The 72089-nt window shown below is 38.2% G+C and overlaps 2 protein-coding genes and 4 long non-coding RNA genes across 16 annotated transcripts; 2 read left to right on the top strand and 4 right to left on the bottom strand.

The window, feature by feature from the left end:
- Positions 1–24201: 24201 nt before the first annotated feature.
- LOC118480594 lies at positions 24202–24626 on the bottom strand. Its single transcript, XR_004863464.1, has 2 exons — positions 24566–24626; positions 24202–24490 (listed from the first exon to the last, which is right to left on the bottom strand). It is a non-coding gene; the product is annotated as an uncharacterized LOC118480594 (long non-coding RNA).
- A 6542-nt stretch (positions 24627–31168) lies between these two features.
- Positions 31169–34765, top strand: LOC110867912 (probable receptor-like protein kinase At1g11050). Its single transcript, XM_022116965.2, has 8 exons — positions 31169–31274; positions 31936–32520; positions 32611–32634; positions 33170–33622; positions 33703–33818; positions 33892–34152; positions 34226–34426; positions 34513–34765. Exons 1-8 carry the CDS (start codon positions 31169–31171, stop codon positions 34579–34581), a joined length of 1815 nt encoding a protein of 604 aa, XP_021972657.1. The 3' UTR covers positions 34582–34765.
- A 12-nt stretch (positions 34766–34777) lies between these two features.
- Positions 34778–39485, bottom strand: LOC110867913 (protein encore). 5 transcript variants are annotated; one of them, XM_035975690.1, is made up of 7 exons: positions 39285–39485; positions 38246–38434; positions 36178–36283; positions 35997–36074; positions 35848–35919; positions 35631–35719; positions 34778–35502 (listed from the first exon to the last, which is right to left on the bottom strand). In XM_035975690.1, exons 3-7 carry the CDS (start codon positions 36216–36218, stop codon positions 35072–35074), a joined length of 711 nt encoding a protein of 236 aa, XP_035831583.1. In that variant the 5' UTR covers positions 36219–36283; positions 38246–38434; positions 39285–39485; the 3' UTR covers positions 34778–35071. The 5 variants fall into 5 exon arrangements, with proteins under 5 accessions (XP_035831583.1, XP_021972662.1, XP_021972663.1 ...); XM_022116970.2 differs by having other exon boundaries at positions 36178–36278; XM_022116971.2 differs by lacking the exon at positions 38246–38434.
- Positions 39486–42686: 3201 nt separating this feature from the next.
- On the top strand, positions 42687–47171 carry LOC118480146. 7 transcript variants are annotated; one of them, XR_004861799.1, is made up of 10 exons: positions 42687–43006; positions 43073–43117; positions 43219–43275; positions 43513–43620; positions 43908–43974; positions 44066–44159; positions 44269–44362; positions 45661–46128; positions 46212–46284; positions 47019–47171. It is a non-coding gene; the product is annotated as an uncharacterized LOC118480146 (long non-coding RNA). The 7 variants fall into 7 exon arrangements; XR_004861796.1 differs by adding an exon at positions 46395–46585 and having other exon boundaries at positions 43219–43620; XR_004861800.1 differs by having other exon boundaries at positions 43219–43620; positions 44274–44362.
- A 3432-nt stretch (positions 47172–50603) lies between these two features.
- Positions 50604–55558, bottom strand: LOC110867911. The gene is made up of 3 exons (XR_002552014.2): positions 53228–55558; positions 52195–52284; positions 50604–50985 (listed from the first exon to the last, which is right to left on the bottom strand). It is a non-coding gene; the product is annotated as an uncharacterized LOC110867911 (long non-coding RNA).
- Positions 55559–56654: 1096 nt separating this feature from the next.
- On the bottom strand, positions 56655–59760 carry LOC110867910. The gene is made up of 3 exons (XR_002552013.2): positions 59257–59760; positions 58224–58313; positions 56655–57036 (listed from the first exon to the last, which is right to left on the bottom strand). It is a non-coding gene; the product is annotated as an uncharacterized LOC110867910 (long non-coding RNA).
- Between the last annotated feature and the right edge of the window lie 12329 nt (positions 59761–72089).

Raw genomic sequence — 72089 nt, 5'->3', positions numbered from 1 at the left:
GAGAAAATCTCAGAATTCAAGTAGGTTTTGAGCAAGACATGGTGGGGGTATTTATAGATGTAGTAGAACCGTTAGGATCGTTCGTTGAATAACGTGCTTCGATCTAGGCCGTACACATCAAGCCCATTGTTTTACAAAACCAGGGGAGCCCCCAAACCAGCCCATAGATTGCCCAAAACCATTTGCACAAGTGAGGAACAGCTGGATAAAGCTGGATTGCATTTTCTGGTATCTGGCACCTGCTTACGGACCATATGGAGAAGGTCTTACGGTCCGTAAGGACCCTGCAGGTCAGAAAGTTTGAATTTGGCAGAACAGGCCCCTGTACCTCCAAACTTGATTTTTTGATGCGTTTTGGCACTTTTAAACCCCGTTAACCCCATTTTAAGGATCTAAAATGAAGTTAAAGTATAGGGAACTTAAAACATGCTCAAAAATATGCCGGATGTCGGTTCGTTTGGCCGTACGATTGCGTTGTTCGGTTAATTACGACGGAAGTCGTAACGGACGCAAAAACGGTCCAAATTGCGCGACGAATGGATTTTTCTTATGCCAAACACTAAAACATAATATTTTAATGCTTACATAAATTTTTGGATGTCCGGATGTATTCAGAACGTAAGTTATGCGCGAAAATGCAAACTTATGCACTTTTTGACGCTTTTAGTCCCTGAATGACCCAAAAGTTTATTTTAGCACACCGAACCCCTCAAAGCCTATTTCTAAGCTATGTAAAGGATATTTAGGGTGTGTTTAACTTATGGGCATGTTCCGGAATGTTCGTTACAGTTCAAATCGGCATACTTTCACAGTTTATCAATTTTAGTCCCTGTAAGCGAAATAACTTGATTTCGGCATTCCAAATCTTCTAAAACTTATTTCTAAGTTATGTAAAGGTTATTTAAAGTATGTCAAGCATAAATTGATGTTCCGGAGTATTTGTTGCATATAACTGATTTCGTTTACGCACCAGTTTGCGTATAATTCTCCAGAAAGCGATATAGAGTTTGAAATCGAATAAAAGCCAAAACATGAAAAACATCAAACACAAACAAACAAACATAGGGATCAAATAACTTTATTTCATTGATAACTGAACTGTTTACAATGATTACAAGCACAGATGTCACAGTTGCTATGTTGGCTTTCATACCAGGCCACCAGTATGTAGTCCTTAGGTCGTGGTACATCTTATCCGAACCAGGATGTACTGAATAACGAGACTTATGTGCTTCATCCATCACAAGCTCACGTAAGTCTGCATAAAGTGGAACCCAGATGCGTCCGTTAACATAGTAGGCGTCGTTTTCTTTTTGTTCTAGTCATTACCTCGATCCTCGTAAGGACTCAGCCCTGATGTTCTCTGCTTTCAATGCTTCAACCTGAGCATCACGAATCTGAGCTGGAAGGTTGGATTGGATTGTAAGCTGTAATGCACGTACACGCCTAGGTATAGTATCCTTCCGGCTGAGGGCGTCAGCCACCACATTGGCCTTGCCCGGATGATACTTGATCGCGCATTCGTAGTCATTCAAGAGTTCAACCCATCGGCGTTGACGCATGTTCAACTCCTTTTGCTTGAAGATATGCTCGAGACTCCTGTGATCGGTATAAATGGTGCACTTGGTACCGTACAGGTAATGTCTCCATATCTTAAGTGCGAAAACAACTGCTCCCAGTTCCAGATCGTGAGTAGTGTAGTTCCTTTCGTGAACTTTAAGTTGGCGTGATGCGTAGGCAATGACCTTGTCGCGTTGCATCAACACGCAACCAAGTCCTTGGATGGAAGCGTCGCAATAAACCACAAAATCATCTGTGCCTTCAGGCAATGAGAGGATAGGCGCGCTACAGAGTCTATCTTTCAAGTGCTGAAATGCGGACTCCTGTGCATCACCCCAACGATAGGTAACACCTTTCTGAGTCAGTGAAGTGAGAGGTTGCGCAATCTTTGAGAAATCCTTGATAAACCTTCTGTAATATCCTGCCAAACCCAAGAATTGGCGGGTTTCTGTTGGTGTACGGGGTGCAGGCCAGTTCTTGATCGAGTCAACCTTGGATGGATCAACATGAATCCCATCCTTGTTTACCACATGGCCCAGAAAATGGACTTCGCGAAGCCAGAAGTCACATTTCGAAAACTTGGCATACAGCTGCTCTTTACGAAGTAGTTCCAGAATAAGCCTCACGTGTTGCTCGTGTTCCTCCTGACTCTTAGAATAGATCAGGATGTCGTCGATGAAGACTATGACAAATTTATCCAAGTAAGGCTTGCACACTCGGTTCATGAGGTCCATGAAGACCGCTGGTGCATTCGTCAGCCCGAATGGCATAACCAGAAACTCGTAATGGCCGTAACGAGTCCTGAATGCTGTTTTGGAGACGTCCTCCTCTCGGACTCTCAGCTGATGGTAGCCTGACCTTAGGTCAATCTTAGAATAGAAGCTCGACCCTTGCAACTGGTCGAACAAGTCATCAATGCGTGGAAGAGGATAACGATTTTTCACGGTCACCTTGTTGAGTTCGCGGTAGTCAATACACATCCTGAAGGTACCGTCTTTCTTCTTTACGAACAACACTGGGGCTCCCCATGGCGAAGAGCTAGGACGTATAAAACCCTTTTCCAGAAGTTCTTGTAGTTGCGTAGACAGTTCTTCGAGTTCTGACGGAGCAAGTCGATAAGGCGCCCGAGCTATTGGTGCTGCTCTAGGAGCTAGCTCGATTTGAAACTCGACCTGTCGATGAGGCGGAAGGCCAGGTAATTCCTCAGGAAATACCTCGGGAAAGTCTCGTACAATAGGAATGTCTTCTATCTTCCTTTCTTCCGCGGATGCCTCAGTAACGAGGGCTAGGATAGCGGTGTGGCCCTTCCGTAAACACTTCTGGGCTTTAAGGAAAGAGATGATGCCTACAACAGCACCACTCTTGTCGCCACGAATCACGAGGGGTTCTTTACCAGGGCGAGGGATGCGGACGATTTTCTCCTTGCAAATAATCTCCGCTTGGTGTTGAGATAACCAATCCATCCCAATGACAACGTCAAAACTACCCAGAACGATAGGAATGAGGTTGATAGAAAAGGTCTGATCGGCAAGGACAAGCTTGCAACCTTTAACTATATGTGTAGCCTCTAAACTTTTGCCATTTGCTATTTCTACCGTGTGCTTGGTGGTCAAAAGTGTTGGAGTGCGCTTAAGCATTTGGCTAACTTCTAAGGATACGTAGCTAGTATCGGCACCCGAATCAAATAAAACAGTAACAAAGAAATCATCTAGAAGAAACTTACCCATCACAACGTTGGGGTCGTTCCTTGCTTCTCCCTGACCAATCACGAATACACGACCCTGGGCGCCATTGCCATTATTGTTACCCCCGTTGTTGCCTCCATTGTTGTTCCCGTTATGATTCCCGTTTCTTGGGTTGTTCTGATTCTGGTTTTGGTTCAGCTGGGGGCAGTTCCTTTTAAAGTGGCCTTCAGCGCCACACTGAAAGCATCCTTTATTTCCCTGCTGAGGCTGCTGGTGGTGGTTCTGTGGAGCCTGTTGTTGTTGTTGGCGATTCTGATTCACAGGACGTGGGTTCCTGCAATCCTTAGCTTCATGACCCAGCTTGTGACACCTCTGACAACGACCCTTATTGCACTGGCCGCTGTGGTGCAGATTACATCGATTGCACTTAGGGTGATTTCCCTTGTACCCACCCTGACCTTGATTTCCAGATGACTGCTGACTGGGGCTCCTGTACTCATCTGTCTTTCGCTGCTGAGATTGAGCTGAAGTAGAACCCTTGCCCAGATTTCCATCCCACTTGCGCTTATTGTCGTTGGGAGCATCAGAAGTAGTGGCGCTAATACGTTTGGGCAGTTTGTTCTACTCAACTGCCTGATCAGTGAGACGATGAGCCAACTTGATGATTTGTTGTATTGTGCCAAGGTTAGCTGAGGTTACGTGGCTTTGAATTTCTGGCACCAAGCCCTTAAGGTACAGCTCAATGCGTTTGTAGGGAGGGTCCACCATAGTAGGACACAGGATGGCCAGTTCGTTTGACCTCTTAGTATACGCCTCAATCTCAGACCCCGTCATCTTCAGATTGAAAAATTCCACCTCTAGCTTGTGGATGTCGTCACGACTGCAATACTCTTCTCTAATCAGTTCTTTGAAGCCGTTCCATGGGGTGGCATTAGCAACCGCCAACCCAAGCAATTGGACCTGTGCTTTCCACCAGGTTAACGCAGCTCCTTCGAGTGTTCCAGTAGCATACTTCACCTTACGATCTTCCGGGCAATCACATATCTCGAAAACAGACTCGAGCTTCTCGAACCAGTGAAAAAGGCCTACAGCACCTTCTGTGCCGCTGAAAGTGCTTGGTCGGCAATCCATGAAGGTTTTGAATGTGCACACAGGAGGCTGAGCATGTTGACCTCCTGCAGGAACAGCTGCGAGTGCCTCAGCAACTCGTTCGTTGATCAGAGCCGTCAACTAGGCTTGAGTAAGGTTGATACGTCCTCCGCGTCCGCTCATGATCTTCATCACGAAGCAACGTAAGTGAGAAAAGTGTCGTGAAAGTGCGTTAGTGTGGGACGACAGTAGAGAGTAAGCACACAAGGTTCAAGTAGCAGTTATCACGTTAACTAATGCACAGTGTGAGCTATCTAACCGACAATATAACATAAATCATACCACCTATTGTTTCGAGTCTTGCACGTGGAGCGAAGCGTCGTTGTGGATCATTGAGCACTGTACAGGTTATAGTCTCATTTTATCAAAAATCTTTTCCCTTTTTAAAACCAAGTTCACTATAACCAATGGCTCTGATACCAATCTGTCACACCCCCAAAATCCACCATGCGGAGTACCACCGCTTGGAGGCATGACGTGACCAGGATCGAGCCACCAATCATATTGAACAACGTATTTAAGTAAATAAAACCAACCACAATACAATTGGTGACCAAAAGCCAGTTAACCAAGTTTTAAATTAAACAGCGGAAGCATACTACGTGATACCAAAATATAAGTTCATAGTCCATAAGTTTAAAATCCAAAACGTAGATTTAATAAGTTCATAAGGATTAAGTGTTTATTACGGAACATGACAGTCCGTATCCCACAACGACTCCTTCCTCTCGTGCAAGCTCCAAGCATTTAGCGACCTGTAAGGCATGTAACAACGAGTCAACAACAAAGTTGAGTGAGTTCACGTTTGGTTGTTTAGTTTTAAGTTGTTTTCCGAAAACGTGGTTTGTCTTTCGTTGGCGTAATTGTCGTGGGGGTTACCCCTTAGTTGAAAGAAAGTTTTAACCAATTCATTCTTTATTACCCATACCCTGTTCATGATTAGTGGGGGCTTCCCCATGTGAACCACTAGACTGTATGGTATCGACTACTACGCAAGTAAGTTGTGCCCTACATCAGTGTCTATCATCACTGATGGTTTGCCATAGTCCATTAGTACACGCCCGTCCGACTGGCACGGTGTGAGGTTTGTTAAACCTAATAGCGCTATTAACTAATGACCCGCTCGCCATTGGCCTCGGCGATTAAGTCGATATAAAATAAGGGACTTATGATAGAGTTTTGTCTAGTAAGTTTAAGGTTGTTGTCCTACACAAGGAGGACGAACGTACGTAGTTCTCCCAAAGAGAATACGCAGGAATAATACTGGCATCCTACCCGAGGAGGATGGCCGTACATATCCTACCTAAGTAGGATATGTAGATTCCGTTTTAATTCTTTAACCCATTCCCAAACCATCGGGAATCCCATGCCTTAGAAAGTGTGTGAACTCACCTTGGTTTGCTCGGTTAGATTCTCAATATAGCTAACAGTCAAGGTCGGTCAATCACGTCCTAGTATGATTTACCAGTTAGTCATTTAGTGGCTTTCAAATAGAACACAAAGTTCCTACACGTATCTATCACATAACATGCATCACTTTAACGGTTTATGCCCTCTAAGTTTCCCATCCATTCCCCACTCAAAATCAAACATACGATAATGCACATAACATATATAACATGTTAGATCATTCACGGATAGCATACTCGACATTTAGACACGCAAGTCACAACTTATCTCAATTCAGCATTTATATTCAAAACCGGCTGTTTTCGGACATTTTAATAAAATAGTTAAATTATCCCAAAAATTCCCATATTTTTACAGGATGTCTTAAACGTTCCATATTTTATTGTGTAAAAATATCGGGGTCCGGTTCACTACCAATATTTTATAAAAAATCATATTCCAGACTGAACTTAGATTTATGAATTTCTGACCACAGTCCACGGAACAATTTATTAAAAATTCATCGAGTGTCCGATTTACGAAATTCCAGTGGGGTAATTACACATGCATCGGTTGTCATCTACTGTACAAATTTCATGGTCCGATTCATCACAAAACTCAGGTTATGACCGAAAGTATGACACCCATTTATTGCTGTCAAAATTCAGCTTAAGTTGCTGTTACAAATTAATACTTTAAAAATAGTAAACGATGTCCAAAAATTACGATTCCGGTGCCATTAGAACCGTATTTCATAATAACATATTTTAGATTCAAAATATCGGTTTTTTGTTGAATTTATGCCCTGTTTACAGCCTGTTAAAGGCGGCTGAAAATACACATCAGCAAGCTGTTATCAGTCTAAAGGCTACTAAAACGCACACATATGATTACCATTCATTCTAATAATGATTTACAACAGGTTATAAGTTATTTACAGCAAACTAATACTCATATATTTCAGATTTATCTTGTATTACCATGTTTCATCATTATTTACTCTTCAACCAACAAGTTCATCACTCTAGCAAGACTTTTTAGTTTTGATTTTTAGTGTTCACGATTTATCCGACAAAACGCTTATTAACCACTCTAGACAAGATCAAGAAGAGGTTTAGAGTCACTTACTACTAGCTCGAGGCTAGGGAAGATCAAAGGCGTAAAAGTGGTGGATAAAAGCAATCTAGAGAGGTCTTTCGAGTTCCAAGCACATCGGGCTTCCTACTTCACCTCCTAGCACCTTGCTATCACCTTGGATTGGATTGAAGTTGCAAGAAGATGGGTGGTGTGTGTCACACCCCCAAAATCCACACGCGGAGTATCACCGCTTGGGAGCGTGACTGACCAGGACCAAGCCACCAATCATATAGAACATTGTATAAAGTAAAAGTAATTGCAATATAATTCAGAACAAATCCATATGAAAGGTGTTTCCAAAACATAAGCCAGTTATCAATGTTTAGCGGAAGCGTATATATAAAAATATCCAATGTAAAAGTGTATCAAGTATCATATGGGTTCCATATGATGTTCACGATCCAAGTCCACAACGTCCGCGCCTCCAGTGCAAGCTCCCAGTGCCTAACGATCTGCAAGGCATGTAAAAGAAAGGATCAACAAAATAGTTGAGCGAGTTCACAGTACGTAAATGCGTAATAGTAAGTAACGGGTGGCTCTACCGGGCCAATAGTAAGTTATACAGGTGGGGGCTTCCCATGTTAAGTGACCACTAGACTATTCGTATTATGACCACGTAGGTGTTATCCCAACCTACGGAAGAAGTAAGTAATGCGTACACGTATGTCTTACGTGCGTATCCTTTGTATCGAGGATAGTAATTTGCATATGACCACGTAGGTGTTATCCCAACCTACGGAAGAAGTAAGTAATGCGTACACGTATGTCTTACGTGCGTATCCTTTGTATCGAGGATAGTAATTGGCATCTGACCACGTAGGTGTTATCCCAACCTACGGAACCACGTAGGTGTTTTCCAACCTACGGAACCGTCCTGACATCCGAGGACTATGATAGGTGATAGTCTAGGAAAAGCGTAGTGTATGTACGTTATTAGTTTATCATCAAGCCTTTAACCCATTCCCACAACCCGGGAATCCCATGCCTTAGTAAGAGTGTGAACTCACCTTGGTTTGCTCGGTATGCTAGGTTATGTACTCACAAGTAATTAATCACGTCCTATTGTATGCATGTATAACAAATCAGTTCATGTTCACAATGATTCGCATGCAATATAATGTTCACGTAACAGTCAGTTTGTACATCGGCGCAACACGTACCATTTCCTAGTTACTCATCAGCTAGTGCACACAATTACAAATGTAAACATTCATCATCAAGCATGGCATGTCAAATAGTTCATGTATACATTCCATCCTTCGAAGGATGTTTATAATTGCCACTATCCTTCGATCCACTGTTAACTTTCGACACATCAGTAATCTTTCGACACTTACAAGTTTTCACAGTTATCTTTCGGACTAGTTGGTATGTTTCGTACCATCAGTCATCTTTCGACCTAAGGTATCTTTCGGTCAACTTAATTATGTTTCGGTCATATCTATCCTTCGGTCAATGCTATGTTTCGACTACCAGCATCTTTCGACACTACCTATGTTTCGACAAACAGTATCTTTCGATCAATCAACAGTTACGTTTTCACAATCAGTTACGTTTTCACAGGAACAGCAACCCTAATCATCTGTACAGCCGTCATCATCATTACCAAATCATCAGAATCATTTAGCACATCTAATCATAACGCAATCATCCAGAAATCATTGTCTAGCATGAACCTAGTTTAAACGTATCACGAAACCGGTTAACGCACATTAACACATCATCAAACCCTATGTGAAATCTATATCGATATTCAATCGTATCCAAAATCATGATATTCAGGCATGTATCAGTTCAGGTTACATCAACAATCAAGAACACACTACACGTGAACACATACGCATATAAACGAACGATCGAATCAAATAGATTTTACTAACCGAAATGAGGGTTTGGTCGCAAGGGTCTCCTGTGGTTACTAGCTTGCCGTCACAGTTTGGAGAGCTCTAGGGTTGGGAATATGATAGAAATGACAGCCGGTACATGTTGATACGTATTTATACGTATTACAGAAATGGGCCAAGCCCATCTGAAAGACTGGGCCGAAGGATCTGGGTTCCAGTCGAAGGATATGGTCTTGGTTCGAAGGATATGTTTCGAGATCCTTCGAACCGGCAGTTGATCCTTCGAATCGAAGGATATCTTTCGGGGTCCTTCGATTGGCATAACATGTTTCGATCTAAACTAAGTGTTTTAATAATATTCCAATAATAACTTTAATACCACAGCAAGTAATCACATATGTGCAACACGACAATTCATTTCATCAAAACACAACGTGTACAATTACAAGTCCATAATCCAAACAACTAAACAGTCAAAGTCAACGCGCATTTAATGCGAAAGTGAAAGTCAGAAACTCGAGTTGTCACATTATCCCCAACTAATTGGAAATTTCGTCCCGAAATTTGGTATGCACTCACTGAGGAAGCTAGGTAAGCTGTATCGTTTACTGGTTTTCCTGGGGTGTCACATCATCCCCCCGTTGATTTGGAATTTCGTCCCGAAATTCAGTAGTAGTAGCTTCAGCCTCAGTAGTGGTTGTATTGGTTTCGAATAACTGGGGTACTTTTCTGTCATCTAATCCTCGCGTTCCCAGGTGTACTCTGGGCCACGTCGGGAGTTCCAACGAACTCGAACAAGAGGGATTCTCTTGTGTTTGAGGACCTTCACATCCCGGTCCGTGATTTCAAGTGGTTCCTCGACGAACTGCAACCGCTCGTCGATAGTGAGTTCCTTAAAAGGAACTATAAGGGTCTCATCTGCTAGGCATTTCTTCAGATTCGACACGTGAAATACATTGTGAACTGCACCGAGTTCAGGAGGTAGGTTCAACTTGTAGGCTACCTTGCCAATCTTTTCTGTAATTTCGAATGGTCCGACGTACCGCGGATTTAATTTGCCCCGTTTGCCAAAACGTACCACACCCTTCCAGGGTGAAACTTTCAAGAAAACCCGGTCCCCGACCTCAAATTCCAATGGCTTTCTACGCTTGTCCGCGTAGGCTTTCTGACGGTCGCGTGCTGCCGCCATGCGTTGTCGTATCTGTGCAATCTTTTCTGTGGCGTCCACTACAATCTCTGGACCCGTAATTTGACTATCCCCCACCTCTGCCCAACAGAGAGGTGACCGGCATTTACGTCCGTACAATGCCTCAAATGGAGCGGCTTGAATGCTGGTATGGTAACTGTTATTGTACGAGAACTCCACCAAAGGGAGATGCTTTTCCCAGCCGTTGCCGAAATCGATAACACACGCCCTAAGCATGTCTTCAAGGGTTTGAATCGTTCGCTCAGACTGCCCATCCGTCTGAGGGTGATAGGTTGTGCTCATGACTAGCCGTGAGCCAAAAGATTTATGCATCGCTTGCCATAGTTCCGACGTGAATCGTACGTCGCGATCCGAAATAATGGATGTGGGCACTCCGTGCCTCGAACAATTTCTTTAAGGTAAATGTCTGCGAGAGTGGAGAACTTGTCCGCTTCCTTAATCGACAGGGAGTGTGCAGACTTGGTGAGCCGATCAACTATGACCCATAGTGTCATTCCCACTCTGGGATCTAGGTAGGCCAGTGACAAAATCCATGGAAATTTGCTCCCGTTTCCATTGTGGTATCTTGGGCTGCTGAAGTAGACCTGATGGTTTCTGATATTTAACCTTGACTCTCGCACCGGTCAAGCATTTTCCACGTACGTAGCGATGTGGGCCTTCATGCTAGGCCAGCAATAAGTAGTTCTGATGTAGTGATACATCTTGTCCGACCCTAGATGTACCGAGTAGCGAGACTTGTGAGCTTCATCCGTTACAAGTTCGCGTAGACCGTCGTAAAGTGGGACCCAAATACGCCCCGTTAGATGGTAGGCGCCGTCTGCCTTCTGTTCCATCTGTTGTCGTGAGTCGCGTAAGGCTTCAGCCTTGACGTTTTCAGGCTTCAGTGCTTCTATCTGAGCAGCTCGTATCTGTGCTGGAGGACTAGACTGAATCGTAAGCTGTAGCGCTCGCACGCGCTTAGGTAGAGTGTCCTTCCGACTGAGGGCGTCTGCCACAACATTGACTTTGTCTGGATGGTACATGATGGCGTATTCGTAGTCGCTAAGTAGTTCAACCCATCTTCGTTGACGCATGTTCAAATCCTTCTGCTTAAGGATATGCTCGAGACTCCTGTGATCGGTGTAAATCGTGCACTTGGTACCGTACAGGTAGTGTCGCCATATCTTAAACGCGAAAACAACAGCTCCCAGCTCTAAATCGTGCGTCGTATAGTTCCGTTCATGAACCTTGAGTTGCCGAGAAGCGTAGGCTATCACTTTATCACGTTGCATCAACACACATCCAAGACCCTGGATGGATGCATCACAGTATACCACGAAGTCATCTGTGCCCTCTGGCAATGAGAGAATAGGTGCGCTGCAGAGCCTATCCTTTAAGTACTGAAAAGCGGTTTCCTGAGAATCTCCCCAACGGTAGGTGACACCTTCCTGTGTCAGCATTGTAAGCGGCTGCGCGATCTTGAAGAAGTCTTTGATAAATCACCTGTAGTAACCCGCCAAACCCAAGAATTGGCGTATCTCTGTTGGTGTACGCGGTGCTGGTCTGTTCCTGATCGAATCTATCTTGGATGGATCGACATGGATCGCATCCCTGTTCACTACATGGCCTAAGGAGTGGACTTCACGTATCCAGAAGTCGCATTTAGAAAACTTGGCGTACGTTTGCTCCTTCCGAAAAGTTCCAAGATAAGACGTAAGTGTTGCTCATGTTCTTCCTGACTCTTGGAGTAGATCAGAATGTCGTTGATGGAGACAAGGACAATTTGTCCAGGTAGGGTTTGCACACCCTGTTCATAAGGTCCATAAATACGGCAGGTGCGCTCAATAATATCAAACCATTCATCATATCAAACATGAAGTATAGCAGTTAAAATAATTCATAAAACCCAACATGATTAATGTTCAAACCAAACTTTGTTTGAGTAGCGTAAACATAATAATAAAAATCCAAGACAAGTTATGAGTTCAATTAGCGTTCATTGCGTCTCCTCCTCCTAACATGAAAACTCGACCTCTTGCCTCGTTGCCATTGTTATTGTTGTTTCCTCCGTTGTTGTTGTTATTGTTCCCGTTGCCCTGATTGTTGTTGTTGTTGTTCTGGTTCCTGTTTAGCTGCGGGCAGTGTCTCTTGATGTGACCTTCAGCACCACAATTATAGCACCCCTTGTTGCCCTGTTGCTGATTCTGCTGAGCGTGTGGCTGCTGCTGACCCTGGTTCTGGTTCGCAGGACGAGGGCTCCTGCAGTCTTTGGCCTCATGACCCATCTTGAGGCATCTTTGACAACGACCTCTGTTACACTGGCCGCTGTGGTGCCTGTTGCAGTTGTTACATTTCGGAAGATTTCCCCGATATCCTCCCTGTTTGTGACTACCCGAAGAGTGCTGACTGGGGCTTTGATAACCTTCAGTCTTTCGTTGCTGAGCCTGGGACTGGTCTGACGCTGATGCTTTACTTGAATCCCCCTCCCATTTTCGCTTATTGTCACTGGGAGTAGCAGTAGTAGCAGACGTAGTAGCAGTAGCAGTAGCGCTGATGCGCTTAGGCAGGCGATTCTGATCCACGGCCTGATCTGTGATGCGATGAGCGAGACGCTGGATCTCCTGGATGTTGTCGAGGTTAGCTGAGGTAACATGGCTCTGAATTTCTGGAGCCAAACCTTTGAGATACAACTCGATACGCTTGTATGGAGGGTCCACCATAGTTGGACACAGCACGGCCAGCTCATTTGACCGTTTAGTATACGCTTCAATCTCTGATCCAACCATTTTCAGATTATACAGCTCGTCTTCCAACTTGTGAATATCTTCACGTGTACAATACTCTCTCTTGATAAGTTCTTTGAATTCGTTCCAGGGTGTGGCGTTAGCAGCTGCCAACCCGAATATCTGCACTTGCGCGTTCCACCAAGTTAACGCGATTCCCTCTAGGGTACCGGTAGCGTATTTCACCCTGCGTTCCTCAGGGCATTCACACATTTCGAATACTGATTCTAGCTTCTCGAACCAGTGAAGGAGTCCAACTGCTCCTTCTGTGCCGCTAAACGTGCTGGGACGGCATTCCATAAAGTTCTTGAATGTGCAGGCAGGTTGTTGCTGAGCGGGTTGACCTATTGTGTACGAATAGGGCAAAGTTAAATACGAGAATTAATGTAGGATCTAAAGATCCTAGTGCCTATACTGCAGGGTATACTACCTGCTTGGGCGGCTGCAACTGCCGCAGCAACGAGAGCCTCTAGCTGGGCTTGAGTCATGGTAATTCGTGCGGCCATTGATCTTCAAATCAAAGGCAACGTAAGTAAGAAAAAGGGTTCGCGAGTAGTGCGATGACAGAAGAGTGTAGGCACGTAAGTGTTCTCAAGCAATAACAAGTTGTGAGCAAGGTAATGTAAGCATACTACGAGCAAAGTTCTATGCAAATTCTAGCATGTAGGCAATAAACATAAACCTTATTACCTAGGAAGTTGAGTCTTGCACGTGGAGCGAAGCGTCGTTGTGGATCGTTGAGAGCACTGTTCTGGTTATAGTCTGGTTTTAATAAAAACGTTTTTTTTTCCATATTAAAACCAAGTTCTCTATAACCAATGGCTCTGATACCAATCTGTCACACCCCCAAAATCCACACGCGGAGTATCACCGCTTGGGAGCGTGACTGACCAGGACCAAGCCACCAATCATATAGAACATTGTATAAAGTAAAAGTAATTGCAATATAATTCAGAACAAATCCATATGAAAGGTGTTTCCAAAACATAAGCCAGTTATCAATGTTTAGCGGAAGCGTATATATAAAAATATCCAATGTAAAAGTGTATCAAGTATCATATGGGTTCCATATGATGTTCACGATCCAAGTCCACAACGTCCGCGCCTCCAGTGCAAGCTCCCAGTGCCTAACGATCTGCAAGGCATGTAAAAGAAAGGATCAACAAAATAGTTGAGCGAGTTCACAGTACGTAAATGCGTAATAGTAAGTAACGGGTGGCTCTACCGGGCCAATAGTAAGTTATACAGGTGGGGGCTTCCCATGTTAAGTGACCACTAGACTATTCGTATTATGACCACGTAGGTGTTATCCCAACCTACGGAAGAAGTAAGTAATGCGTACACGTATGTCTTACGTGCGTATCCTTTGTATCGAGGATAGTAATTTGCATATGACCACGTAGGTGTTATCCCAACCTACGGAAGAAGTAAGTAATGCGTACACGTATGTCTTACGTGCGTATCCTTTGTATCGAGGATAGTAATTGGCATCTGACCACGTAGGTGTTATCCCAACCTACGGAACCACGTAGGTGTTTTCCAACCTACGGAACCGTCCTGACATCCGAGGACTATGATAGGTGATAGTCTAGGAAAAGCGTAGTGTATGTACGTTATTAGTTTATCATCAAGCCTTTAACCCATTCCCACAACCCGGGAATCCCATGCCTTAGTAAGAGTGTGAACTCACCTTGGTTTGCTCGGTATGCTAGGTTATGTACTCACAAGTAATTAATCACGTCCTATTGTATGCATGTATAACAAATCAGTTCATGTTCACAATGATTCGCATGCAATATAATGTTCACGTAACAGTCAGTTTGTACATCGGCGCAACACGTACCATTTCCTAGTTACTCATCAGCTAGTGCACACAATTACAAATGTAAACATTCATCATCAAGCATGGCATGTCAAATAGTTCATGTATACATTCCATCCTTCGAAGGATGTTTATAATTGCCACTATCCTTCGATCCACTGTTAACTTTCGACACATCAGTAATCTTTCGACACTTACAAGTTTTCACAGTTATCTTTCGGACTAGTTGGTATGTTTCGTACCATCAGTCATCTTTCGACCTAAGGTATCTTTCGGTCAACTTAATTATGTTTCGGTCATATCTATCCTTCGGTCAATGCTATGTTTCGACTACCAGCATCTTTCGACACTACCTATGTTTCGACAAACAGTATCTTTCGATCAATCAACAGTTACGTTTTCACAATCAGTTACGTTTTCACAGGAACAGCAACCCTAATCATCTGTACAGCCGTCATCATCATTACCAAATCATCAGAATCATTTAGCACATCTAATCATAACGCAATCATCCAGAAATCATTGTCTAGCATGAACCTAGTTTAAACGTATCACGAAACCGGTTAACGCACATTAACACATCATCAAACCCTATGTGAAATCTATATCGATATTCAATCGTATCCAAAATCATGATATTCAGGCATGTATCAGTTCAGGTTACATCAACAATCAAGAACACACTACACGTGAACACATACGCATATAAACGAACGATCGAATCAAATAGATTTTACTAACCGAAATGAGGGTTTGGTCGCAAGGGTCTCCTGTGGTTACTAGCTTGCCGTCACAGTTTGGAGAGCTCTAGGGTTGGGAATATGATAGAAATGACAGCCGGTACATGTTGATACGTATTTATACGTATTACAGAAATGGGCCAAGCCCATCTGAAAGACTGGGCCGAAGGATCTGGGTTCCAGTCGAAGGATATGGTCTTGGTTCGAAGGATATGTTTCGAGATCCTTCGAACCGGCAGTTGATCCTTCGAATCGAAGGATATCTTTCGGGGTCCTTCGATTGGCATAACATGTTTCGATCTAAACTAAGTGTTTTAATAATATTCCAATAATAACTTTAATACCACAGCAAGTAATCACATATGTGCAACACGACAATTCATTTCATCAAAACACAACGTGTACAATTACAAGTCCATAATCCAAACAACTAAACAGTCAAAGTCAACGCGCATTTAATGCGAAAGTGAAAGTCAGAAACTCGAGTTGTCACAGTGTGTGGGTGGTGTATGGTGGCCGGTTGTGGGTGAGCCGAGAAAGGGAGAGAGAGTGAAGTGAGGGAGTGTGAAATGATGGAGTATGGTTGTGGTGATCTTGGCCATGCTTTTATAATCACTTCATATATTTTGGTGAGTACTACAAGCAAAGATCTATTAAAATAATACCATAAAATCTTTAGGCAAGATTTGAGAGTGTGGTGGGTATGGTCCTTGTGACCGAAGGGGGGGGGGGGGTTGGTTGTAACTTTTCCAACTAAATAGGTGATGGATAGTTAGATTTCAAGTATTATGTTTATATATGTTAGCTATGTGATTTCTAGTGGGTGTCAGGGTGTTCGGGGATTACGACAAGCCAAGAAATAACTAAACAATGTTTCTAGCAATATTTTGGTGTCCTGGGTAATGTCCGGTTGTTCGGTTAGATACCGGTTCGTTAGAGTGTTTAATTATTCCGTAAGGCGTCTTATACATATATTTTTGTAACACAATTAATTCCTAACACATAGGAAAATATTCAGGACCATTTAGTCAAGTTTTCTGCACAAGCCAAGTACGTTAACAAACACATGTAAGTATATCACAGTAATCAGAGAGCAGTTAAGTAGTTCCACACACTCGTCAAACACTTTAATTATCAGTAATAAATTGTACGTAATACATAGGATTTTGAGGGTTGTCACAAAAAGTACAGGTTCTTCCTCTACACCTTACTGCAAAACTTGCAAAAAGAACCATTATGGAAAATGTGCAAGAAATTGTAATTTCTGCAAGAGACTCGGGCATACGGAAGAAGAATGTCAAACGAAAGCTAGCAATAGGCTATGCTTCAATTGGGTGGAGAAGCTGGTCACATTAAACCGAACTGTCCGAAACTAGCTCTAGCAACAACTAGCCAAGCTAAGACCACTGAAGGACCTAAGAAGAATGCCAGAGCATTCGTCTTGACAGCTGAGGAAGCCAAGATGATTCCAGATGTGAATGCCGGTACGTTCTTAGTTAATAATATATTTGCCAAAGAATTATTTGACTCTGGTGCAAACCAAAGTTTTATCAATACTTCTTTCTACCAACTTCTCGACCAACCCTGAACCAAACTTCAACAAGATTGTCTGGTAGAGACGGCGAACGGAGAATCCATTAAGATTAATGAGATCTTGCAGGGAGCAAGAATAGAAATTTTGAATCATAACTTTTCAACTAACCTTTACCCAATGAATCTAGCCGGATTCGATGTTGTATTAGGAATGGATTGGTTGGTACAAGTCAGTACAAGTAAGTACACCAACAGGTGAAAAATCACAATTAAAGGAGATAAGCCAACCAGAACGAAAAAATTCATCTCTGTGATAAAAGCTGCAAGTTATGAAAGGAAAGGAGGAATAGTATATATGATTTCTGTAATCATTAATACTAAAGGAAAAGAATTAAAAGATATTCCTGTAATATCTAAATTCTCAGACGTTTTTTCAGAAGAATTACCTAGATTACCGCCTGATAGAGAGGTTGAATTTAGAATTCACCTAATACCAGGGACAACACCGAACGCCAAAGCACCATACCGACTAGCACCAACGGAGATGTAGGAACTGCAGAAACAATTGGACGAACTTCTTGACAAAGGTTTTATACAACCAAGTTCATCGCCATGGGGAGCACCGGTTTTGTTTGTTAAGAAGAAGGACGGATCGATGCGTATGTGCATTTATTACCTAGAATTGAACAAGGTTACGATTAAGAATCGGTACCCACTACCGAGAATCGATGATCTGTTTGATCAACTTCAAGGAGTTCGATTCTTTTCTAAGATCGATTTACATTCAGGATATAATCAACTGAAAGTACAGGAAGAGGACAATCCTAAAACTGCTTTCAGAACAAGGTAGGGTCATTATGAATTTACCGTCATGCCATTTGGATTAACCAATGCCCCAGCCACATTTATGGACATGATGAACAGGATATGTAAACCATACCTGGATAAATTCGTAATTGTCTTAATAGATGATATTCTAATTTACTCTAAGAGTAAAGAGGAACATGCAAAACATCTGCATACACTTCTGACATTGCTGAGAAAAGAGAAGATTTATGCTAAGTTCTCAAAATGTGAATTTTGGATACAAGAAGTGCAATTCCTTGGATATTTGTTTAATCATGAAGGAATTTATGTGGATCCCACAAAGATCGAGGCGATTACTAAATGGGAAGTCTCTGAGTCGCCAACAGAAGTAAGAAGTTTTCTTGGACTGGCAGGATATTATAGACGGTTTATCCAAGATTTCTCTAGGATAGCCATTCCATTAACCAAACTGACCTGCAAATCAGTTAAGTTTGAATGGGGACCAAAAACAGGAAGAAGCCTTTAAGATTCTTAAGCAAAGGTTAACCAACGCACCCATACTCGCATTACAAGAAGGAACTAAAGACTTTATAGTCTATTGTGATGCGTCTAAGTTAGGATATGGATGTGTGTTGATGCAACACTTAAAGGTTATAGCTTATGCTTCTAGACAACTTAAGAAACATGAAGAGAATTACACAACCCATGATCTAGAGTTAGGAGCCATAGTCTTTGCCCTTAAGATTTGGAGACACTGTTTATATGGAAATAAATTTGTTGTCTTCACCGATCATAAGAGTTTAAGATATATTTTTTTGGCAAAAAGAATTAAATATGAGACAGAAGCGATGGATGGAAATTCTTAGTGATTATGACTGTGATATCCAGTATCATTCAGGAAAGGCTAATGTAGTAGATGATGCTTTAAGTTGAAAGTATCATGAAAAACCAAAACGAGTACGTTCTCTCAGGTTAAATCTACAAGTAGATATAAATGAGCAAATTAGAGAAGTGCAGAAAACAGCAATCAAGGACGATGCTGAAAATTTAAAAGGAATGATTAAGGAATTAGAACAAGGATCAGATGGAATTTGAAAATTCCATAAGAAAAGAATCTGGATACCTAAACAAGGAAACCTACGCCACCGAATTCTAGAAGAAGCTTATAAGTCCAAATATACGATACATACCGGAAGTGATAAGATGTATCAAGATCTAAGAAAGAATTTCTGGTAGATAGGAATGAAAAACGATATAGCAAACTATGTTGCTAAATGTCTAATCTGTTCACAGGTTAAAGCTGAACATCAGAAACCTTCAGGGTTATTACAGCAATTAGAAATGCCAATATGGAAATGGGAATTGATAACAATGGACCTTGTTACCAAATTACCAAAGATAAGAAAAGGAAATGATACAATCTGGGTGATTTATGAATTTTTACACTTTGTAGGAAAAATATACTTTGTAGCCAACTTCCACCCTATATATATTTATAAGAGGCTTGAGTGTGAGAAGTGTGAGAAATATTGTGGGGCTGACATGTGTCCATGAGTTATATTAATTCAAAAGGGAAAAAAAGTAATTTACTCAATAATTCAATTAAATGATAAATATTCCTATAACCACTTGGGAGTTATTTTAGGATTCCGATATGTTTTTTTAAAGATCCTTTAAGAATATGTGATTTATTTGTCATCTGGTATAAATCTTCAAGATCGCAAGAAGGTTCATCATCATTGTAACATGGTTTCTTTTCCGTTCTGTGCGAAAAATCTAATGTGTGGTTTTTAAACCTGAATTCATGATGTTTTAAACCTGCAGACCAGTATGTGTTCTTCGTAGTTCTTTGTATGGTGTTTTAAACCTGCATTCATGGAGTTTTAAACCTGCAGTCTAGTGTGTGTTCTGTGCATGTTCTTCGTATGTTGTTTTAAACCTGCATTTATGGTGTTTTAAACCTGCAGTCCAGTATGTATTCTTCGTATAATGTATTAAACTTGCATTTACACCTACATTCCAGTATATGTTATTCGTATGATGTTTTAAACCTACATTCTTGTAGGCTTCATATCATGCTATACGTAATTTTGTTATCTATATAAATATAATAATAATAATAATAATAATAATAATAATAATAATAATAATAATAATAATATTATGGTACTCATATTAAAGATAAAAAACTCGTTATTATGGTGTAATTTATTTTAAAAAAAACGTTACGTATAAAAAATTATTGACGTTCAAAATGGGTGGAACTTGCATGTGCATTAAAGTGGATGACAGTTTCTTTATTTAAAAATACAATGTAAAAAGACACTATTACCCCTAATCTAGCTAAATTAGTCAAAAAAATAAAACATAATTTACTTTTTAACCCCTTCTTGATCTCAACCATTAACTACCAGATCTAAAGGCTTAAAACATTCATTACACTTCTCACAAATCCACCTCTTTTTACACTAACCCCACCCAATATGTATATAGGTGGGGTTAGTGTGTGTATATATATATATAGGGTAGGGATCCTAAGAAAAGTCCATCATATTTGAGAAACTTGAGAAGCAATTTGGACCACACATTTTCCATAAGCAAAAAATGCAAAAAAAAAAAAAAAGGTTAAAAATGCTATTTTTTTTTTTTTTTTTGTGAAAAAATCAGAGCTTTTTCTTTAAGGTTTTTTTTTTAAATTGTTTTTTTTTAAATGGGATATATATACATGTGTATATTGTCAATTATACATATATGTATATAGATATTTAAAATTGAAAAATAAGTGTTATAAACCCTAAACCCTAATGCTAAACCCTAAAGCTAAACCGTAAAACTAAACCCTAATGCTAAACCCTAAAGCTAAACCCTAATACTAAACCCTAATACTAAACCCTAAAGCTAAACCCTAATGCAAACCCTAAAGCTAAAGCTAAACCCAAAAGCTAAACCCTAAATACAGCTAAACCCTAAAGCTAAACACTAAATACTAATGCTAAACCCTAAAGCTAAACCCTAAATACTAATGCTAAACCCTAAACGCTAATGCTAAACCCTAAATAACACTTATTTTTCATTTTTAAACATGTATATACATATATGTATATTTGACAATACACACATAATCCCGAAAAAATTTAAAAAAAAATTGCATTTTTTTTACATTTTTTTGTATTTTTTTGCTTAGGGAAAATGTGTGGTTCAGAATGCTTCTCCAGTTTCTCAATTAGCCTACTATTTCTCACATGATCCTTATCCTATATATATAGGGTCAGGATTTAGAGAAACCGGTGGAAAGTGTAAGAACAGTGAGAACGCTTATGAATCATCCGATCAAAACAATCTATGGACTAGATTGACGCGGTGGCATTTTCGTAAATAACATCAATTTTATTACGTGGACGCGTTTCATTAAGGGTAAAAAAAAGTCTTTTGACTTCTCCACACAAAAAACGCCATCTCATGAAATAAAAAGCCAAAACAAATAGCACACACCATTCTAACTAAAAAAGCCATTTAGTTATAAAACGCCAAACTTAATTATAATAAAATCCCGCCTAAAAAAACCGCCAAAAAATCCTATATATACAACACCTCAGACCTTCAATTAAAAACACACACAAAACCCCAAACGCCATATTTAATATATACCATTCGTCTTAGAAACGCCAAAAAACCCAAATATTAAATATCTTCTAAACCAAAACGTTTATTTGAAATGCAGTTTGGTTGTCTGTAAGGTTTCACTCAATGTAATGGACAAAAATCCTTAAGTGAGGATGTTGTCCATTTCATTGAGTAAAATCTTATTGACTTTATTCTCAACTTCCATCCAATTTATAACGCCAAAATATACAAAAACATTATTGAGGTTTGTTGTCAATAAAGTTTAGCTGTATGGGGTGGACAACATTGTCAGATATCTTTCTTAACCGATGATTGACAATGTTGTCCATCTCATACAGTAAAACATTATTGATTTTAGCGTGATCAAATTTTGAGATTTAAGGTGCTTTTATTTAGTGGCGTTCTTCTTATCGGTAAAACGCCAAAATTAAAATATCAAACATCGTTCATTGGAAATTCAAGATTGTTGGCTGAAGGGTGTAAACTCAATAACATTTTGCTGTATGAGCTGGACAAATCTTCAAGAAAAAGATGCTGATGTCAGACTTTGTGCTTCCAAACGGCGACAAAAAAAAACTACTTGAAAAACAAAAAAACAAAATGAATCATAAGAAAGTCGAACCAGCCAGTTAAGATGATTCAAAAAAGAAGAAAGAGACTGGTGACAGTGAAGATTTGGAAGATCAATTGTTTATATATATATATATATATATATATATATATATATATATATATATATATATATATATATATATATATATTTATATATTATTAATTTTCTTTTTCAGTTGATTGTTATATAATAAAAACGTCATATATAATAAAAGCGCCAGACAACCAAATGTTTGTTAAAACGCTATCATGCCATAAAACGCCCCAAAAACTCCCAAACTATAATAAAATTACTTTGCAAAAGTATTATAAAAAACCCAAAAAATAAAAAAATAAAAACCAAACTTGAAAATGTAACTAGAAACAGTAACTACAAAACAGTAAAACTGAAGAGACATAAAATTTATTATATTAGAATCTAAAACGCCAGACTTAAAAGATGGGACGTGTTAGAGACTTTAGAGATAAAAGCTTATAAAAAACAATAATTACAAAACAGTAACTGAAACGACGAATACTTTATTATAATAATGCACCGCCTAACCTACGCCACCAAAAGAAATCCTATAAAATAATACCTCTCAGTAACTTCCATTTAATCAAACCAAAAAACAAACGCCAATACTTCTAAATACCACTCACTGTAAAACGCCAAAAAATTAAAAAAATCAAAGATAGCTAATATGCTTTCTTAGATATTCAGTATTGTTCTTCGTGAAGTTTCACTGAATAGATTGTTAGGTGAGGGGAGTAACTCAGTAAGATTTTGCCGCATGAGATGGACAAATCTTCAAGAAAAAGATACTGATGACAATCGAATATCATTTTGTGTTCTTTGTTCTTGAATAAGGCTTGGATGAGGAGAAGAGATCAATGACACTGAAGAGTGGGATGATTATAAAGATGAAGATCAAGATGAAGAAAAAGCGAAAAACCCACCCACACGTCATAGATCTATGTCCCCAAACATCCACAAAAAGCCACTTCAACAGACGAGCAGGCAAAATAATCAAACCGATGAGTTTGTAAGTTTTACATAAAACGCCATATATTTGGTGATAGTTCTTGTACTATTAAAGAAGAGAGAGACTGATGACAGTGAAGATTGTGAAGAGAGATCTGATTATGATTTTTAATTTATTTTCTTCGCTTCTATTTTTTTCCCTATGGTTGTAATATAATTTTACAATTGTAAGACGCCAAGATACCATAAACGCCAAAATGTATATAAAAAATAATAGAACAATGGGCCATATTGTCTAAAACGCCTTGAAAAGCGTCATTAAGAGAGATTTGAAAAAACGCCATAAACGTCATAAACGCCAAAATGTTAATATAATGAAACCATTAAAACGCCATATAATTATTGAATTTGGTTAACGCAAAAAATCTTAAACCCCAAAAATAAATCAATATTGTGAAAAGCGGAATTGGAAAAGCGGAAGATAAAATGACAAAAAGGCCCCTCCGCCCTTATCTATGTCGCGTGACACGTGTTGGGCCGGGATGCGTTCTCACCGTTCTCACACTTTTGGGCGTTTTCTCCTGATCTCGTTTCTATATATATAGGAAAATGTGTGGTCCAGAATGCTTCTCAAGTTTCTCAATTAGCCTACTATTTCTCACATGATCCTTATTCAATATATATATATATATATATATATATATATATACTAGTCACTTACCCGCGCGATGCGGCGGGAGTGGTATCACTTAAGTTGGTGAGTTTAGGGCTATCTACGGGGATGTAGTTTCCAATGTGGCTTGTGACGACGATGGTGGTAGTGTAGCAGAATGTGATGGTCGGTTGAGGCCTTCTTCAGCGGCGAGAATCAGCGATTTGCGGCGATTGGTGGTTTCGTGATGGCGTTTGGTGGTTATTGTGCGACTCAGGAGAAAACAAAGAAAATTGTTTGATTCTAGTTATGTTACCTGAAATAGACGGACTACCTAGGCTTTTGTTGGTTCAAATTGTGATACAAATTCACAAATAACTAACATTAACTACTATATTGTAAGATGTACAAAACATAGTCAAAAATTTCCCAAACAGTCTTAGGTTTGTAAGAGTCCTTAATCTTGAATTCCTAAGGTTTGGAACTGAAATTTGTCACAAAATAAAGGATTTCCTTCAATTAGTTTCTTAAGTTCAACCAGCATCATACCTCGAGCAGATTTAGTATCTCCATATTTGGATAATTGTTCATTCTCCCTAAAGTAGTGATCTATAAAAGTCAGTCAGCAAAGGCGCGATAGATGATGCTTAATACAAAAATTAAAGTAAGATAAATAAGTTCGTTTACAGACAAATGGTTACAAACAAATCAATCGAGTCGTTAATCAAACGATTAAACGCATAAACAAAACAATAAATATGAATTTGTACATTCTGATACATATCTACTTAGAGGTGGCAGTTTTTTTATTTTTTTATTAGCCATGCCGCTGCGCTCGTTGCGGCTGCCCTCACCGCGCCGCTGCGGCTGCACTTGTTGCGCTCGCATGCTCACTGCACCGATCAAATTTTAGTAAAGTACACGGATGGTAAGCCAGAGACAACTGAGGTGATGGCACCAAGCAAGAATGACACAGTGCTGAACACTGCTGTTCCCTATTACCCTGCATATACCAAACAAACTTGCGATTAGTTTATGCACAGCTATTCATAATCATTTTATCATGAAATAAGGATACCTGAACAAATGTCTCGCTCGACCAATAGTTTCCCTTGACGCATTATGCAAGGTTCGCTCGGTCCAACAACTCAAGCAAATGTTTTCTATGTTTTTTAGGGGGAAGATGGGTGCTTCTCTCCACAGGGCATACAAGACACAGGTTGTTGGCGGAAGCCCGCCAAATTTAACATATAAAGTTTTTTTATATGTTAAATATGGCGGGTTGCCGCCAATAACCTGTGTTTTGTATGCCCTGGGAGAGAAGCACACATGTTCCCCCTAAAATGCAAAGAAAACATTTGCTTGAGTTGTTGGACCGAGCGAACCTTGCACAGGCTCAGTTTTTGCATCACAGCCTCAAACACTTTCAGTTCAGATAGATTACACAGGCTCAGTTTTTGCATCACAGCCTCAAAACACTTTTACTTCAGACAGATTAAGAACACAAGCTCAGCTTATGCATCATAGACTCAACACTTTTAGTTCAGACAGATTAAGAACACAAGCTCAGCTTTCGCATCACAGCCTCAAACACTTTCAGTTCAGACAGATTAAGAACACAAAATCCGGAGTACACAACAAGAGTAATTTGCCACTAAACTTAAACAACCTTTAAAGCATGATGTACACGTGTTTTAAGCACAAGAAACAAATATGTAACCTGACAGACTCAGCTTATGCATCATAGCCTCAAACACTTTCAGTTCAGACATATTAAGAACACAAGCTCCGTTAGTTCTCGCAAAGTCAACCATCATAAAAAGAAATCAAGTATTAGTAAAGATTTGATATTAGTTATAACCAGTACACTATTAACTTAAAATAAATTTAATATAAATCACATTTTGTCAAGTTGCAAATATAAAAACCTTTATTCTAATGAAGCAGCGTTCAGCGTCACTAAAGCCGATTCCGAGACTCTCCAAGCAGATACACTTTCTCCGGCTGCCAGAAGATCGGAGTGAGCTTGTTCTGTAATAATAGTGATCGTGACAGTCGTTAACCAAAGGTATAACTAATTAAATTCAGTTCAGGAAAAAGCAACACTTTAATTTTGTGTGAAAGACAGCTTGCTTGCTGCAGTCTCTATAATATATCAACACTCTTCCATACACTGTTTGAAAGACACCATGCTTGAAAGACAGCATGCTTGCTTCAGTCTCTATAAATAATTCAGAGATATCTACACTCTACTCACACTTTACAAACTCTCAACTACACTCAACTGAAAGACTCAGACATGTAATTGAGAGATGAACACAACTACGGGTAAAGCCATGGCTGCAACACACGGTTGCAAAGTGAGAACTATGCAACCTGGATATTGCCCCGCCAAGATGCTACTCGGATCTTCTATGTACCCTCAAAATACAATCATCATCACAGTCTATTGTGTTATGTAACCCCGCTTTAAAGCATGATGTACAAGAGTAATTTTCCACTAAACTTAAACAACCTTTAAAGCATGATGTACAAGTGTTTTAAGCACAAGAAACACATATGTAACCTCACAGGCTCAGCTTATGCATCATAGCCTTAACAGTTTCAGTTCAGACATATTAAGAACAAAGCTCAGCTTATGCATCATAGAGTCGACAGGCTCAGCTTATGCATCATAGCCTCACAGGCTCAGCTTATGCATCATAGCCTCACAGGCTCAGCTTATGCATCATAGAACACTTGGGAAATGAAAAAGTATATCAAAACATCCCACAGAACAAACTAAAATCAAAAGTACATAACAATCTATCTTTTCACTATTCCATATCTAAAATTGACCTAACTATCATAATTTTCATTGAACTACAACACTTATCATCCCCAAAAATGACCTAAATATCATAATTATCACAAAACCATGACACTTATCAGTCCCAAAATTAAAGGAAAAGATCAAAATATAACAGAACAAAGTAAAATCAAAACTACAAAAACAATTTATCCTTTCACTATGTCATATCTGAAATTAACCTAACTATCATCACCAAAAATACAAATTCAAATATCACAAAACTTTCAACCTAATTTGAAATAACCGCATCTACTAACAAATCCACATCAAGATTAAAGATAAATCAACATTTAGAACCTAACCTGAGTCGATTCATCACAAAACACATGCGAAAATCCTTCGTAAACCTCAGCTTTCGTCCTTCGAACATCCGTCAAACATATGTGAAGGACAAGATGGTAATTGAACAAGGTGTTGAAAAAACACTTAATGCACAATGTACAACTGTTAAGGCACAAGAAAACACAAACCCTTTTACCCTTTACAAGGGTATACATCTGCCGTCCAAATGTTTTACTTTCTCACACGGATAAATTGAGAGATGAACACAACTACGGGTAAAGCCATGGCTGCAACACACGGTTGCAAAGTGAGAACTATGCAACCTGGATATTGCCCCGCCAAGATGCTACTCGGATCTTCTATGTACCCTCAACATACAATCATCATCACAGTCTATTATGTTATGTAACCCCGCTTTAAAGCATGATGTACAAGAGTAATTTTCCACTAAACTTAAACAACCTTTAAAGCATGATGTACATCATGCTTTAAAGGTTGTTTAACTTTCTCACACGGATCAACATCGGGACCGTCCATTTGACTTCACACGGATCACCATATGCTTTGTCTCTCAATGCTCACACATCTCACAAAACAACATCAGATCTTCTCCATTGATCATCATCACAGTGAGGAAGAGCTTGACGGATGTTCAATTACCATCTTGTCCTGGATCATCATCACAGTCTATTATGCATCATAGCCTCACAGGCTCAGCTTATGCATCATAGAACACTTGGGAAACATCCAAGTGATATATCGTATAGTACTTTATAGAGACTGCAGCAAGCAAGCTGTCTTTCAGACATGTACTTTTAGATCTGTGAATCTGTGATAATACTTTTACAACTGGAAGACTCAGACATGTAATTGAGAGATGAACACAACTACGGGTAAAGCCATGGCTGCAACACACGGTTGCAAAGTGAGAACTATGCAACCTGGATATTGCCCCGCCAAGATGCTACTCGGATCTTCTATGTACCCTCAAAATACAATCATCATCACAGTCTATTGTGTTATGTAACCCCGCTTTAAAGCATGATGTACAAGAGTAATTTTCCACTAAACTTAAACAACCTTTAAAGCATGATGTACAAGTGTTTTAAGCACAAGAAACACATATGTAACCTCACAGGCTCAGCTTATGCATCATAGCCTTAAAGATAAATCAACATTTAGAACCTAACCTGAGTCGATTCATCACAAAACACATGCGAAAATCCTTCGTAAACCTCAGATTTTCACAAAACCATGACACTTATCAGTCCCAAAAATGAAGGAAAAGATCAAAATATAACAGAATAAAGTAAAATCAAAACTACAAAAACAATTTATCCTTTCACTATGTCATATCTGAAATTAACCTAACCATCATCACCAAAAATACAAATTCAAATATCACAAAACTTTCAACCTAATTTGAAATAACCGCATCTACTAACAAATCCACATCAAGATTAAAGATAAATCAACATCTGTCTTTCAGACATGTACTTTTAGATCTGTGAATCTGTGATAATACTTTTACAACTGGAAGACTCAGACATGTAATTGAGAGATGAACACAACTACGGGTAAAGCCATGGCTGCAACACACGGTTGCAAAGTGAGAACTATGCAACCTGGATATTGCCCCGCCAAGATGCTACTCGGATCTTCTATGTACCCTCAAAATACAATCATCATCACAGTCTATTGTGTTATGTAACCCCGCTTTAAAGCATGATGTACAAGAGTAATTTTCCACTAAACTTAAACAACCTTTAAAGCATGATGTACAAGTGTTTTAAGCATAAGAAACACATATGTAACCTCACAGGCTCAGCTTATGCATCATAGCCTTAACAGTTTCAGTTCAGACATATTAAGAACACAAGCTCAGCTTATGCATCATAGAGTCGACAGGCTCAGCTTATGCATCATAGCCTCATAGGCTCAGCTTATGCATCATACCCTCACAGGCTCAGCTTATCCAAGCCATCTAGGTCGTATAACTTAGGACCTTAGTCCGACAACCATCAAACTCTGCCATCTGTCCGGCCCTTAGAAACACCTTTGTCTTACTAATCTGCATGTGACATATAAACAAACAAGTAAACATAAAAAAATTAAAAAGGTAAATCCTAACTAAAACATCGGATGTAGGAAATAACCGCATCTACTAACAAATCCACATCAAACGGATCCCTTGTTCAAATCTGTGGATCCCTTGCCAGATAAAGCTCGTGATACATCTCATGAAACCCTAGATCTGCTCATCGAGCATCCCACAGAACAAACTAAAATCAAAAATACATAACAATCTATCTTTTCACTATTCCATATCTAAATGACCTAAATATCATAATTATCACACAACCATGACACTTATCAGTCCCAAAAATGAAGGAAAAGATCAAAATATAACAGAATAAAGTAAAATCAAAACTACAAAAACAATTTATCCTTTCACTATGTCATATCTGAAATTAACCTAACTATCATCACCAAAAATACAAATTCAAATATCACAAAACTTTCAACATAATTTGAAATAACCGCATCTATCTACTAACAAATCCACATCAAGATTAAAGATAAATCAACATTTAGAACCTAACCTGAGTCGATTCATCACAAAACACATGCGAAAATCCTTCGTAAACCTCAGATTTTCACAAAACCATGGCACATATCAGTCCCAAAAATGAAGGAAAAGATCAAAATATAACAGAACAAAGTAAAATCAAAACTACAAAAACAATTTATCCTTTCACTATGTCATATCTGAAATTAACCTAACTATCATCACCAAAAATACAAATTCAAATATCACAAAACTTTCAACCTAATTTGAAATAACCGCATCTATCTACTAACAAATCCACATCAAGATTAAAGATAAACCTAACCTGAGTCGATTCATCACAAAACACATGCGAAAATCCTTCGTAAACCTCAGATTTCGTCGTTCGAACATCCGTCAACCGCTTCACCAGAAAAGTAAGAATCACAAAAGAACATGGTAAGATATATAACACTCATTGCAACAACATCAGAACATCAAACGGATCCCTTGCCAGATAAAGCTTGTGATAGATCTCATGAAACCCTAGATCTGCTCATGAAACGGATCTGGTGATAGATTCAAACGGATCTGGTGATAGATCTCATGAAACCCTAGATCGCCGAGAAGAGAGAGAGAAGAGAGAGAGAAGAAGATCTGATGTTGTTTTGTGAGATGTGTGAGCATTGAGAGAGAAAGCATATGGTGATCCGTGTGAAGTCAAATGGACGGTCCCGATGTTGATCCGTGTGAGAAAGTAAAACATTTGGACGGCAGATGTATACCCTTGTAAAGGGTAAAAGGGTTTGTGTTTTCTTGTGCCTTAACAGTTGTACATTGTGCATTAAGTGTTTTTTCAACACCTTGTTCAATTACCATCTTGTCCTTCACATATCCTTATTAAAGTAGTATAGATATATATATATATATATATATATATAGCTATTGTTCTTGAGAAATGACCCGGTCTAGCCCATTCCTCGACTAAAGTTTTTTTGTGATCCCTATCTACCAAAATTTTTACTTCTGGTTCCGGCGAACGAATAATCATTGACTCCTCCTCTTTCTGGACAACACATACAAAGAGACCCGTCATCAGTCAAATAATTAGAGAATCTCGGAGAGATATTTCTATTATATAATAAGTTTCTTTCTCTTCTAGTTTTCTATATCCCATCTATCTATTTTCTTTAGTTATTCACTAGAGCAATTATGATCTGTAAGTCGATCCGGGGCAAGTGTTAGGATCTATTATGACATAGCCATGAGGCGCTCAACGGACCTTTTTGATCGTATAAAAACCTTTCTGACTTTAGATTGATATAAAAACGACTTCTTGTGCAACCTAGTATATATTTTTATATATATTTTTATTTTTATATGTATATAAAAATAAAATTTATATATATATATATATATACATATATATATATATATATATATATATAAATTTTATTTTTATATATAAGCATCTTAAACATTAATCAGTTTTAAAAATATATAATATTTTTATATGTAAGAATTAACTTCCATTTCAGTCCATGTGGGTATTTTGGTCAATTAGCCATGACTTAACAGGAAAAAAAAAACGAACTAAGTTAGCTATTTGGATGAAAAACGTTAAGAAATACATACATCGGGGCTGGGTTTGTTATAAATTATATTTTTGGACTAGACTAGTGAAAATGGGTTAAGCTAGAGGAAAACCAAAATTTACTCTTAATATTATTTTTAGTTGCGTGGGGTATGTTGTCGTTCCTTGGTCCTTAGTTGACACAAACAAACTAACTGATTTGATTCCCGTCAAGAATGAAACCACCAATGAATCGGGCTGTCTTTAGATGATGTCACGTCCATAGTATGCTGATTCTGAGTTTTCTAAAAAAATATGTAATTATATGTTGCTGAATTAGATATTCTCAAGAATATCCAATCTCTTTCACCTATATATATTAAAGCATTAATTTGAACACCATATTTAGAGGGTGCTTTTTTCCGTAATGGTGGATAATGCATGGCAATGCTTCAAGGCCTTGTCTATTATCTTGTATACATCAATTTTCTTCTTTCAGTTTAATGTTTTACCTACCTATGGAGATGATGAAGGTACACTTTCAACTTTATACACTAAATTATATGGGAAGAAATTAAAAAAAAAAAAAAAAAGGAAAAAAAACACTAAATTATATGGGAAGAAATTAAAAAAAAAAAAAAAACTGATATTGTTTAATTTTTTTAATCAAATTTTGTATTTCTTACATAAATTACCAACAATTAAACCATTTGTTTTTCAATCTTAGATACATAATCAATGGGTTTGTTTTCATTCAAACAAACGACTTGTTTTCAAGTTTGAGGAGTTGATTCGAGTTTATGTAAATGGACTGACAAGAACCAAACTTTTCTAATCTTATTAGTAAATTCAATATGGAACCAAATATTGTAGAATCAAAAACTAAGACAAAAAAGAACATTAGGATATGCCACATAAAGTTCTTATGTATATCATCTTTGATCTGTGTAACATGATTTATAGACATATTCAGATAGGTGTAAAATTAATGTATTACTCAGATCAGATCAGATCAATCTTGGATCCTATATTAAAAGTGTCACCTAATTTGGGTAATTATCAAACCAATTTAGATAAAAGAAACAGTAATAATTAAATCCCAAAACATTATAAATCTAATGGAGATTTTGTTCCTCCGTAAAGAGGGAGTTGTGAGTTTGATCTTTCATTTGATTGTGGCATGCATGCATACAGGATGTTTGTTGAACTTCACATCATTAGTGTACCAACCAAATGGAGACTGCATAATAGAGCATGAAAAACAGCACAAGATCAAATCATGGGGCATTCTGAAAACAACCCTCTGCTGTCAATCCCCTCTCACCCTCATCTCTAAATCCCTGGCTCGACGACTATCCTCCTCTGCAGATAAATCGGTCTTCCTGGACTCCAAGCAATGGTCAAGCTGCAGCAGCCCCTCCATCTTCCAACCCCAGACCGCCTCCGTCAACTCCCACCTCTGCAACTTCAATAACTTGTTCAAAGAAGCTTCCGATTGTGCTGCCCACTCCCTTGCCGACTTCAAAGCAATTAAGGACTTCAATGATGCCAGTGCAATATGCGGCCGCTTTCATCAATCTGACTCCTTTGATGACATCTGTAGGAACTGCAGCCGGGCCGTCTTGAAGGCCAGAGATGCCCTCTCAAATGGAAACCAAACGAAGAAGGAGGTTTGTGGGATTGCTGTTGTTACCGCCCTTGCTTCCGAGAAGTGGAACGAGACCTCATTAGCCCTTGTCGATGATTTCTATGCCTGTTTGCGTTCCTTGGATGTGCATGGTAAGATGGCATAGCTATACTAATACTATCATCATACTTGTTTCATTTGCCTAGCTCCTCTAAACATTCTCTTCTTTCCTTTTGTTACAGATCCAGGCTACATCAAACTGAAACGTGAGTTATTTTTGTTGAGGTTAATTGCATCAAATTATAACCAAAACATGTTATTAACTGCCAAAATTAGAGAAAAATGCTCGGATAGTTCCTCTCGTTTTCCGGTAGTCCCTAACTTTCTAAAATTACAGCTATAGTCCCCAACTTTTGTAATTTCGTTCCCGGATAGTCCCTAGGCCTAACATCAGTTAGTTTTCTCAGTTAAGTGTGTGTGAAATAACAAAAATACCCTTACTATAAAACAAAATAAATAAATAAATCTATTAATAGGTTAAGTTATTTTGTTTTATAGTAAGGGTATTTTTGTTATTTCACACCCACTTAACTGAGAAAACTAACTGATGTTAGGCCTAGGGACTATCCGGGAACGAAATTACAAAAGTTGGGGACTATAGCTGTAATTTTAGAAAGTTAGGGACTAAAGGTGAAAAAAGGGCAAACCACAGGGACTATCCGGGCATTTTTCTCGCCAAAATTACTTCAGCTTTTTAGCTAGTAGTCATGTAAGATAACAACATATGATTTGGTCTACCAGATTCCGTTTTCGAGACATTACTTGGCGTTGTTCTTGCTAGCATGAGCTTGATGTTTGTTATCATGCTGGTAAAATACGTAATGCGAAAGAAACAACAACAAGGCCAATCGGCTCAATTTCACACGAAAGAAACTCCAACAGCATGGTCCGGCCTTTATAGCTTCTCCAAGGCGGAAATCGAGCACGCCATTAACTTCTCAGGTGAAAAACAATGCCTTGGGCGTGGAAGCGCCGGTGAGGTTTATAAAGGGATTCTGCCAAGTGGACAAGCCGTTGCTATCAAGAAGATAAGTAACAGAAACAACGCGGATTCTTTCACACGCGAAGTTGAGGGTCTTTCTAGAATCCGCCACCCGAATCTTGTTTGCCTTTTTGGTTGTTGCACTGAAGATGGTGAACAGTATTTGGTTTACGAGTTTTGTCCTGCAGGAAATCTTGCCTTTAATCTCTTGAGTAATTATCCGTACAATGCATACATGTTTGTTTTTTTTGTTTTTGTACGTAGCAATTCTTCATTCAATTCTTACGCACAGGAAGGGATAGCGTTTTGGCCTGGGAAAAAAGAGTTAAGATTTTGAGAGATTGTGCACTTGCAATAAGATTTCTCCATCATTTCATAGATGGATGCATTGTTCATAGAGATATCAAGGTAATTAACGTTTTTGTAGCCTAGTGAGTGTCCCTCCCCTAGCTAGTGCTTATTTGACATGTTTGTTTTGTAGCTTACAAACATCCTTCTTACGGAGAACTTAGAGCCAAAGCTGTCAGACTTTGGGTTGGCAAAAGTTCTAGGGATGGAAGAGAGCAAAGTGTTTACAGATGTTCGTGGAACCATAGGCTATATGGACCCTGAATACATGAGCAACGCCAAGTTGACTTGTGCTAGTGACATCTACAGTTTTGGTATTGTTGCCCTTCAACTTCTTTCAGGTCAGAAAGTCATCGAGCTGGATCTAGAAGCCAGAGATCAACTCACCAGAAAAGTAAGCTACTCGATCCATCCATGACAGTTAACTAGTTTGTTAATCCAATTTGCATATGGGTATTATTATATAGGCAAAGGACGTGAGCATGGGGAGGCGTCCATTGACAGACATCGAAGATCCAAGGCTGAAGGGGAATCTCAACACTGTAGATTTTGAATCCATACTACAAGTTGCGGTGCTATGTGTTGCTAAATCAAGCAAAGGTCGGCCAACAATAGACGTTGTGTTTGGGGAGATGGATAAAGCATGGCAAAACACACTGGCTGATATGGTAAGCACAGCCTTCATTAAAAAAAAAAAAAAAAAAAAAAAAAAACAATAATTTGCGTGTAATTCGTGTTTTTTGGTTTGGAGCAGAGAGCGAAAAGGGAGATGAAGTTGTTCACTGCAACACAGCCTATGGATGTGCAAGTCATTTCTCTGTGAAATTATAAGACTTTTGTTGCATGTATAATTACAGGATTAGGAATAAAAGTTGCTTCCTGTACAACCATGTCTCATGTACAAAACGTATCGAGTGAGTGAGCTTTTTTGTTGTGGATTTAGCGAGGTGATCAGCTCGTTTACACCGTAAATATAAATACAGTTGTTTCTGGTTTAAATTCTAAAACAATTTCAATTGTAGTAGTGAAATAGATACTATATTATACTTAACAATTGAAAATCAAGATTAGGCACGTACAAGTCATGTACAAAGGTCATCAGATTCATCTTCTTTCGATCTCCATAATATTATTATTATACTTAAAAACGGAAAAACACAACAAAACATTGGTGTGTATCAACTGCTGTTATGTTTTCTTGAAACATCACATGTTGATGCTGTTGCCGGTAAAGTTTTCTTCAAAATCCATACTTTGCAGCACATACGAGACAAGAGGTCAGCTTTTCGTTGAGTTGAAAAACCAAACACCTTCTAAGATTTATCAGTCTTTGAAAGAAGAGCAGGATGCATTCTCAAGGCATTAGCAAATATTCGTTTTGCAGCTCCAAAATGTTCCTCATGCTTCGGGACATTAGTATCATGTTTTTTTACACCAACATTCCTTGATGCTTCAGTTTCAAGCTTCCTGGTTAACTGCTGTTGCTGACCAGTTGACTTTTGACTGTTTGATTGGTTTTTCACATGGTCACGAGGTTTGATGCCTATCCCGTCATTAGACTGTTTGATTCTCTGGCCAAGCGCATGAGCAATCATACGTCGGGCGACAACAGGATTATTTCGAGGCCTCAGTGACTCCATATCATCATCATTTCCTGTTGAGAAAATCCGGTTCCGAGCTGCCAGGTAGGCTGACTCTCTATCTTCTAGAGAAACCCTAGCAGTTAATGTTTCCAAATTTGTCCCTAAAATTGAAAGAAAAAAAATTCAGTGGTGGCAATTTCGACGGCTTTACTTTTAAAATGGGTATGTTTATCTCTAGATAGGACAGGATCAAGCACACTTTATGCTAGCCGAGGGAAAAAAAAAATACCAGTGGAACCATCCTCTGGTCGTGTTAGAAGCTGTGATGTAGTTGGAGACTCATGTTCCCATAACAAATCCGCAACTAGAATGGACGGTCTGATATTCAATAGAAAGGTCTCAAAAGCTAAAAAAACCAACTAACAGAATGATTCATGATAAAAAAAACTATTAGCAATAATTAAAATGGACAACTATTGTTTCAAGTAAAAGTCTTTTAGACAGACATTGATGTGTCCTCACAACGCTTTAAAACGATATGCCGATCATCTCCTTCACCGATAGATTGATGAGAAAATCTTGCATACAAAAAAGGGAAACGTTTTTAATATGAAAATTACACAATGAAACATGAAAAATGGGTGGAAGATGATACCCAAATATATCAGCAAGACGGTGTAAAAGAAGACGATTATAGGGGTTCATTGGCTCCAGTTCCAGCACCCCATTTAAGCTGCAAGACAACAAAATGCTCAACACTTGGTATATCGGGAACTAAATGAATTAGGAAGCACATATGCTCCAGTGGATACATGTGCTGAAAGAAGGAAAGAGACCTTGTTTCATTCTGAAGGAAATGAACAAGCATGTCTTCCATAGAAAGAACGAGGTGCTTGCAAGGAAGATTGTCCTTTACAAGATATGCTAATTCTTCAACCTGCACTTCAAACATCAGAACAAATAATGCCTATTAGATTTAAACAATTAACATGTCACACATCAAAACAGGAATACTACCAATGTTCTTGAACATTAAGCAATTAAATGTCAAGTACAACTGCCAAATCATCATAGAAGATTTAGTATCAAGTGATGGACCACTCAAATACCACCTGACCTGGATTTGAACCCGCACGACTTTTGAGAAGAGTATTAACAAGGAAAAAAAAACTAATGCATAGCAAGACAGGCCTGTCAATGGATGGATATGGATTGGATCATGATCTGATCCATTATTGATCCAACTTAAATGGATCATGATCCGATCCATGATCCAACATAATGGATCGTGATCCGATCCATATCCACATAATTTTAAATGGATGGATCACTATTCGGATCGATCCAAATAAAAAAATATAATAAAAAACCTCTAAAAAATTAAAAAAAAAAATCACAAAAAATGCAATTAAAAAAAATAAAAAGAATCTAAAAAAATAAAATAAAAATAAAAAATCTAAAAAATAAAAAAAAATCTAAAAAGATAAAAAAAAATCGGAAAAATTCTAAAAAAAATCTAAAAAAAAAGTCTAAAAAAATAAAAAAATCTAAAAAATTAAAAAAAAATAAATAAATTCTAGACTGCAACCAACAATTTGACTTAACTACCGCGCTGGGCTGCGTTTGGTTGCTGCAATCATGGGAATATGGGATGTTAATAGAATTGCTTAATTAGTACATCCACTCATATCACACCCATTAAGCGTCAATACCTGAACTGCAAGTTTTTGGTGCGTTATTCGCGTCAATACATCCACTCATATCACACCCATTAAACGTCAATACCTGAACTGCAAGTTTTTGGTGAGTTATTCGCATCAATACCTGAACTGCAGGTTTTTCGTGCGTTATTCTTCAAGCTTTCACAGTAGCTTAGGTGAACTTTTAACTTGACATTCACAAGTTTACACATTTGTTAGAGAAGAGAACTCTACTGAGTGGAAGTCATCATTCAAAATATTTGAAAACTCTAGCACATTTCAGCATCCCTGATGAAAAGAACTCATCAAGCGGTTCGGTTTTGTTTGGGCTGTTATGGTTTCGAACAGGACCCTATCAAAAACCAAATTTACACATAATCCTAAACCACAGACCAGACCATACGCATGTACTCGGAATTGTTTAGTTTGGCGTCAGTTTAGGCCGCCGGTTTAGACGGGTTCTGCACGCTCCTAATGGCGATCAGTTGGGTGACATGTGGAAGACGCGACTATTTATTTTTATATTTATAATAAACTTTCATGCACAACAAAGAAAAGACACATAGCCTCCACTGGTACACCTGAACCCCCAAAATTAATTAGAAAATTTGGGTCTGTGCAAAAGAAAAAAATGTGAAGTAAAAACTATTTCCCTTAAAAACAACCTGTGACAAAATCCATCAAATTTTAAAAGTCATCTTAAAACTCATTTTTAACCATGTTTACCATCTGAATTTCGTATTTGGCTGGAATTACAACTTTCATCAAACACTCTCCCAGCTACAGCTAACTTTGTCAAACAGCAACTTGTGTTGAACTGTTAAACGTTTTGACTGTTAAGTGTTAGTCACAATCAAATGCCTACATTATGAAGACAGGTCGCTAATCAAATGCATAAAACACACAACTCTAGTTTAATTATTAAGCAAAAGATCGGTCTCACTAGTAACATTCCTAAGCAAAATAAATCATTCACCAACCCCAACATGGATTAAGTTTCTTTTAGGCTGCTTACTAGTTTCTACTACTACTAATGCTTTCATTGGGGATTTTTATCAAATACTTGGTGAACAATAACAATTGCTTTCCAACAACATCTCAAATTTGCAAACCAATTCACAGAATAGATATATGCTAACGCTTGTAAACGGAAATTAGTACACGAATCGCGAAGAAAACGTAAATAAACTGTTGTGGAACGTACCCGCAGAAAAAATCGCAGCTCGAGTGGAAGAAGATCAAAGATTTGGGCTATGTTTTGGAGAGAAGAGCAGCTGAATCGTGAATAGCTGAATCGTGATTGAATCACAGCTAAGATTTGAGCTAAGTTTTGGTGACTGGATCGTGAATTGCTGAATCGTCAAAACGAACTTTGGACTTTGGAGAGAAGAGGCTGGATTGATTTCAAAACTTAGGGTTTGGACTTTTAAGAGGCACCTACAATCAGATATTCCAGTAATGGATCGATCCGGATGGATCATGGATCGATCCATATAATTCATTGGATAAATGGATCGATCCATTAGATTAATTAATGATTTAATGGATTAGTGGATATTTTTTATGATCCAATAAGTGATTTAAATGGATCGGATTGGATTGGATATGGATCAATATCCAATCCATTGCCAGGCCAGTACATCCAAAATCAATGGTGGGATATGTATTCGATAGAAATTAGAAGCATGTGTAATTTCTAGTTTTTGAACCTAATAAATATGTATTCCTTGAAGATTTCATACGAGTGCCCCTTTTGTGCATTACTTCAGAATCAACCCCAAATAATTGAAATTAAATAAATAAATCGTGCAAACCTGTACCTGTCTAATAATATTAGCTAGGAGATGAAGCTTTTTAAAACCGGTAGGACATTCAAGAAGAAAATAAATAAATGCATTAGACAAGCCTCGGACGTGCGCTCTGCTTGCTTGCTTAAGGTGATAGATGATAAGGTAGATTCCTATCCTATCCTATCCTATCCTATCCTTTGCTACACAAACTAGATTAGAGATTCAACAGAAAAGTATAATCAAATATCGTAACTTGGATTAGACAGGGGCTAAGTGCACAAACAAAATCTAGCTAAATATACTACACCACAAATATATATTCTGCAAGCAAATCCTGATTGATCATACTGCAAATTGTATGCTGTTTATATCCTCAATAACAGAATTATGCAGACGATAAAAGAAGAAGAAGAAGAAGAAGAAGAAGAAGAAGAAGAAGAAGATTGATTTTACCATTGAGAATTGAGTGAGACTCATGTTGGAAGCTGAAACCCTAGATAGATTTGTAAGATCCAAATTCAGTGAGGGGTTGCGTTTATTTCTGTCATCCGCCTCAATCTATTGGCCCGTTATCCTGCGATTGGGCCTCATTCATCAAAAATTAACATCTTTCGCTACTAACTCAAATCATGTTGGAGTAGATGTCTTCATGGTTTGGTTTAGCCAACTCTTGGCCTAAAATCTATGTCGGTGGTTAAGGATAACCATACCCATAACCATAACCGGTTGATTATGGCGGTTTTTACTTAATCAGTTTTAAAAGTTATAACGGGTCGATTATGGACGGTTAACCATGAATTTAGGTCTAGTTAAAAATAACTCATGATTGTTATTACATATTTCTACCTATTCGTATATTACAAATTCTTAAAAAAAAATACATATAATCAATCTATAATATTAATACGGATTATTACCGAATATTCAAACAAAGTGTTTTGATATATTTCTTAAATTCATATAAACATTCAAACAAAACGATATGATATAACCCATAAATACTAAAAAACGTTCAACCAAAAACATCAAATATTAAAAAAAATGGTGAAAAGTACTAAATCCGATAAAGATTTTACATGTCAGTTTGGTTCGCTTATGGTGGATATGAAAACAATGACAACCATAACCAACCAGCTACTAGGGCTGTTCATTTTTATCCATAACCCGAAACCCGACCCGAATTCAAAGCCACCCGAACCCGAATTAGCGAATATCCAAAAAACCCGAACCCGAGAAACCCAAACCCGACCAACCCGAACTTTAAATGGTTCGGTTATCAGGTCACTTTTTCCTACCGTAAACCCGAACAACCCGACCCGAAACACGAAACCCGAAAAAAACCCTGAACATTTATTGTTTTTTTTTTCTTACAGATTGTCCTTTAATTATACCCTAAATTGCAGTCTCTGCCCTTTCACTTTAATTTGTGCAGGCCATGTCCTTTAAATAACAAATTTGCACACTCCTTGTCCTTTGCTCCAAACCCTATCCAACAACCCAGTTAAATGCACCCATGTGCCTCTCACATGATGGGTAAAATTGTAATTTATCCTCCGCTTAAACATCACCCGAATCTGAACTAACGAATCTGGAGCCCTATACCCGAACCCGAGCTGTAAACAACCACCACCACTGCCACCAGCGTCCACCACCGCAGATGGCCGCGACGCAGCCGCCGTCATCACCACCATCAGCCTCCATCATCATCATCAACAGCATCTATTATTACCACATACTCGCTTATCAGCAAAATAGAGAAAAAAAGGAACGAGAGGTGAGGGGATTTACCGGAAAATCTGTCGGTGAAAAGCTCCACCGCCGTCGTAGCGGCGTTTCTGGTCACCGGAGCGACGACTCCGTCCTCTGCACATCGCCGCACCACCATAAAGGGGTGACCGGCACTACTTCTCCATCCCAATCGCTCTCTCTCTCGCTGTTTCTCTCTCTACAAGCCTCTCTCTCTCTTCGATCTCTCTATCTCCGTCATATCCAGTCCGGTGTGGGTGTGAGGGGGGTGTAAGAGGTGAGGGTTGGGTGTGTGTGAAGCCGATCGGGCTACCGGCGCCAGCGGCTGGCCTGTGTATTGCCGGTCATACGAAGAGAAGAGAAATAGGAAGGATAGATCGAGTGGAGGTGGGTGATGGCCGATTTTGTGCTTCAAATGGAAAAGATGAAGTTCTGATTATCTATTTATGTGTGTATGTTAGGTTGCAGGGAGGAAGAAAGACTCCAGAGGTTTTAAAAGGTAGGTGGAGGGTAAATTACAATTTTACCCATCATGTGAGAGGCACATGGGTGCATTTAACTGGGTTGTTGGATGGGGTTTGGAGCAAAGGACAAGGAGTGTGAAAATTTGTTATTTAAAGGACATGGCCTGCACAAATTAAAGGGAAAGGGCAAGGACTGCAATTTAGGGTATAATTAAAGGACAATCTGTGTAATTTACTCAAACATTAAGTTTTGGGACTTGTAAATATTATAATAGCATACTGTCAAATAATGTTTGAACTTTGATGATATTTTTAAAGTAGCAATATGAATTTTGATGATATCTTGTAAAAAAACATTAATTTTTCATTTTACATCTAAACCCGAAAACCGAACAACCCGACCCGAACTAACCCGAACCCAAATAACCCAAAACCGACTAACCCGAACTTTAAATGGATCGGTTATCGGGTCAAATTTTCCTAGACAAAAACCCGAACAACCCGACCTGAAAAACCCGAAACCCGAAGAAAAAACCCGATGAACACCCCTACCAGCTACTTTTGGTTTTCAGAAAAACAATTAACCGACCCACTGGTTTTTTATATGGTTCGTCTTTTTCAATTTGGTTTTATCGGCCAATTTGGTTTTATCCGCCAATTTAGTTATGAGTCGATTAATTCGATTTTTTGCACACCCCTATGTCGGAGTTATATGGAGTTTTTTTTTTCCTAAAGTAGTATTAAAGGAAAAACTATTTACCAAAAGTAGTGTTTTTTTATTTATTTTGTATATGCCTTTTAACCAACATATTAAATTTTTTTAGTGTTTTTTTCTATATTTTCTTTTTATTATTGCCAGCGGTTCCGTTGTAGTGATTTCAAAACACATGTAAACACAGACTAAATAATTTTTCTATATTTTCTTTTTATTCTTGTCAGTGGTTCCGTTCGCAACGCGCTCGTAGTGATTTCAAAACACATGTAAACACAGACTAAATAACAAAAGAAGTTAGCCGCAACGCGGCGGTGTGATAAACCTAGTTATTATAATAAGCAGTTGATTGATCTTATTTCTTATCAATTCAATTTCGGTTTCCTTAATTTTTTATTCTTGTTTTTTACTTTTCTTTCATAGTTACATACATGCATAATATATTTATAAATAAAAAATAAAATACTGGAGTATGTAGTTATTGATCAAGAGATTCGAGATGTGTCTTGAGTTTGTTACATCATCACTACAGCAATTAGTGTTGCCATCGTCGTCTGCTCTCCGTTATTGTCATTTTGTTTTCCACCACCTCCATTGATAGATGGATATATTACAGTCTTCACCAGCCATCAACTATGCGTCTATGCCCTACATTCATCTTCATCCACAATACAGGCAAAGACTACTACTCACTGTTAAGGTGTTGCTTCTTTCGTTTGTATATTTTGCTTATTACATGATATCTTTTTTGTTTTACATCTTGATCAAAGTTAGACTTTGAAAGTGGATGTGTGATATTTCAAAAAGTGTGTCTATAATCCCATCTATATACTATACTAAAAGAATTCTCCTTAGCCACATCACCTGCTGATGTGGCATTGCTATTTAGCCAGATAATTAGGTTTTGAGCGCCAATATGTCTTTTCTCTCTATTCTCCTTCACTTTCATAAGCGGCAAAAGGGTTTTCTCAATTCCCCTTCATTCGATTTTGAAACCGCTGCTCTTCATATGGAAACCACAATCAATCACCAATCACTTGAAAATCTTCTACTTTCTCACACGCTTCCCCCTTCCACAATACGATTCACAACCCTAATTCATCAATCATCGCTTTTTCCTCCCTAGGTTTTTTCCTCTACCAGTTTGTTCTTCATTAATCGTCGCTATTTTCCTCCCAGCAGTTCCTCCATAACAAAGAAAGTTACTCGATTCCGTCTCGATTTGTTATCCTATTCTGATGTTTGGCATCCAGGTAACAATCGTTGTATCATTTATTTTGAACATACGATCTTAATCATTTATATGTTTACCAATTTAGGGTGGAATCAACAAAAAGATCATCACTGATACAGATCTGACAGCGGTATCTATTGATTTGGTCTGCATAACCTTCAACTTTAACGCTTGAAGGTAATATTGATTTTAATTTTTGAATTTTGTTACTAAATTGCTTATCATCACCAGAATTTGAAGAAGCGGGCTGACAATTTTGAAACTTTTTTACTCTTTGAAGAATCCGAGGTTAGTTATATGTTTGTTGTTGTTCTTCAAGATTTTCTGAAATTCTTGCTGAGATGCTCTAACCACTGCTTGCTAGCGTTAAAAAGGATAATACGGTATGAGGTTTATGAAAATGTTTATTAATCAAGTTAAGTTTGTGTTTTGTTGCCCATTAAGTTTTTTGAAAACGGTTCTACAAATCATATTTTTTAAGTTGCTCTGTTATGCACATGGAAAGGTTTGGTGTATTTTCTGCAGGTTATTCAGGTATGGACCACCCTGCAGTTTTTTGCTGCTCAATTGCAAATTCAGGGTCTGAGATTATATTAGCCATTCTTGGTCTTTTCTTCACGCAATCACAACAAGGTAGGTATCTTTTTTTCCATCTTTATGATTTTTCCTTTTTGCCCGCTTTTGTATTCATGATGCACACTGATTAGTTCAGCTAATTTTCTGTTCATATATGCTCGAATAGCTGAATAAAACTACGACACATTTAGGTTGAATAGGTACACTCTTCTGGTGACAAAACCTTGATAACATAAAGGATATTATGAAAAACATTAACATATTAGTTATTTTGATGCTGAAAAGTTTTGAGTGTGTTTTTTCAACGATTGATTGGGTTATTGGTTTAATTTCGAGTGAAATAGGGGTACGATTTGATATGTACGAATTGTTTGTTACTTTTGGTTCAAGTCCGTCTGATTCACAATCCAGGTATGGTTTAAAGGTACCTCTTTCTTCTTTAGCCGACTATTGTAAGATCTGAAATTTTGTGTCTTTAAAAATTTTCCGGCAATGTACACAGTGGTCCGCGACGGTTGCTGCTACTTGATTTGTTCCGTTCGATTGTTATCTAGTATGAATCATTGGTCTCCAGTCAACTCCGTGTGGCAATTAAGGTAACAAACGAACAACCACTGTGATTATATATGATATATATGGTTATTTCAAATATGTGTTGAGGAAGGGTTCGGGTTCGTTTGCTGAGGCTCGTGGTGTTGGTTTTAGTGAAGCAAATGGAACTCTTGGAGATATAAATGATATTATTTATGGTGGTGATTTTGTCCTGCTGTGGACGCTGTGGATATCTGATTCAACTCAGGTTGGTTGGTTGCTCTGAACTTAAATTAATGATCTCTGTTATCTTTTACTATAATTTTACTCTTTCAACTTTGTTATAAACTTATGATTAGAATCTAATGCACTTTTTGGATTTTATATCATATTTCAATTTGGTTCATGTTTATTAAATGCTTAAGAATGCCAAATAGTGAACCAACTGTTGCATTATTGTATTTAGTTGTTCTAACTCATTTTATAGGAGAATAGAAGGTAATACATTTATATTTGTAGAAAGTTTTTATTTCATTCTATTTTGCTTTTTCGGCTTGCTGTATCTTGGAAGACACCGCCTAGCTAAAACCTCTATAATAATAAATTTCAGGTCTTCTTTAAGTTTATATAAACCTAAAAAAATCATCCCTTAAATTTACATGTGTTTTCAATAGCCACACTATACACTAAAATTTTCTAAGGATTCTATTTGATTTTGAAAAGACCTGTACATTTTTAAATAGGAAGACCTGTACATTCTAAGGATTCTAGGCAAACTTACAATAGCTATCGTTAGATCGCAAGCATATGAAGTCCATCAACTGATGTGGATTGAAATGTATTAAGAAGCTCAGTTTGTAGAGCATTCGGCTAACTTCTATGAAAGGATTGGAGGTAAGATCTTTTAGTGTTTAGAACTAAACATATTATATTGTTTTTTCTATAGGAATGACTGACGCTATTGTTCATACTAAAGGTGACAATTCTTGCAATTTTAATCCATTTTCTTATTAATTTGTAATTTATTTATTTATTTATTTTTATTCCAGATGGGTCAAATAAAAAAATTAGCTCAGAAGAGAACAAGTTAAATGGGTCAAATGGGTTCATAAGTGAATCCATGAATACTTAGAACTAAATGGATATGTTGGACCTGGTGTTCAATTTGGAACTAATGAAGACATTTCATTTAGCGATCTTGAGGCTGATGATGATTGAACCCTACAAATTATATTGAAAATCATGTAGTAAAACAATTTTTTGTGACCTCTTAATACCCAAATTGTGACCCATAACAAGAAGACGTTTGATGGAATTTGCTCAAACGCCTAATGATCTGCAACTTCTATTGGCATTAGAATTTAGAACATAAGTTTCATGCATGTATATTGTGATTAAAGGATTGAAAAGGATTTCGTAGAATGTTCATATATATGCTTTGTTTAGGAATCTTAGCTTATTTGCACCAATAAATTTGCCTTTATTTTTTTCTTAATTTTTTTACAAAGTTGTGATAGAGGAATGCTAAGTCATCTGACTTTAGTTTGGGTCAAATTGTATTTGCAGGCTTGTGGCAACAACTAGCTGTTCGAGCAAAATATGTTTTTTTGTATAATCTTTACAAGCTAAATGAGTCAGTTAAACTGTTCATTTAGAGGTTCCATTTCATGAACTAAGATTGGTAGCATGCTTTGTTGGTCCATTATGTTGTTAAGAAACTAGAAAGAGATGGTCATCACACTTGATTTGTTAAAAGTTCTATAGCCTTTATCACACCTGATTAGTTAATATATGGTAAAAGAAGGTGGCACAATGGTTACAATATGAGTTGGGTAAAAGAAGACCAAAAGAAATTCAAGCAAAAGAAATTAAGATGCAGTCCAAGACGGGTCAGAGTTTTGCGAGCAGGCTAATGGAAGTCAGGAATAAAAGTGCACATTTGTGGGCTGGTTATTATATTGTGAGTGTGTGCGGGGTTAATTGAGTGGCCTGGTCCAAGTTCGCCGGCCCAACATTGGATCGAGACTAATGAATGTAAGCACGATTGGTGTTTTCAAACTTTGGGCTGTAATTATAGTGTTATCTTTTTGAGCTTGGGACCTGGAAATTAATTGCAGGCCTATGAAGTTGTGTATTGCTAATTTGGATTGGCCTGGCCTAAAAGACCTTAACGATGAAGCACATAAAAAGGTATCCTAATTTATTTTATCCATTTGGACTAGGCGAATAAGGGATGGGATTGGGTACACAAGTATATTATAAATAATATTGGGTATGTTGGGCTCGATGTGCACTATCAGGTTCATGTTATGGGGCTGGGTTCGAATAAAAAAGGCTGTTGAACAAACAAATGGTATTAATAGAGGGAAAGATAATTATGGGTGGCCCAAATGGAGGAACCGATTATCGATGAAATGCCAAGCTCACTTATGGAACAAAAAGAATCTAAATTATCAAATTGGATCTAGCAAAGCCATTTTTATAATGGAAGGTAAAAAAATATTGTGGGTCTAATTTCGTGACTTTAGGTTTCTATATCCTCACTATCTTCAGTTTAGTTAATTTTATTTTTTGTTGTCAAAGTTTGTATCTCAATCTAGAGATGCTATTTGCTAATTGATTAGATTATAAATATAAATTGTTATATCTAATTGATTGGATTGTAAATTGTTATTTGCCATATTCTATCTAAGTGTACTTTAATTTGTATATAGATTTCAAATTTCACGATACTTACTTTGAACCTCTTCATGAATATCAACTTATCTTTTAAAATGATGATGAAGTTATGGTAAAGTTGTTACACTTCTTATGTAGGACCTGTGTTTTCAAGGCTATAGTAATATATGTATATGTATTTACATGTAGTTTATGTGTCAAGTTTTGTTGACTTCTTATTGGTTTATTTTTGTATTTCATAATAGGCATGATGAGTTCTCTACAAGGTCCAGTTGAGGTAAGTGTAGGTAATGAGTCTTAAACAAAGGCTAAAGCTAATACATTCAGGTATTATTTTTTTTTTGTGTAGAAGCTCTATATAAACAATCTCCAATTATCAGAGTCATTCTTTTGGTGTAGTTTTGTAGAGAATATTTAACATTGTTCGTATATTGTATATTGATATGTGGGTACATGTTATAATCCAAAGCATGAGGTGCATCTCATGCTTTGGGTTATTGGTTTAATTTCGAGCGAAATAGGGGTACGATTTGATATGTACGAATTGTTTGTTATTGGTTTAATTTCGAGCCAAATAGGGGTATTGATGTTTATAAAGAGATTTTCAACGAACTCTGATCGTCGCATATTCATGTATTTCAATTTGTCGTTGTAATCTAATATATTCGTTTGTGTTTTAACGTGTATAAAAGTATAATATTTAATGTCAGCGGTATTAATGAAGAAATTTCTTTTACAAACCCGTGTAACACACGGGGTCTTAAGCGAGTATATATATATACTCACACATATTCGTTTATGTTAAGGTAATATGCAAACCCCCATATAAATATACTCACACATATTCGTTTGTGTTAAGGTAATATGCAAACCCAAAAGCTTTACTTCTAGACATTAGGATTTGTTATTTTGAAGGAACCAAATTTGTTGCATGACTAGTGTTCGATCAGTGGCAAAGCTTGACAATGAAGACGGGGGGTCGAAAACGTATATACCCAACAAATTTTATACGAAAACTACATATATAATTTTACTGAGCGAAAAGTTCGGGAGGTTGGGCGCCCCCGGCCCCTCTTAAGTTGCGCCCCTGTGTTCTATAAAATGTTCAGTTGAGGGTTGTACTAACATTATGCATTTTGTATAGACTGATTGAAGTGAGGAACTTTTTGAGAATGGAAACAAAAGATGATTGGGTGAAAAGGCAGCAAATTGTTGAGGCACGAGCACGAACATCAGTTGCAATGTTGGCTAGAGACTAAATGTGTTACAAAGTGAAAAAACACAGTGACCATCCGTGTATTTTTGGAAAGCGGGAGATCAAATCCAAAATTTTAGTAAACCACAATGACCATTCGTGTACTTTACTCTAGAAAATATGACTAGTGACTAACTATAGTATTACATTGTAGTCTCACAAAATCTATCAAATCGTGATTGAAGTCAAAGTCAGGCTCAAGGTTTGACCTGATTTGGTCACGGATGTCATAACGTAAAAGTTGGATCCCCAAACAAGTCGCAAAAATAATTATTTGATCTTGGAAGCCAAAAATGAGGAGTGTAGGTTATTCACTTTTTTAATACATAAAAGGTTTTTATAAATATTGAGTAAAATAAGAGAGTTGGGTTACGGTGTATCGGGTATGTAAAATAGATGGTTTGGTATATAAGTCTAAACTTAATAAATCCTTTTTTTTAAATTAGAATTCAACCGTTGGCGATGGGTGAGCTCGTCAACACTCCCAATGCTTTCATGTCGGTTATGGGGTTGACGCCCCCTGTAACACCGCTTTAACACCCTATTGGGCGATGTTTAGCGCCCCCTTCAGTATCACATCATCGGGGTGTTACCCGGTTACACCCAACCTTAGAAAGTAATGTTTTAATGTTGTATTTTAATAATAATAATAAAATAATAGTAGTATATAAGAATTGACTTTGAGTGAATTTATTTAATGTTGACTTAAATGCCATTTTAGTCCGTGTGGTTTGGGTCATTTTGCCAGTTTAGTCCAAAGGTTTGAAACATTGCCATTTTAGTCCAAATAGTTTCAAACGTTGCCATTTTAGTCCACTGGGTTACTTCATCCATTTTTCTATTAAAGTGAAGGGCAATTCGGTCATTTTATATGTAATTTTGTTAACTAGAAGGGCAATTATGCCATATACAATGACCAAATTGACCTTCTTGTTAACAGAAATTATGGATGAAGTTAACCTAGTGGAGTAAAATGGCAACATTTGAAACTATTTGGACTAAAATGACAACGTTTCAAACTTTTGAATTAAACTTGCAAAACGACCAAACCACAGGGACTAAGAGGGAAATTAACTCTTTACTGTTGTATTCTAACGTGGAGAATCATGACGATCATGACCAAACCCTATAACCTAAGCTAAATGCAAGAATGGTTTTACGTTAACGAATAAGGTAAGAAATAATATGTTTAAATTTAGATAGGTAAGATGAAAGAGGGTGTTTGGGTTAGCTTATTTTGGAGAAACTTATAACTTATTGACTTATAAAAGTTAATAAGTTGTTTTTACAGTGTTTAGGTTAGTTTATTTAAGATGTTTTTGTGTGTTAGAAGTTGTTTTTGAGAAGTTAGTATTTGTAACTTGTAACTTATATAAGTTGATAAGTCCTTTTTGAGAAGGAATCCCAAACACCTCCAAAGTTGGACATAAATATGAAGCAAACCAAAGAGGTGAGGAGGAGGGGATAAAGCCAGTGAAATGATGCATAAAACATGGTGAGTGTTTGCTGATTGTGGAAAGAAAGGTCTTATTCGTAAATATATCATCCATGACTTGATCCTCAAAGGTGCAGCCACTTTCTTCTTTCGCATTTTCAAAATTTGGGGGTTTCAGTCAGGGGCAGATTTACAGCTAAGCAAGGGGTTCCCGGGAACCCGTTTGGTTCACAATTTATAGTGTTAAGTGTAACACTTCGGAAATTCATAAGCAAATAATATGGCAACACGTGTCCAATCAACTCTCAAATATGCCAAATTATTTGGACCAGAGGGACTATATATATATAAAAATGTGGAAGTTTATGTCACACCCCCAAAATCCACCTGCGGAGTATCACCGCTTGGGAGCGTGACTGACCAGGATCAAGCCACCAATCATATAGAACAATGTAAATAGTAAAAGTAAATGTAATTTAACCAAACCAATCCATATGAAAGGTGTTCAAAACATAAGTGTAAATTCAACGTTTAGCGGAAGCATATGAGTAAAAGCCCAACATAAATAAAGTATGTAATGTCATAATGTTTAATCAAAGCATTCACGATCCTTGTCCACAACGACCGCGCCTCCCAGTGCAAGCTCCATGTATACCTAACGACCTGCAAGGCATGTAACAGAGGGTCAACAACTAGTTGAGCGAGTTCACAGTAAGTGAGTTTGTAATAGTAAGTTTGTTTCGTAACATGTGGCTCTGCTAGGCCGATAGTATGTTCTATTAGTGGGGGCTTCCCATAGTTGCATATACACTAGACTATTCGTAACCATAAGTGTTCTTCTTAACCCGAGAACAGTAATACGTACAAGGTTTACGTAGGTTTTACGTAAGTGTCCTTCTTTACCCGAAGACAGTAGTACGCGTGGGGTTTACATAGGTTTTACGTAAGTGTCCTTCCTGACCCCGGAAGACAGTAGCATGTGTGAGTTTATGTAACGCCCATATTTCTTAATCCGAAAAGTAATATTACCATACTATTATTTAAGAAAAATTCGGGCATGACCCGTTCGTAATAAGAACGATTCCCTGTAAGATCATCGTGTAAGAACTTAAAGATAACGCAGCGGAAAAATAGCTTAAAAAAAATTTCTTTACGATCTTAAAACAATACACACATTCAAGAAGAAGCTTACAAAATTCACTTCCCTTTTTACAAATTAATGCGTTACAAAATTAAGACTACGTAACCGTTCTTTCCGTACAATCCTTGTTATTCGACTCGATCTATGCCCGCTTATCTTCGATAGTGGTAGAAGAAATCCGTGTAGTACCTGTGGACATCACATACAACTTAACCATTAGTCATTGACAACATCATACAACAATAATCTGGTACAATTAAAAATCATATAACATTCAACAACATAAACTTTGATTCATTCGACTATCCTCTCGGATTCCTTTGTTTCGAGTTCGGCTTCCAGGTTCGGCTTCAATTCTACAAGAGTCTGACGTTCTCATTCCTGCATTACATTCCAATCTCAAGCACATCATTAGTAACGTCCATACTCAAACGTATTGAAACCATGTATACATGCATACCTGTCCCATTCTTTTCATAGGCGATAAATCCTACTTCGTGCATTCGTATATTCATACGTCTAATCATACGCACCTACATATCTACACATCTACTTACCTATATACATAACTACATGCTTACATAATCATGTCTACACATACTTACTTACATTCAATTCTTGATTAACTTATTCGCATTCACTTATCATACTTGTACATTAATTATGGAGTGCTTAGACTTGGATTTATGATCCAAAAACATCAAGGAAACATTCAAAATTATATTTGGGAGACCTGTCGTAGACCACGGTTAATATACCGAAGCTTACGGTACACAAAATAACTTAATTAACAAATTTCAGCATTTTAAACATGTGGAGGCCGTCGGCGACGGCCCTATAGGGCGTCGGCGACGGCTATTAGTTTTTCGCGTAGCCAGAAACCTCCGTAGACAGGAAAATTAGGCGTCGGAGAAAACTGAAAATGCACAAGGCGTCGGCGACGGCCCATAGGGGCGTCGGCGACGGCCCATAGGGGCGTCGGCGACGGCCTCTAGTTTTGCCATTTTTCTGCTGTGTTGTTTTTGTCGTTCGCACGCACAAAACTTGCATAGCTTTTAAACCGTTTACCCGATTAACCTCTCGTTTCTTCCTACATGATTGTAAGCTAACATTCTATTATGTGAACTTATAAGGAAATTCTTAACTTATACATTTTCGGCTTATTATTCATTACGAATTATTCGACCCGTCATGCATTTATCAACAACTCATATGTTTACACTTAAGGCTCACATAATGTTAATGTTATAACACCTTACACTAACCGGGCACATGAAATACTATCGACATTGCTTGTACAAACGTTCCGTGCTAAAGTATACCTTCACTTTGACCCATTAACCTAAGTCCCCATTCTCGGTTGGTGCACTTATGTGCAATTTTACCCATTACCCGGTTACATACCGTAGCCATTACTTAGACATTATTCGTCATATCATTACAACTTTATATTGTCCCATTCGGTCTACTAAGCTAAAATTACCAATTTCATACGACCAAAACCATATGAAACTTCAAACATCATCATGCTTAATCAACTAACGCTACTTTACTTAAATAAAATAAGACGTGATTACAGAAATCACTTACCTCGTGCGTCCGAGTTCATGCATAGCTTCCGTTTTTAGCTTTGACCCATTGCCCTTCCATGCTCGTGTCCATATTGACATGGCTCCTACGCTTTCAGGTTATCATCAACACATTCTTGTTAGCATACATCATTGTACTTGATAAGGAGCATACATTTGCATAATTTCATATTCAACTTGCATTGATCATTCATTAACATGTATAGCTTATTTCACTGAAAATATACTGTTTGGGGACGTCCGTTTACTATACTTACGAGCTTGCAAAAATTACAATATTTTTATGAGACGTGCCCCTCGGAGGGGCTATCCTTGTGTTAAATTTTTAGAGTCCAACTCTCTACCAAAAATTTATAAAAATTCATTTACTAAGCTGCAATCAGATTCGTCACTTCTGACTGCAGCTTACGGAAAAATTCATTAAAAATTCCTCGTTTATCCGATTGACGAAATTCCAATTGGCGATTCTTCTAATCGCTTAAAACTATCTACAGTAACAATTTGAGACCATAACTAAATTACTAAATTGAGTTATGACATTCGTAATGGGCTGCAAATTCTGCAAGAAAACACAGCTTGAACCTTTGATACGGAAAAATTCATAAAACGCTCAATTTTCGTCGAAAAAATGCGATTCTAGTGGGGTTTTAAAGATATTTCCTGGAATTACCTTTTAGACTCAAGAAACACACGTTTTTATCACGTTTTGTTCAGGTTACAGCCAATACAAGTCGGCTGTAAATTCTGATCAGGAGCTGTTTGAATTCAGCTTTCAGTTTAAGCATGTTCTTGACATCATAACACTAATTTTTAGCAATCAAAACCCTAAAAACATCTCATACATGAATTTAATATCAACAAAAATCTGAATCTACTTGAGCTTAGCATGATTTTAACATATACTTGTCTAGGGTTTACTCCTAGACACTACTATGTTCCTATTTCATCCATATAACAATCATGCATCAAAAATTTCTAAATTCTCTAAGTTCATCAGAATTTCAAGTAGAGATTTTCTATCAAATTTCACATACCTTATGACCCCCTTGTAATGGAGATCACCAATCTAGGCTTAGATTTCGTTTTGGAATTGATCTTGACCTTCAATTTGTGAATTTTTGGGTGAGTTAGGGTTTTGGAAAACCCCCTTCTGCGTTCTGGTCGATCCACACACCAGTGTGTGTGTTGGATTTTTATTTTATTTGTGTTTAATAAAACTTGTTTCATACTTGGCACTTTTAACCCTCCTACTTTCATGAGGTTTTTATTTGGGTGTTTCTAACACTCTAATTTATTATCACTAAACTCTTATCTAACTAGGTTAGTTTTATCACTAGTTAGTTTATCTCGTTAATATCAACGTCGGATTTATAATAAAAGGATTTATGTTTTAGGGTGTTACATACACCCCGTTACCTCGGGTCTTTTATAAGCTTTATTTCCTCCAAAGCTTTGATTCACTTTTTAGTTAATATTAGGCTTACTTATTTAGATCCTAATATTTACTGGGTTTATTTTTATCACTACCGTATTTTACCCGTTTATTTTCAGTTACTTTATTATAATTAATAAACCCGTTTTTGGGGTGTTACAAGTCTACCCCCCTTAAAGAAGGTTTCGTCCCTGAAACCTCTTTCATTCCTTCTATAACCCGTCTAGTCTTACTCTTCGTTCGTTTATTCATTCATGTTAAATTGGACGACTTACATAAGTATGTTGTGAGGAATTGACGTTTGTGACACATCCCATATTCCATAATTTGAAACTAACATCCTTTCTAGGTTCCTTCATGTCCCTATGTGAAGTGAGCGTATGATAGTACGCATTACCGTAAACATCCAAGCATCAACATTCTAACATAACTATCATTTTTAAATCTCGTTATCCGTACTTGTTATGAGGATCAATCATTAATCTACTTTTCTACCGCCACTTGAACTACTTACAACCTTATGTCTAACCTTATATTTAATCTTTCACATTACTTCCTTATACTAAACCGGCATGTCGTGCAAAGAGCAACATATGAGCATTAATCAACTAGTTCCAAGTTTTCATTCAGGGTCCTTAAATCTTCCTCTTATTGACATAAATACTTTCTAAAGATGACCATTGCTAGTCGGTTATTTCATACTATACTATATTTGTCCTACCATTCATTTCATTCATATGTACAAATAATTCACAGATTCTTACCTTTCAATCTAGAATTTAACATTTTACTAACCTCACCTTCATTGTATAACTTAACGATCTGCAAACCGGATTGGCCCGCTTCTGAATGAGTCCGTGTCAAGGCTGGTTCGATTCCCTTCCTTTCATGAATGGCTTCCGCTCATGGGCTTCCTTCTAACAATATCTTGTTTAAATGAACATGGCCAACAAACCTAGCATCAAGGTTAGCATTTTCCGTTGGTACTTATCATTATTACATTCTTTCCAATTTATTCTGTTTAGTGTTATAAACACCCACAATTCCTTCATTTTGTTAATTATTTCACCGACCCATTACAGTTGGCTTTCCAAGGTCTAACTAACGTTTCTTAATTATCATGGATGTAATGAAATACACGATTGTATTCCTTTCCATTCATGCTTACATACAAGTACTTTAATACATCCTTTCCGTTCTTCTTGCAAAACTTACCCTTCCCGTCCATACTTAAGTTATTGTTCGGGTCGTAGCCCGTAATTCATTTTGACCCACAAGAGTCATTTAGTAATATACCTTTCATGTAACTTGCTCACAGCTTATTTCTTTCAGCTAAGGTTTCTTGCTACTACAATAGCTTACATTGGCTTTACCTACATAGTAAATCAAATACTTCATGCTAACTTTACTAATACCTGCTTAGCAACTATCACTTACTTTGTTTAACTTGTTCGGAAATCCAATTGTAAACTACATTCTGACCATATGTCTACCAACTACCCATTTCTGGCACATCCCTCTCTAGTCGAGCTATAAGCCCCTACTCAAAAGAAAGCATAAATTTGTACATACCTTGCGCGAATCGAAGCCTTTGACTCGTTATCCATAACTTACGATGGTTATTTCTTTCCAATCTGTGGCATTGGATGATCATGCATTATGTTCGCCTACAATTATAAGACTTGACAATTTAAAACATTAAATATCGGGTTCAATGGCAATCCCCATTTGACCCGTATGACTCATTTATACATCTCAACCATCTTGCATACAACGTATTCACATAAATATTTATATAGATAGAAGTTCAAAACATAACTTAAGTAATATCCACTTTCTAAAGAATACTTATTGTTTGGTACGTAATTACTTACGAATTTAAACCTTTCATTCTTATAATTCATTGCCTTCTATGCTTTGAATCCGTCTCACGGTTTCTAACATATCATTCATGCTTTCATTCCTTTCATGCTTCAAATCCGTCTCGCGGATTCTAGCAGATCATTCATGCTTTCATTCCTTTCATGCTTCGAATCCGTCTCGCGGATTCTAGCACATCATTCATGCTTTCATTCCTTTCATGCTTGGAATCCGTCTCGCGGATTCTAGCACATCATTCATGCTTTCATTCCTTTCATGCTTCGAATCCGTCTCGCGGATTCTAGCACATCATTCATGCTTTCATTCCTTTCATGCTTCGAATCCGTCTCGCGGATTCTAGCACATCATTCATGCTTTCATTCCTTTCATGCTTCGAATCCGTCTCGCGGATTCTAGCACATCATTCATGCTTTCATTCCTGAAAGTCTTACACTCATCTTCACCCCCACGTCCACCTACTACCTAGTTCTAGCGGACATACCTGTAACAATTATCACGGTCTCACGAACGTCATATGTTTCTTGTGTACTGGCCAGGTACACGATCCACATACTAGTTTCGTGTCTTCGTGTAATCGCCACCTTATGTCCGAAGAATTAAGTTTCGGCACGTGTAGCATTTTCAAAACTTCATTACTATCCCATTATTATCTTTCATTTAAAATTCTTCTTCTGTTGATAGGTTTTACCATTACATGTACTTACATATATTGAATCTACGTACCTGGCACCAATTTATCTTACTGCGTGTCTTGGTGTCGGTCGGAGACCGCAGTCGTGAATCATCCTCATCCAAACAACTATGCTTATCTTACACACAGCATAATGTTAGTTTCTTCATAAGCATACTTAAATTCATACTTACATTTGCTTCTACCTTTAGATCTTGATCGAGTCTTGGATTGTACGGGTTCCTTGTCACAAGAGCACACAGGTTTGAGTTCAAGTATTTGCCTCCTCATACTTGATTTCCCTCAAACCAGGGCTCTGATACCAACTTGTAACGCCCATATTTCTTAATCCGAAAAGTAATATTACCATACTATTATTTAAGAAAAATTCGGGCATGACCCGTTCGTAATAAGAACGATTCCCTGTAAGATCATCGTGTAAGAACTTAAAGATAACGCAGCGGAAAAATAGCTTAAAAAAAATTTCTTTACGATCTTAAAACAATACACACATTCAAGAAGAAGCTTACAAAATTCACTTCCCTTTTTACAAATTAATGCGTTACAAAATTAAGACTACGTAATCGTTCTTTCCGTACAATCCTTGTTATTCGACTCGATCTATGCCCGCTTATCTTCGATAGTGGTAGAAGAAATCCGTGTAGTACCTGTGGACATCACATACAACTTAACCATTAGTCATTGACAACATCATACAACAATAATCTGGTACAATTAAAAATCATATAACATTCAACAACATAAACTTTGATTCATTCGACTATCCTCTCGGATTCCTTTGTTTCGAGTTCGGCTTCCAGGTTCGGCTTCAATTCTACAAGAGTCTGACGTTCTCATTCCTGCATTACATTCCAATCTCAAGCACATCATTAGTAACGTCCATACTCAAACGTATTGAAACCATGTATACATGCATACCTGTCCCATTCTTTTCATAGGCGATAAATCCTACTTCGTGCATTCGTATATTCATACGTCTAATCATACGCACCTACATATCTACACATCTACTTACCTATATACATAACTACATGCTTACATAATCATGTCTACACATACTTACTTACATTCAATTCTTGATTAACTTATTCGCATTCACTTATCATACTTGTACATTAATTATGGAGTGCTTAGACTTGGATTTATGATCCAAAAACATCAAGGAAACATTCAAAATTATATTTGGGAGACCTGTCGTAGACCACGGTTAATATACCGAAGCTTACGGTACACAAAATAACTTAATTAACAAATTTCAGCATTTTAAACATGTGGAGGCCGTCGGCGACGGCCCTATAGGGCGTCGGCGACGGCTATTAGTTTTTCGCGTAGCCAGAAACCTCCGTAGACAGGAAAATTAGGCGTCGGAGAAAACTGAAAATGCACAAGGCGTCGGCGACGGCCCATAGGGGCGTCGGCGACGGCCTCTAGTTTTGCCATTTTTCTGCTGTGTTGTTTTTGTCGTTCGCACGCACAAAACTTGCATAGCTTTTAAACCGTTTACCCGATTAACCTCTCGTTTCTTCCTACATGATTGTAAGCTAACATTCTATTATGTGAACTTATAAGGAAATTCTTAACTTATACATTTTCGGCTTATTATTCATTACGAATTATTCGACCCGTCATGCATTTATCAACAACTCATATGTTTACACTTAAGGCTCACATAATGTTAATGTTATAACACCTTACACTAACCGGGCACATGAAATACTATCGACATTGCTTGTACAAACGTTCCGTGCTAAAGTATACCTTCACTTTGACCCATTAACCTAAGTCCCCATTCTCGGTTGGTGCACTTATGTGCAATTTTACCCATTACCCGGTTACATACCGTAGCCATTACTTAGACATTATTCGTCATATCATTACAACTTTATATTGTCCCATTCGGTCTACTAAGCTAAAATTACCAATTTCATACGACCAAAACCATATGAAACTTCAAACATCATCATGCTTAATCAACTAACGCTACTTTACTTAAATAAAATAAGACGTGATTACAGAAATCACTTACCTCGTGCGTCCGAGTTCATGCATAGCTTCCGTTTTTAGCTTTGACCCATTGCCCTTCCATGCTCGTGTCCATATTGACATGGCTCCTACGCTTTCAGGTTATCATCAACACATTCTTGTTAGCATACATCATTGTACTTGATAAGGAGCATACATTTGCATAATTTCATATTCAACTTGCATTGATCATTCATTAACATGTATAGCTTATTTCACTGAAAATATACTGTTTGGGGACGTCCGTTTACTATACTTACGAGCTTGCAAAAATTACAATATTTTTATGAGACGTGCCCCTCGGAGGGGTTATCCTTGTGTTAAATTTTTAGAGTCCAACTCTCTACCAAAAATTTATAAAAATTCATTTACTAAGCTGCAATCAGATTCGTCACTTCTGACTGCAGCTTACGGAAAAATTCATTAAAAATTCCTCGTTTATCCGATTGACGAAATTCCAATTGGCGATTCTTCTAATCGCTTAAAACTATCTACAGTAACAATTTGAGACCATAACTAAATAACTAAATTGAGTTATGACATTCGTAATGGGCTGCAAATTCTGCAAGAAAACACAGCTTGAACCTTTGATACGGAAAAATTCATAAAACGCTCAATTTTCGTCGAAAAAATGCGATTCTAGTGGGGTTTTAAAGATATTTCCTGGAATTACCTTTTAGACTCAAGAAACACACGTTTTTATCACGTTTTGTTCAGGTTACAGCCAATACAAGTCGGCTGTAAATTCTGATCAGGAGCTGTTTGAATTCAGCTTTCAGTTTAAGCATGTTCTTGACATCATAACACTAATTTTTAGCAATCAAAACCCTAAAAACATCTCATACATGAATTTAATATCAACAAAAATCTGAATCTACTTGAGCTTAGCATGATTTTAACATATACTTGTCTAGGGTTTACTCCTAGACACTACTATGTTCCTATTTCATCCATATAACAATCATGCATCAAAAATTTCTAAATTCTCTAAGTTCATCAGAATTTCAAGTAGAGATTTTCTATCAAATTTCACATACCTTATGACCCCCTTGTAATGGAGATCACCAATCTAGGCTCGGATTTCGTTTTGGAATTGATCTTGACCTTCAATTTGTGAATTTTTGGGTGAGTTAGGGTTTTGGAAAACCCCCTTCTGCGTTCTGGTCGATCCACACACCAGTGTGTGTGTTGGATTTTTATTTTATTTGTGTTTAATAAAACTTGTTTCATACTTGGCACTTTTAACCCTCCTACTTTCATGAGGTTTTTATTTGGGTGTTTCTAACACTCTAATTTATTATCACTAAACTCTTATCTAACTAGGTTAGTTTTATCACTAGTTAGTTTATCTCGTTAATATCAACGTCGGATTTATAATAAAAGGATTTATGTTTTAGGGTGTTACATACACCCCGTTACCTCGGGTCTTTTATAAGCTTTATTTCCTCCAAAGCTTTGATTCACTTTTTAGTTAATATTAGGCTTACTTATTTAGATCCTAATATTTACTGGGTTTATTTTTATCACTACCGTATTTTACCCGTTTATTTTCAGTTACTTTATTATAATTAATAAACCTGTTTTTGGGGTGTTACAGTTTACGCAGGTTTTACGTAAGTGTCCTGCTTAACCCGAGGACAATGGTAGATAGTCTAGTAACAGTGTAATTCAAATAATTCATCAATCCTTTTCCTTCAATCCCATTCCCTACCCACCGGGAATCCCATGCCTTGGTAAGAGTGTGAACTCACCTTGGTTTGCTCGGTATGCTAACTATGTGCTCGAAGGTAATCAATCAATCGATCAATCAATCAAGGCCTAAGGTAATGCATTTACACACAGTCAGTTCATGTTGGTCAAATTTCACATGCAAACTATGTCACAAAGTGCTTGGCAGTTAACCTCATGTACCGCATAAGCAGTTAATCAATTTCATGCCATTCATGTACCTTGTCTATTGCAGTTTATTCCAATATAATCATCCAATAACACACTTAACAAAGTTAGCATCTAATAGAACTAATAAGCTAACTGAATAAATAGAGTTAACAGAGTTAATTGATTAACAGAATTAATCAACTTAACTTAACAGAGTTGACATGCTTAACTGAATTAACATAAAACTCAGATCATGCTTCACACATAAAACTTGGACTATGTAAAGCATCATGAAACTCGGACTATACACATACCACAAAAGTCGGACCACTCAACATTACAAAAGTCGGACTAGGCATCCCCTTAATAAAACTCGGACCTAATACCCTTTGCATAAGTCGGACCATGTTCATAACTAAAACTCGGACCAACCAAATAATTAAAAATCAGACCATTACAATTTAAATGAAATTCGGACCAAGCAATTTAAATGAAATTCAGACCAAGCAATTTAAATGAAATTCGGACCTTCATAAACCTCACAAAATTCGGACCCTTACAATCCTCATAAAATTCAGACCTATCATCTTCACAAAGTTCAGACCATGCATTCCTTACTTAAAAATTCAGACCACAAGTCTATTAGAAATTCGGACCACACATCAAGTGTAAAACTCAGACCATACAATCAAATAAAACTCAGAGTTTTCAACATGCGTGAATTCCAAAACCATTTTACAGAATCAATGGAACAGTTACATTTGCAGACTACGATCAAAACCCTAATCTTCATACTTTGGCAATGCTGTAATCTAATCAACAATCAAACATCTCTATCATATCAAGCATCTTGGTGTCAGGCAAGTGATTACACAACGAATCATAAACCATTTCACAATAATCAGAATTGATCAATAAACACAGGACCATTATTTGGAGAACTAGGGTTTGCAAGAAATCAAATAACCAATGATTAACAACAAACAATCCACATTTACCTTGGATTGATTCTAGATGGATTGGAAGATCAAGATTGATGCAAGAGAACTTGTGCAGTCAAGAATGATGAGAGAAATGATTGTAGAGAGAATGATTTGAAGTGACGTATGATTGAAATTGGTGAGAATGATTTAGGGTTAAGGGGTTTTGTTTTATTTTCATTATTACCACTAAACACCCCTAAGTATCATCCTTTACACAAAACACACACACTACATATAATTTACCGTTTCATCACCAAGTTCATGTATTTGTCAAATCATTCGTAAAATAACACATAACCATGCAACAATCACAATACACTTTATCAAATCAAAACGTATACAGTTACAAAGCAAACAAATTGTGTAAGTAAGCACTAAGCAAACAGTGAACGTGTAATAAATGCGAAAGTGGAATCTCGGAAACTCGAGTTGTCACATTATCCCCAACTTGAAAGAAATTTCGTCCCGAAATTTAGCATGCGGTTACTGAGGAAGCTAGTTAAGGTGTATCGTTTACTGGTTTTCCTGGGGTGTCATATCATCCCCCCGTTGATTTGGAATTTCGTCCCGAAATTCTGTAGTAGCTTCAGCCTCAGTAGTGGTTGCACGGTTTCCGAATAACTGGGGATACTTGAGTTCCATTTGGTCTTCTCGTTCCCAGGTATACTCTGGGCCACGACGGGAGTTCCAACGAACTCGTACAAGAGGTATTCTAGTGTTCTTGAGGACCTTAACATCCCGGTCCGTGATTTCAACAGGTTCCTCGACGAAATGCAACTCTTCATCGATAGTGAGTTCCTTCAAAGGAACTATGAGGGTCTCATCTGACAAACACATCTTTAGATTCGACACGTGGAAGACGTTGTGAACTGCACCGAGTTCAGCCGGTAGGTTTAGTCTGTAGGCTACTTTGCCTAGTGTTTCAGTAATTTCGAACGGTCCAACATACCGCGGATTGAGCTTGCCTCGTTTACCAAAACGAACCACACCCTCCCAGGGTGAGACTTTGAGTAGCAGTCGATCCCCAACTTGGAACTCGAGTGGCTTCCTGCGCTTATCGGCGTAGCTTTTCTGACGGTCACGAGCTGCCGCCATGCGTTGTCGTATCTATGCAATTCGTTCAGTAGCATCAACTACTATTTCTGGACCTGTGATTTGACTATCCCCCACCTCTGCCCAACAGAGAGGTGACCGGCATTTACGTTCGTACAATGCCTCGAATGGAGCGGCCTGAATCCTGGTGTGGTAATTGTTATTGTACGAGAACTCTACTAACGGAAGATGCTTTTCCCATCTGTTGCCGAAATCAATAACACATGCCCGAAGCATGTCTTCTAGGGTTTGAATCGTGCGCTCAGACTGCCCATCCGTCTGAGGGTGATATGTTGTGCTTATGTCTAGCCATGAGCCAAAAGCTTGTGCATTGCTTGCCATAGTTCTGAAGTGAATCGTGCATCACGATCCGAAATAATAGAGGTTGGCACTCCGTGCCTCGAAACAACTTCTTTCAAGTAGACGTCTGCTAAGGTAGAGAACTTATCCGTTTCTTTGATAGCCAAGAAATGAGCAGACTTAGTGAGTCGATCCACGATCACCCAAATAGTATCATTCCTATGCTGGGATCTAGGCAGGCCAGTAACAAAATCCATGGAAATTTCTTCCCATTTCCACTATGGTATCTTGGGTTGCTGAAGTAGGCCTGAGGGTTTCTGGTACTCCGTCTTGACCCTTGCACAGGTCAAACACTTGCCGACGTAAGTTGCTATGTGGGCCTTCATGCTAGGCCACCAATATGTAGTTCTGAGATCGTGGTACATTTTATCCAAACCTGGATGTACCGAGTAGCGAGACTTATGTGCTTCGTCCATTACAAGTTCTCGTAAACCGCCATATAGTGGGACCCAAATACGCCCCGTTACGTAGTAGGCGCCATCTTCCTTCTGTTCTAATCGTTGCCTTGAGCCACGTAAGGCTTCAGCCCTTACGTTTTCTGGTTTCAATGCTTCTACCTGAGCATCTCGTATCTGTGCAGGAAGACTAGACTGAATTGTGAGTTGCAAGGCTCGTACACGCCTAGGTAGAGTGTCCTTCCAACTGAGAGCGTCAGCCACAACGTTGGCTTTGCCTGGATGGTACTTGATGGCACATTCATAATCATTCAGCAGCTCGACCCATCGTCGTTGACGCATGTTCAATTCCTTCTGCTTGAAAATATGCTCGAGACTCCTGTGATCGGTATAGATAGTGCACTTGGTACCGTACAGGTAGTGTCGCCATATCTTAAGCACGAATACAACAGCTCCCAGCTCTAAATCGTGTGTAGTGTAGTTCCGTTCATGAACTTTAAGTTGCCGTGAAGCGTAAGCGATGACTTTATCCCTTTGCATCAATACACAACCAAGACCCTGAATCGACGCGTCGCAATAGACCACAAAATCATCCGTGCCCTCTGGCAATGAGAGAATAGGTGCACTGCAAAGTCTATCCTTTAAGTGCTGAAAAGCGGTTTCCTGGGGATTACCCCAACGATAGGTGACACCCTTCTGTGTTAGTAGTGTAAGCGGCGCAGTCTTCGAGAAGTCTTTAATGAATCGTGTGTAATAACCCGCCAAACCCAAGAATTGGCGTATTTCCGTTGGTGTACGCGGTGCAGGCCAGTTCCTGATCGAATCTACCTTGGATGGATCAACATGAATCCCATCCTTGTTTACCACATGGCCTAGAAAGTGGACTTCACGTAGCCAGAAGTCGCATTTTGAAAACTTGGCGTACAGTTGTTCCTTTCGAAAAAGTTCCAAGATAAGTCACAAATGCTGCTCGTGTTCCTCCTGACTCTTGGAATAGATCAGGATGTCGTCGATGAAAACAATCACGAACTTGTCTAAATAAGGCTTGCACACTCTGTTCATAAGATCCATGAAAACTGCAGGTGCGTTCGTTAGCCCGAACGGCATGACTAGAAACTCGTAGTGGCCGTAGCGAGTTCTGAATGCTGTCTTAGAGACGTCCTCATCCCGGACTCTCAGCTGATGGTAACCTGACCTCAGGTCAATCTTGGAGTAGTAGCTCGACCCTTGCAGCTGGTCGAATAAGTCATCAATATGCGGCAGAGGGTAGCGGTTCTTCACTGTCACCTTGTTCAGTTCACGGTAATCAATGCACATCCTGAAAGTACCGTCCTTCTTTTTCACGAATAGCACTGGAGCTCCCCAAGGCGATGAGCTAGGACGAATAAAGCCCTTATCCAAGAGCTCTTGCAATTGCTTAGACAGTTCTTCCAATTCAGTTGGAGCTAATCGATACGGTGCGCGGGCTATTGGTGTTGCTCCAGGAGCTAGTTCAATCTGGAATTCGACCTGGCGATGAGGCGGTAGACTAGGTAAATCTTTAGGAAACACTTGAGGAAAATCGCGTACAACTGGGATATCCTCTATTATTTTCTCTTTCGTTGATGCATCAGTAACTAGTGCCAAAATGGCAGTGTGACCCTTTCGTAAAAATTTCTGAGCCTTCAGGAAGGAGATGATGCCAACCACAGCACCACTCTTGTCGCCTTGAACTTCGAGAGGTTCTTTACCAGAACGAGGAATACGAATGATCTTCTCCTTATATAGGATCTCTGCTTGCTGCTAGGATAACCAATCCATACCAATAACGATGTCGAAACTACCCAGGACTATAGGGATAAGATCGATAGAGAAAGTCTGACCAGCGAGGATAAGATTACAACCCTGAACTATGTGCGTGGCCTCTAAACTTTTCCCGTTAGCTAATTCTACGACATGTTTGGTGTTTAAGGGAGTTGGTGCACGTTTTAACATTTGGCTAACTTTCAAAGACACATAATTTGTATCCGTACCCGAATCAAACAATACAGTAACATAAAAGTCGTCAAGAAGAAACTTACCCATAACTACGTTGGGATCATTCCTGGCATCACCCTGCCCCCAGCACAAATGCACGACCCCTTGCTTCGTTGCCGTTGTTGTTCCCACTATTGTTGTTTCCGTTGCCTTAGTTATTGTTGTTGTTGTTGTTATGGTTTCGGTTTAACTGAGGGCAGTGTCTTTTGAAGTGACCTTCAGCGCCACAATGAAAACATCCCTTGTTGCCCTGTTGCTGATTCTGCGGTGTTTGCTGCTGCTGCTGATTCTGATTCGCAGGCCGCGGGCTCCTATAATCCTTGGCCTCATGACCCATCTTGAGACACCTCTGGCAACGACCCTTGTTGCACTGGCCACTGTGGTGTCTGTTACAGTTGTTGCACCTGGGGTGATTTCCGCGATAAACTCTCTGCCCGCGACTACCAGAAGACTGCTGACTGGGACTCTGGTAGTGGTCAGTCTTTTGCTGTTGAACCTGAGACTGGACTGAAGCTGAACCCTTGCTAGAATCCCCCTCCCATTTTCTCTTGTTGTCACTGGGAGTAGCAGGAGTAGTTGAAGTGGTAGCGGTAGTAGTAGCGCTGATACGTTTAGGCAGCCTGTCCTGATCCACTACCTGATCCGTGAGGCGATGAGCAAGACGTTGAATATCCTGGATATTATCAAGGTTAGCCGATGTCACATGGCTTTGGATTTCTGGTGCTAGACCCTTGAGATACAACTCAATGCGCTTGATTGGAGGGTCCACCATAGTTGGACACAAGATGGCCAGCTCGTTTGACCATTTAGTATAGGCTTCAATTTCTGATCCAGTCATTTTCAAATGGTAGAGCTCCACTTCCAACTTGTGGATGTCATCACGTGTGTAGTATTCACGTTTGATGAGTTCCTTGAAATCATTCCAAGGGGTGGCGTTAGCAGCTGCCAACCCTAAAATCTGAACTTGCGCATTCCACCAAGTTAGCGCAATCCCTTCTAAAGTACCAGTGGCATATTTCACCCTGCGAGCCTCAGGGCATTCACACATTTCAAATACCGACTTGAGCTTTTCGAACCAATGGAGGAGTCCAACCGCTCCTTCAGTGCCACTAAACGTGCTAGGACGACAATCCATGAAGTTCTTGAAAGTGCAAACAGGTTGCTGAGCGTGTTGACCTAGTGTGTAAGAATAGGACAAGGTTAAACACAAGAGTTGGTTTAGGAATGTAGGATCTAAAGATCCTAGTATGAATTACGACTGCAGGGTATACCACGATGTAATCTAAGCATACCACGAGCAAAGTTCTATGTAATTCTAGCATAGAACTTGCACGTGGAATGTAGGATCTAAAGATCCTAGGATCTCAAGCAATAACGAATAGTAAGCAATGTAATCTAAGCATACCACGAGCAAAGTTCTATGTAATTCTAGCATGTAGGCAATAAACATAAGCCATATTACCTAGGATGTTGAGTCTTGCACGTGGAGCGAGGCGTCGTTGTGGATCGTTGAGCACTGTACTGGTTATAGTCTGGTTTTAATAAAAACGTTTTTCCCATATTAAAACCAAGTTCTCTATAACCAATGGCTCTGATACCAATCTGTCACACCCCCAAAGTCCACCTGCGGAGTATCACCGCTTGGGAGCGTGACTGACCAGGATCAAGCCACCAATCATATAGAACAATGTAAATAGTAAAAGTAAATGTAATTTAACCAAACCAATCCATATGAAAGGTGTTCAAAACATAAGTATAAATTCAACGTTTAGCGGAAGCATATGAGTAAAAGCCCAACATAAATAAAGTATGTAATGTCATAATGTTTAATCAAAGCATTCACGATCCTTGTCCACAACGACCGCGCCTCCCAGTGCAAGCTCCATGTATACCTAACGACCTGCAAGGCATGTAACAGAGGGTCAACAACTAGTTGAGCGAGTTCACAGTAAGTGAGTTTGTAATAGTAAGTTTGTTTCGTAACATGTGGCTCTGCTAGGAGGATAGTATGTTCTATTAGTGGGGGCTTCCCATAGTTGCATATACACTAGACTATTCGTAACCATAAGTGTTCTTCTTAACCCGAGAACAGTAATACGTACAAGGTTTACGTAGGTTTTACGTAAGTGTCCTTCTTTACCCGAAGACAGTAGTACGCGTGGGGTTTACATAGGTTTTACGTAAGTGTCCTTCCTGACCCCGGAAGACAGTAGCATGTGTGAGTTTACGTAGGTTTTACGTAAGTGTCCCTCAAAACTTGAGGACAGTGGTAAGTACTTGTTTACGTAGGTTTTACGTAAGTGTCCTGCTTAACCCGAGGACGATGGTAGATAGTCTAGTAACAGTGTAATTCAAATAATTCATCAATCCTTTTCCTTCAATCCCATTCCCTACCCACCGGGAATCCCATGCCTTGGTAAGAGTGTGAACTCACCTTGCTTTGCTCGGTAGGCTAACTATGTGCTCGAAGGTAATCAATCAATCGATCAATCAATCAAGGCCTAAGGTAATGCATTTACACACAGTCAGTTCATGTTGGTCAAATTTCACATGCAAACTATGTCACAAAGTGCTTGCAGTTAACCTCATGTACCGCATAAGCAGTTAATCAATTTCATGCCATTCGTGTATCACATCGTTGTCTATTGCAGTTTATTCCAATATAATCATCCAATAACACACTTAACAGAGTTAGCATCTAACAGAACTAATAAGCTAACTGAATAAATAGAGTTAACAGAGTTAATTGATTAACAGAATTAATCAACTTAACTTAACAGAGTTGACATGCTTAATTGAATTAACAGAAACTCGGATCATGCTTCACACATAAAACTCGGACTATGTAAAGCATCATGAAACTCGGACTATACACATACCACAAAAGTCGGACCACTCAACATTAAAAAAGTCGGACTAGTCATCCCCTTAATAAAACTCGGACCTAATACCCTTTGCATAAGTCGGACCATGTTCATAACTAAAACTCGGACCAACCAAATCATTTAAAAATCGGACCATTACAATTTAAATGAAATTCGGACCAAGCAATTTAAATGAAATTCGGACCTTCACAACCCTCACAAAATTCGGACCCTTACAATCCTCATAAAATTCGGACCTATCATCTTCACAAAGTTGAGACCATGCATTCCTTACTTAAAAATTCGGACCACAAGTCTATTAGAAATTCGGACCACACATCAAGTGTAAAACTCAGACCATACAATCAAATAAAACTCAGAGTTTTCAACATGCGTTAATTCCAAAACCATTTTACAGAATCAATGGAACAGTTACATTTGCAGACTACGATCAAAACCCTAATCTTCATACTTTGGCAATGCTGTAATCTAATCAACAATCAAACATCTCTATCATATCAAGCATCTTGGTGTCAGGCAAGTGATTACACAACGAATCATAAACCATTTCACAATAATCAGAATTGATCAATAAACACAGGATCATTATTTGGAGAACTAGGGTTTGCAAGAAATCAAATAACCAGTGATTAACAACAAACAATCATTAAACATTTACCTTGGATTGATTCTAGATGGATAGGAAGATCAAGATTGATGCAAGAGAACTTGTGCAGTCAAGAATGATGAGAGAAATGATTGTAGAGAGAATGATTTGAAGTGATGTATGATTGAAATTGGTGAGAATGATTTAGGGTTAAGGGGTTTTGTTTTATTTTCATTATTACCACTAAACACCCCTAAGTATCATCCTTTACACAAAACACACACACTACATATAATTTACCGTTTCATCACCAAGTTCATGTATTTGTCAAATCATTCGTAAACTAATACATAACCATGCAACAATCACAATACACTTTATCAAATCAAAATGTATACAGTTACAAAGCAAACAAATTGTGTAAGTAAGCACTAAGCAAACAGTGAACGTGCAATAAATGCGAAAGTGGAATCTCGGAAACTCGAGTTGTCACATTATCCCCAACTTGAAAGAAATTTCGTCCCGAAATTTAGCATGCGGTTACTGAGGAAGCTAGTTAAGGTGTATCGTTTACTGGTTTTCCTGGGGTGTCACAGTTTAGATGTGCAGGGGTCATTTGTGACAAATGCCAATTTTATGGCTTCTGAAGGATCCTTAAGGACCGCAAGGCATATGCCTTACGGACCATAAGGCATTTATTATTATTTTGTTTCTGATGTGGAGGGGTCATTTGTGATAAATGCCAATTTTATGGCTTCTAAAGGATCCTTACAGACCGCAAGGCATATGCTTTACGGACCGTAAGGGATTTTTTATTATTTTGTTTCTGATAGTCCCTTATGGACTGCCAGGCTTATGCCTTACGGACCGTAAGGTATTTAAATTATGTGGGCGCGCTAAGGTCCTTACGGAGGACCGTAAGCCACTACCCCTTACGGTCCATAAGGCGTGCAGCTAGCAGCAGCAGCCTACTGCTCTTGCCACTTAGCTCGCGAATTGCCACCATGATTCTGCTTCTTCCACCTCAATGGACACTAATCTACATCAAAGAATAACACTTGGCAATATCTCATGATCTTTGTGCAACTATAAATAGAGGCCTCCATGATCCTTCCAACTTGCACCTCTCATTTTCTCATTCTAAATCTTCTTGGGGTTGCTTCTGATCTATAGAAGCCTCCTCTATAGAGTTTACTCTTCCTTGAACACGTGTAAGTGTTCTAACTCAGTCCTTTTTCATTTATAGGCTAGATAATGGCCGAAAGTCAAGCGAATTGATTTTTATTTTGACTTTCGGTTATGACCATTACAGTCATGCCAATGTTCGAATCAAACATGGCTACGTGATCGTAATAATGTAGGTGTTGATCCCCTATGAGGGCACCTTACGAAGATCAGGTTAAGTTGGTCAAATGACGGGTGAAAGTTTTATTAAACAAAAGTCAAAAAGCAGATTTTTATAAATTACGTTAAACAAACTTCTAAGTATCGAAACATCAATTTTTGATATTATATCAGTTTGTATAACATGTTAGAACATGTCCAACCCGTCATTTCCTGCTTAGAGCTCGGTTCACAACCGAAAGTCAAACAGTTTGACTTCTTCTTTGATTTTCGATTTGACCCGTTCAACTAAGTTTAGCTACTGATGTGAAGTTATTTTACGATCATATTATTGTATGGAATAACCCTCTGAGGTTATACCATTTGATCATATCATTTGTCGGGTTTTTATGCAAGTCTATATAATATGCCTAAATAATGACTAAAATGCCCTTTTGCACATAGAACGATTTTGAAACATAATGAACATATCAACTGAGTTTGAAACTGATGTAACATGATATTAAACATATTTTGGCATATTGGACTTAACATAGACCCATTCGATCACCCGATGCCACCTATGCGCGTACGATTGACTTATATAACTTTGTTTATATAAGTTAGTCAAATCGGGTCAAAATCATTACAAATCAGTTCTAATCAGAATGTATGATTGTTTGACCCATATTATACGAGTCGTATTACTTGCGAGGGTGCAAACCATATTCTATCAGGTCCCCGCTTAATCTAGCAAACCGCACCAATTTGTTATAAGTTAACCGGTCCAAGTCATATGACTTGAATAAGACCCGTTAATATTCTAACGGATCATAGTTCCGTCCATTCCAGACTAGGAGCTTCCAGTAAATTGCACCTGTGTTTGTTATTTTGATTTAACGGTTGTGCTTAATATATCTTTGGATTGTAAAGATAAGCTCAGGTAAATACTCTTAACCTATTTTCCCTATACTGGCATGGGATACGGTAAAATTATTTGCCGCTTGGTTAGGTATGGGATCAATGACCAATGAGTTCAAAATCGAAATAACCCATTTTAATCTGTTATGCTTGATAATTTAAACATCGGGGGTTAATGTGACCGTGTTCTAGATATCCACGGCTCACTTAATTGCAAGTGGCCACGACTTAAGCACGGGGTGTAGGCATACACCTGACAGATGCTAATGCTTTATATTAAATATATTCTTACCCATATGGGGATAAAAGTGGTATGTCGGTTAATCATGTATCGGAGTTTAGTTCCGGGCCCCATATGTATTGACAAGCATGTAATACTGGTAAAAAGAGATATAGTTTATCCCAAGTTATTTTTGAAAACGATATACCAAATGGTATAAAAATGGTTTTGAAAAGATTTTCAAACGTGTCGGTTAATTGTATTTACCATTGAAAACTGAAGTATTTTCAAAAAACCAAGCGCAAGTTAGCAAGTACGGAATATGTCGGAGCTGCATGGTAATTGTATATTGGAATTTGCGAATCCAAGCAAAAAGCCTAGTAGTCTTTATGTAATCATTTTGTAAATTTTGATCCGCATGTGGATCTTTTAGTACACGTTTGGTTTGTATATTATTTTTGCACTTTGGAACATTTATACATTGTAATAATTAATTTATAATCCTAAGACTTCCACTGTGCTAAATGTGAATATCTTTATCAATCATCACGCATAAATCTCAAGTCCAGGCCCACCGGGAAGTCAAGGTGTGACAGGTTGGTATCAGAGCCAACATTTGAGCGAATTAGACACTAGCCTTTTGTATCTAAGCTTAAATATCACATTAGCATATTCCTTAGACTTCTCCGAGTCTAGGCATTAACCTAAGGCCACTCATATCTATTTAGTTATTGATTTTGATATTTAACAGGTGAATTATGTTGCCAAGACAAAGAGGAAGAGGAAAAGGTCCCATGCGGGGAGGACCGTTATGACTACAACCATCACACTCGCATCACTCGCGATCTCCCCAGCACTCGAGTGAATCACATTCTTCCCAACCTGCGAGACACTTGGTCTCACATCATTCTACACATTCATATCATTCTCATCATTCCCATTCTCATTCTTACCATGATTCATTTGACCCAAACCAATATATAAATCCACCTCCCCTTAGCCAGAACCAACAAAATGATGACTCTGATCCTGAGATGCCGCCATCTGGAACCAACTTGCATCCTATTGAGTTATCGAGGAAATACTGCATCTTATGCAGGTTCACCTTATCAAGGTCTCGATGAATGGGATCAATATTTTAACCAATTTACTTTCTATAATAACCCTGAACACAAAACATCTCCTTATCCACCTCCTTAAACACCGCCACC

The sequence above is a fragment of the Helianthus annuus genome, chromosome 7 (assembly GCF_002127325.2).
Source record: "Helianthus annuus cultivar XRQ/B chromosome 7, HanXRQr2.0-SUNRISE, whole genome shotgun sequence".
Lineage (NCBI taxonomy): Eukaryota > Viridiplantae > Streptophyta > Magnoliopsida > Asterales > Asteraceae > Helianthus > Helianthus annuus.
This window is presented reverse-complemented; position numbering and strand designations above follow the sequence as displayed.

Coding starts and splice junctions, on each gene's coding strand:
- LOC110867912 (XM_022116965.2), top strand. CDS start 31,169: ATGGTGGATAATGCATGGCAATGCTTCAAGGCCTTGTCTATTATCTTG. Junction 31,275..31,935: donor TACCTATGGAGATGATGAAG/GTACACTTTCAA, acceptor GCATGCATACAG/GATGTTTGTTGAACTTCACA. Junction 32,635..33,169: donor AGGCTACATCAAACTGAAAC/GTGAGTTATTTT, acceptor TTGGTCTACCAG/ATTCCGTTTTCGAGACATTA.
- LOC110867913 (XM_022116968.2), bottom strand. CDS start 39,308: ATGAGTCTCACTCAATTCTCAATG. Junction 36,075..36,177: donor TTCCTTCAGAATGAAACAAG/GTCTCTTTCCTT, acceptor GTTGTCTTGCAG/CTTAAATGGGGTGCTGGAAC. Junction 35,720..35,847: donor CGTTGTGAGGACACATCAAT/GTCTGTCTAAAA, acceptor ATTGAATATCAG/ACCGTCCATTCTAGTTGCGG.